General features: G+C 38.6%; 1 protein-coding gene and 1 pseudogene across 2 annotated transcripts; one reads left to right on the top strand and one right to left on the bottom strand.

Moving 5' to 3' along the window:
• Positions 1-30,483: 30,483 nt before the first annotated feature.
• Positions 30,484-53,341, top strand: CDK1 (cyclin dependent kinase 1). Of its 2 annotated transcripts, none has more exons than XM_023584022.3 (8): positions 30,484-30,608; positions 32,725-32,786; positions 39,321-39,477; positions 40,802-40,925; positions 44,779-44,949; positions 46,494-46,657; positions 46,756-46,897; positions 49,176-53,341. In XM_023584022.3, the coding sequence occupies exons 2-8, from the start codon at positions 32,750-32,752 to the stop codon at positions 49,272-49,274; spliced, it is 894 nt and encodes a 297-aa protein (XP_023439790.1). In that variant the 5' UTR covers positions 30,484-30,608; positions 32,725-32,749; the 3' UTR covers positions 49,275-53,341. The 2 variants fall into 2 exon arrangements, with proteins under 2 accessions (XP_023439790.1, XP_004476391.1); XM_004476334.4 differs by lacking the exon at positions 30,484-30,608 and adding an exon at positions 30,624-30,719.
• On the bottom strand, positions 43,965-44,661 carry LOC101413775 (gametocyte-specific factor 1 pseudogene; annotated as a pseudogene).
• Positions 53,342-72,089: the final 18,748 nt, after the last annotated feature.

Below are 72,089 nucleotides of genomic sequence, written 5' to 3' on the forward strand. Positions count from 1 at the left end.
TTATTACAACGTAGATAATGGATCTGCAAACTTGTTCTGTAAAGGGCCAGATAGTAAATATTTTAGGCTTTGCAGGCTATTTGCTCTCAGTTGCAACTACTCAACTCTGCCATTGTTGATCAGAAGCAGCTGTAGAAAGTATGTAGTGAATAGCCATGGCTGTGCTCCCATAATACGCAGCAGTGGGCCTAATGGGCCATGGATGGCCGACCACTGATCTGGCTTGCTAGCTTGTTATCCTTTGGCTTTGTAAAATGTCACTATAAATTATTATGTGCTGGGCATCCTGGGTTATCACATTTAATTCCCACAGTAAACCACTGTGTTGGATATTATTATATCCTTTTAATGGGTGAGAAACTAAGGCTTAGCAAACTGACTTTCCTGGCTTCTCCTAGCTTGAGTCAAGTAAACAGGTCTGTATGTGTGGCCCAGTAGCTGTCTCTCACCTGGAATACCGCCTTCTCCTCCTAAATGGCCACCTTGCTTCCTCCCCCTCCTCCCTACAATCCACACTCCTCCTGCAGCCCAGAAAAGACCTCTTTTAAATGTGAATCAGACCTAGGGAGACTTCCCTGCTTAAAACCCTCCAATGGCTTCTATTGTCTTAGGAATTAAAACCAAGCTCCTAACCCTGCCCAAAAAGCCTTAAACTTGCCTGGCTTGGCTCTCTGACCTCATTCACCTATTACTCCTTTCCTCCAGACCCGGGTCATATTCAATCTGAGACATTGCTCAATCCCTTCTATCTTTAGGGCTTTTGAACCTTTCCCAGCTCTTCCCCCAGGTCTTCCCAGTAGCCTCTTTCTTGTCATTCAGGTCTCAGCCTCAGAGTCATGTCCATCCAGAGGCCCTCTCTGAGTCTCCAGTCTGCACTTTATCATCAACCACTTTTTTCTCTCTGCATAGCATGCATTAATCACTGTGTGAATTCACGGCCTGTCTGCCCCTCTAGATGTAAGCTCTGCAGAAGAAAGAATCAATTTCTCTCTTATCCACTACTTTATCACTAGAGCATTCAGTAGTTCATGGCATACAGTAAAGCTCAAGAAATACTTATAAACATGTATGGAATGAATGTTTATTAACAAAAATCCCAAGTTCTTCATCTCATTCTCTTGCTTCCAAGAACTGGCTGAGGTCATTTCCCAAGGGACACACAATAGCATTTGATTGGGAAAGGGATAGTTTGGGTCATTCAATCTACATTCCTTACTTTATAACCCCAAGGACATAAACAGACACACTCAGAAAACTATACTGTTATTGGCCTGTTAGTTCAATAACCAAAGGCAATGACACATTCCATTTAAAGAACAACACCCTTGAAGGTGGCAGCCCCATCTCGATGTAGCTAAAATTGTATTGTTTAGATAAACAATCTTACTGTAATGATTAAATTCTTAGAGTGCCATTTACAAATGTCTTTTTGAAAATATTATAGTCTAGAAAAGGAACAATGTTTCTTTCAGATGAATAAGGATATTTTGAGTTTAGGAGGAGATCAACATGATTTTTCCCATAATTATACCCTGACTTGAATAAGGACATATGTGTCTTGCCTCTAGATGACAAGTTTCTTTGCATTCCCACGATGTTGAACACACAAGACATTTAGTGACTACTCTGATGTGTTAAATGAAAAATGGGAGAGGGGATCCTGGGGAGTACCTGTGAAGTGATTGATATTAAGGTGATGCTAAAAGCACGTGGTAAATACAACTCTTGTAACGCTAAAGAGGACAAGCACAATAATGGAAATTGGCTGGGATCAGGACCTCCCATGTGGGAGAGAGGCACCCAGTCACCTGAGCCACCTCAGCATCCTGCTTTGCTATGTCTCTTATTGTCTTTTCTCTTTGTGTGTCCTTGTTGCATCATCTTGTTGCATCAGCTCACCACACCTGCCCTGTTTATCTTCTCCAGGAGGCAATAGAAACCAAACCCGGGACCTCCCATGTGGTAGGCAGGAGTCCAATTGCTTGAGCCACAAATGCTTCCCTATGCTTGGTTTTAGTCAAGACTCTGTCTCCAACTTTCTGGGTAAGTAACTGCATGACATTTCTCAAGAACTAATTTTCTTGTCAGTGATGAAGGTGTTGGATTTTTCCTCTGAGGATCCTTGAAGAGCTGATTCTGGAGGTACTCCTGAAAAGAAGTCCTGACTCCTGCTTTGAGAATGAACATAGCTTCACTCACACTTCCCATAGTAGTCAAACAGAAAAAAGCTAAGCTTGATGCTCCAACAGATCTGTTCAGTCTCCTTTGCCAGGATGTCATAGGTCTGCTGTAACACTTTCAGATATTTAGATGTATCATTCCTAGAAATAAAACTTGATGACAAAAGGAATTGAGGACAAATTGGTCAATGAGTGCCATCAATTATAGGACTATTTCATCAGACCCTGCAGGGAAATCTTGCAATGCTCTGGAATCTTAGAGTTCATATATGAAAGAAAATTGATAGTGGTTTTCCCAAATAAGACAATATTCTAAAACTTTTTCAGCAAGGAGTATGAAGCTGAAATAAACTTTTCTAAATAATTTGGAGCAATCTAGAAGAAAAATGGACTTAGCTTTCTATTTTCTATATAGATATATTACTAAACTGTTATCAATATTTCTAGTCCCACAAAATCTATACTTTCCACTGGATATTTCTGTATCAAAGAAGAGGAATTTAGGGGAGACAGATACCAATCAAAATGGTCAGGGAAAGCTTCACAGGGTGGGTGGGATGGAACCAGGGCCTTAATGGATGGTTTTAGTTTACTAAAAGCTGCCAAAAGCAATATACCAGAAATGACTTGGCTTTTACAAGGAGGATTGATCAACTTATTATAAGCTTATAGTTCCAAGGCTGTGAAAGTGTCCAAATCAAAGTTTCACCAGTCAATGCTTTCCACCCTGAAGACTGGTGGCCAGCAATCCTGGACTTCTTTGTCACATGACAAGCCACAAGGGTGGCATTTGTTTGTTTCTCCACTCTCCTTCAGGTCTTATTGCTTTAGCTTCCTGCTTCAGTGACTTTCTCTCTGTGATCCTGTGGGTTTCTTTCTTTCTCTTTCCTTATTCATCCCATTTATAAAGTAAGAGAATTAAGACCCACCTTGGGTCATGCCCACTGAAGTGACTAATCAAATGGACAGTCCCACTTACAATAGGGTCACACCCACAAGAATGGATTAGCTCTAAGGACATGCTCTTTTCTGGGGTCAATAAAAGCTTCAGACCACCACAGATGGGTAGAATTCAGGATTTGCTAACTGGATTTATACTTTAGGAATAGTTCACAGAGCTGCCATCTTCATACCATGCCATATTTCAGGAAACTCAAATGAGTTTTTTCTAGTGTACCACCCCCAAATAATTGGTATAGGTTAAATGGAAAAGAGTGCCATGCTCAATCAGTGATGCCTGTCATAGTTCAGAGATGGGAGGTGGGACTACATGTGCCACACGCTTGCCTTACCTGCTCGGCTCTCTAGGGGATGTTTTCCAAAATGATGAGAACATTTTACCCCAATTCAAATTTTGTGTATCTCCATGTCAAAATACCTTCTCCTTATGTTGTGCCAATGCTGAGATGTTCTCATTCCCTAGATGAGAGAGAAAATAAGAAGAGATATTTGTTTACAGGAGAGGATTCACTTACTCCCCAAATCCAGTTGTCCTTCAGCGGCTCTGCCTCCCATTATACATGCAGTTGGCGGTGAGGTGGGTGGATGTTTCTGGGATGGTGTTGACACAGGCTGAGAGGTCTATAAGGAGGACTTTTGGAGAAAGAGAGGGGATTGGTTTGTCAAGATGCCAGCTGTGGAGGGCCTCAATCTAAGAGGGCCCCTCTGTTCACACATTTTCCCTACTCATTTACCTTTTGGCTGAAGTTCATTTCTAAAACAACCCAGTGGGTATGTGTGGAGGAGAGTTAGAAGCTCTTAGGGTATGCAGGACATTGAAAAGCCAAAGGAGTCCTTTTCATCTGCTAGGTCCTAGGTCACCTTGGCTGTGGGGATGCAGTGTGCTATGTACACTCAGGCAGCCATACTCATAGACATATAGGGATGATAATAATAAAAGCTAATATTAATCAAATTTTACCATATTCCAAACACTGTGCTAAGCAATTTGGGTGTATTTTCTTATGATTGTAAACACTGTAACAAAAGGACTTTGGTATCAGACCAATGTTGTTTTGAATTCCTGCCTCCATCTTTGATCACCTGCATGATTTGGGGTGATATAGCTCATTTGTCTCAATCCCAGTAATTAATATAAGAAGGTATTACCATAATACCTACTTTACATTGTTGGTCAGTGCCTAAAGATATTGTGTGTAAAGTACCTGCTGCTGAGTAGACTCTCAATAAACAGATATTATTGATCTCATGATTATTATCATCTCCATTGACCCCTAATTAGAGCCTGGAGGAAATGGTTGTAGTTGCCAGAGTCAATTAGGCCAAAGAAGGTCCAAGAGGGTTATGGACATAGGCTGTATTGGAGGCACTGGTAGCTCACTATGGCTAACAGGACTGATGCTGGTGGAGTCAGGAATGTATGATCACTGCGTTTTCCATCCATTAGTAACAAAAATGCCTCCATGGGGTCTGATGTATTGAGTCCTAGATGGACTTGGAAGGAGCACAGTGAACCAAGGATGTAGGCTTGGACAAGGGCTTTACATCCTCCTTGAGAGCAACATCCCACCTTTCCCCAACTCTAGGTTTGGGTTTGCGTGGTATTGTATATACAGCTGACAGTCAATTAATAATAACACAGAGTAAGCACCCACAATATGCTAAGCCTTGGGCTAAACCCATAACTACTAAGGCAGAGACATTGTGGTTGTGTAGATAATCTTGAAACTCTTCAAAATCTAAAGAAATGAAGTTCTAATGGTGAAGGATAGGCAATGTGATATTGTGGAACAAGGGGCCTCATTGTCATGCCTCAAATTAACAGTCATAGCCAACCCTGCCAAAAGCTTCCACTTTTGATCCCTGTAGAGCAGCATGTGAGTCTCAGCATTGTGTATTAGTTAGTTTTCTATCACTGCTATAACAAATTACCACAAACATGATGACATGAAACAAATTTACTCTTTTACAATTCTAGGAGTCAGAAGTCTGAAATGAGTCTTTTTAAAAATATTGTTTTTATTTTAAAGATCTATTTAATTAATTATTTATTTCTTCTACCCTCCTTCATTGTTTGCACTCACTGTCTGCTCATCTTTTTTAAGGAGGCACCGGGAACTGAACCCAGGGCCTCCCATGTAGGAATGAGGTGCCTAACGCTTGAGTCATCTCTGCTACTGAAACGAGTCTTACAGAACCAAAATTAAGGTGTTGACAGAGCTGGTTTCTTCTAGAGACACTAGGGAAGAATCCATTCTTGCCTTTTCTGGCTTCTTGAAGCTGTCCTCATTTCTTGGCTCATGGCCCAGCATCACAAAGCCTTTTCTTCCCCAGCTTCCATTTTCACAATGGAAATTGTTGTTGAAATTCCCCCTACCTCCCTCTTAGAAGGAGGCTGCTTATCACATTTAGGGCTCACTCAGATATCCAGGATAACCTCCCCATCTCTAAATCCTTAATCACATCTGCAAAGTCCCTGTTGCCATACACAGTAACTTTCAGTTTCTGGGACTTAGGACTTTGGGGGCCGTTATTCAGCCTAGCACAATTGGTATATCGAAAACAGCATGAATGCCTCATTTCTAGGAGGGATGCAGCAGAACATCCCAGTCTAGTCACGGAGACCAGGCAGATCCTTTGCATATCCTTAGGCATGCTCCAACGCAAGCACTCGGACCAGAATCCTGTTGGTGATCCTTCCCAAGGAAGTCTCTCTAGAATCATGGCCCTTCAAGGGACTTCCAAGACAAAATCTTGCCCCTTCTTCTTATAGGTGAGAAGACTGAGTATTTGCAAAGTGCCATGAGGTGACCTACTTAGGTCATTCAACCAGACCAGAACTCAGGTGTTCCCACGCCAACCCGGGTGCTTTCTCTCCTATATCTTTAGAGAACTCTGAATGTCATGGTTACTTAATAAATGTTCCTAAGTTTCCAAGTTAGCAAATGCTATCTCTTTAGTGACGGTGTTACCGGATTCTATCTAGGTTCTTTGACTATGCTAGAGAAATGAATTTCAAGAGCACATCGGGTGAGTTAGGCCAGTAATTTATTCAAGTAGGGAGGGAAGAAAAATGAGAGAAAATAACAGAAAATAACAGAGCAGGGGTTCCAGGTAGTGAGGAACGGGATGAAAAGGGATGCAGAGGGCTAAATTTATAAGCTACAATTCCCCATTATAGATTATAAATCCCCGGGGTTACTTGCGTGGCCACATAGCAAAGGACAAACGGCGACAGTGGCACGCAGAGGGCAGGACAGGTCCACAGGCAAACGAGCAGGGCGAGAGAGCACACTCTTAACTTGCCAATTATTCCACCCCTTTGCTGATGGAAAGCGAGTGGGTTTCAGCTGTTTGCTGTTTGGATTGATTACCACACCCGTCAATTCCTTAGTGAGGATCCAATGATAAAGTTCCTAGAGAACATCCAGGCTTTCCCTTATTCCCAGAAAGAAGTTTTGTTCTGGGTAGCAGAATTCCAGAGGTGGGGGTACTCCAGCAGCCACCTTGGGGGTTTCTGACATCCACTTGGACTCCCTGTCAGGTTCCAGATCCGTATACTAATTCCCTATCTTATTAGCTTGCTTCAGAGGGAGTGTGCAAAACACCCCACTGAAAGCCAGCCCAGCTGGAAATTCTCCTGGGGTTGGAGCAGCTGAAGTGTTTGTGAGTTGTAGTGCAGCACATTATTGTCTGAGTCTTCCTCCTTTGTTCCCTAAGGTCTTTCTCAGGGCCCTGTTCAAGCCTGGCCCACATTGCAGCAAGGTGGAACTTGTCAAGAAACATTGGTCATTGGAGAAAAGGGGAAGTTCTTTTTTAAATAAGCCGGTGGTTCTTCATTAGGTGAGGGTCCTCTTTTAATCAGATTCACCTAGAGTTCTTTTTCATCTCCACCCTATCTTATGACAGTGATTCCCAAGGTGTGATGTTGGTAACAAAAAGTTCCCATCTCTAATCTATCACCTGGGAACTTTGTTAGAAATGCAAATGACTGGACCCTATCCCAGACCAGATCAGAAGCCAGGGGATGAAGCCCAGCAGGCTGGGTTTTGCCCTCCAGGTGATACTGATGGAAGCTAAACTAGGAGACACACTTCCTGCTTTGGGTTAAAGGGTGGGTGAAGGGCAGGAGAAAAGAGCCAGAGCAGGACTTGCTCCTCAAATTGAGGATGATCATGGAAACGATTACGGTTAATGTGTATTCTCTTCTCAAGTGTTGTAGGGGTGGTCTTTAATGATTCTATGACTGACTGTCCAAAAAAAATTGACCAGCAGCTCACCAATAAATGAATAAAGGAATTTGGGTAACACTATGGAAACTATTCAGGAAAATTCATGGGTGTCATTTTAAGTGAAAGCAAGGAGAACAATTCCAATCAGTAAGCATGTAGACTTGGAATAAATTTAGAGAAGATCTTACTTCCCAGTATCCCAAATTCCTGGGGGTGGGAAATGGGGGGAATCAATAAAACAAATGTAAAAGCCCATAGTATTTGAACAAAAGAACACGGAAAGGAACATTGATTCCCAGTGGCAAAATCATTAAAAGAGAAGCTAGCAACTTATTGAGTAATGGTGGCAGCAGAAATTTATTAAACTGGTGAAAAAAACAATTTTGGTGCCTTCTGTTGGAGATTGCCTTGGGTTCAATTTAGTCACAGTAGGGTATAAAACCCAACGGGTGCAGGATTCCTTTCTCCTTCTAGATGCAAATGTGAAATATGAAGAGAGGTAAGATAGAACACTCTTCAAATTTACCAGGGTGCAGAAATGCCTTGTTATACCTGATTGGACATGGATCTAAAGGCTGTGGGTCTTAACCAGAAGTGATTTTTCCCCCCAGGGACATATGACAATGTCTGGGGATATTTTTGATTGTCACTACCTGCAGAGGTGCTACTGGCACCTAAAACAGAGGACAGGGATGCTGTGAAATATCTGACAATGTACAGGGCAGATCTGCACAGCACAGAATGATCTGGCACACAAGGTCCACAGTGCCAGGTTGAGGAACCCTGCTCTAGGGTAAGGTGCACCGACATCTCCCATCGCAATTACATATTAGATATCAGTCTTCCTTGTAAAAACCTCAGATTTGCAAGCAGTGAAGTCTGTACTTTTGAGTGTTCAGACTTGAGTCAGGCACTGAGGAGAACATTTTTAAGTGGTTGGGGTCCTGCTGGTGATAACAGAGACCAAGGTAAAGACTGATGATGGGGAAACAGATGTGGGTCAAGTGATTGGGCTCCCATCTACCATATGGGAGGCCCCGGGTTAGATTACTAGGGCCTACTGGAGAAGGTGAACTGGCCCATGCCACAGAGAGATGATGCCCGTGCCCCGGCGAGCTGGCACAGCAAGGTGACCCAACAAAGGGAGATGCAGAGAAGAGACAGTGAGAAATGCAGCAGACCAGGGAGCTGAGGTGGCTTAAGCAATTGAGTGCCTCTCTCCCATGTCAGAGGTCCCAGGATTGGTTCCCAGTGCCTCCTAAAGAGACGATGAGAAGAGAAGACAAGCAAGCACAGAAGAATGTGCAGCAAATGGACACAGAGAGCAGACAGCAGGCTCAGGCTGCAAGGGGTGTGGGGGATTAAATAAAATAAAAAATTAAATAAATCTTAAAAAATAAAAAAGGCTGATGACTAGACTGGGAGAAGAGAAAATCAAGGAATCAGGTCCAATATACAACACCCAGTCTTCTCCATCTGGAGGTCGCTGGTGTCCTAAACTCCTGTCACCTTCTCCCGGCTCTTTCATGACTGTCTTCACATCAGCAATTCCAGCCTTGCAAGAGGTGGTACCGAGGACACTTATAACCTTGGGATGGGAAATGTGCTATTTAACCAACCACTCTGAACATCAAACACAAATTACACCCATTATGAATCACCATTACCATTTCATCATTTAACTAGCAAGAGTAAAACCTATTTATTAGAAAAGAAACCCTGTAATGAACTTCTCCATGACCTTGGGTAATGAGAGATTCAAGAGCTAGTATTTCGCACTTAATGAGTGCAAATGATTCACTGTGTATTAAATTAAACAAAGATTTATCTACTTCCTGCCCAAGTTTGCCTAAGGCTACCAGCTGTTCAATTAAGAGAGCTTTGAATACAATTCAGTAAAGGCACAGAAGAAATAAATTTTTTTTGCCCACCACTGATATCTTTTCTCACAAAGAGTTTATACTTAAAACACATTTTTTTCCTCTCTTTTTTTTCTTGGTACCCTTAATTAGGTAAGTGGATAATGTAAAAATTCCTTTGAAGGTAAAATACGATTTTACTGGACTACTCTGTTCATTTTCACTACCTTCTAATTAATTTAAGTTGGGTAACATTTCTAAGTTTGTCTTAATTATTTTTTAACCCCTTAATTTAAAATTGCCAGGTATTTAACTACTAATTAATTCCTCCACTAGTCAAAAATATTTATTGTTTCTTACATGCAAATGGGGCAGATAAATTTGGGGGAAAGTGAATGAGGCTCAACCAGTTGGCTGCCTACCTACCACCTGGGAGGTCCTGGGTTAAGGTCCTAAAAGAAAACGAAAGATGCCGTACCTGATGCAACGAGCTAGACGCCACACCTGCTGCAACAAGCTAGATGCCGCCCCCATCACAATGAGCAGATAACTAAACAAGCGGATGCCACAGCCAGCAGGTGCTGCAGCCTGTGGGAAGTGGATGTGGCTCAGGCCATTGGACCCTGACCTCCCATATGGGAGGTCCTGCGTTCCATTCCTGGTGCCTCCTGGAGAAGGCCAGCAAACAATGAGCAGACAGATAGCAGAACCGTCGGGGGTGGGGGAATAAAAAATTTGGGGGTCATGGTTTTCAATCTATGAACTTAAAGCAGTTGTAATTTGTATAAAAACAGAGTGATTTGACCAATGATTTGATAAACTGGGTCCTCTGATAGGACATTTTTCCCTGGGTCTCCGCCTGGTCACCTCGCAGAGCACTTGGAGAACTTTTGCTTTGGCTCTGGGAGAATATTAGGGATGATCTGAGTCACTTCCTGTGTTTTTAAAGAGGTTCTTAGAATTAGAAAGAAGAAACATGCCATGAATAAATTTAGTCTTATATTTATTTCATTTGATGTAATCACAGGGCTAAGATTCTCTCTGGATAAAAAAAATAGATATATTTTGAGGCTTGGTAATTTTTCCCGGTCACTGAGTAATGAGTAATAATTAGGAAATTACTGTAGCTCTGCACAAGACTACTGGAGTCAGTGAAGAGAATTCACGTGCTTCAACCAACACCCAGGGAGATGGCCTAGTCACAATTACTGCAATTACTGTTGAGACTGTCAGAAAACAAAGATGCAATCTGGATCAAGATTTAGTTTTTACTCTAAATGTCTCTCTGCTCCTTTTGTCTCTCATCTTGCATACTCACACAGATTTGCATCTGTGTATGCACACACATACACTGTGCTTTTTCACACAATTTCTAAATCCTCATTCTCCTGGCTACTTTAATTGACCCATCCACATATAAATTATAATTAATAGCATTCTTATTAGAGGTGTTTTTTCTCAAAATTTAATTGATAAAGATAATTCCTTTGAGGGCAAGCTCTTGTTATTAAAAGTATTGCTTGGTGTATCCTCCCTCCCTCCACCCCTTACTGTTAGCTTCATTCTTACTCATCCTTTAAAACTCAGCTCAGGCACTTCCTCCTCTGGGAAGCCTTCCAGGATACTCTCCACTCCCAGTTGACAGAGCTGTTGATCCTGTGGGTTCCTAGGCGAACCTGTGCATTTCTCCATCTCTATTCAGAAGTGGGAGAACTGGGTACTCCTCCTACCCTGCCTCCTGCCCCAGTCTGTGAGTTCTTTATAACCATGAACTGAGTTTCTATTATCTTTGTACAACCAGTGCCTAGGACAGATCCTGCTATATGCTGGGCCCTCAGAATGTGTTTGAAAAATTTTCTTTAGTAATAAAATGCAAAATTACTCCTCAACTATGCAGCACAGGAATTTGTGACGGTCAAAGCATGGAATTCACAATAACGTGTCTGGACAGATCATCCTGACAGGCCACATAGAAGGGACTTGAGTAATATGATTAGAAACTGTCACATTAGATAATGTCCAGAGAGCTGCCAAGGTTGAAAACTTCTCCAGCTTAATCCAAAGTCATTCAATCATCCAACAAGCATTCAGTTGTGCATTAAAAGCCAGGCACTGAGCGAAGTTCCAGGGGCCCAAAGATTATAATGGTGCCTGTGGTGTGGGATTGTGTAGTCATAATACAGTGTGTAAAGAGTCACTAGAGGTGGTATGAGATGTGAATGCACGGTGGCCAAGTTCATTAGATCTAGAGCTTCTATGTGAAGGTTCATGACCCACAGCCCTGATTTCTAGCAGTCTGGCTTTGGCTAGATCCTTATTCTCATTATGCCTCAGGATCCTTAACTGTAAAAGGGAAGCGAAGGTTAAACAAAAATCACCTGTATTCTCAAACGATTTGGTGCATGTTGTTTCACAATTTTTTATTTGCATATATGGAGATCATGCTATGCACAGAATTTTGTATCTCATTTTCTATTATTGTCAATAAGTATGCATTTACAGTATAATTCTTAACAGCTGCATTTATTTGTTGTATGGTTGTATACTACTGTATTTAGTCAGTTCCTAAGGTTATTTCCCTTTGTTCTATTAGAAGCAACACTGTAATGAACATTTCTCTCTGTCTCTGTCTTTGTCTCTGCCTCTGCCTCTGTTTCTCTTTCTCTCTTTGCCGACTGTCTAATAATCAAAGATAATATCTCTAGGATATATTCCTGGATGGTGAAGCTGACCAAAACACAGCAATAGTTTAAAATTAGCTTTATTTTACTTTTTGAGTAGATAAGAAATTTACATATTTCAATTTTTAGAACAATAAAAAGAATCATTTAGTTATTTTGCAGATGTCCCTATTCACCTTGTTTCTCACTTCCTCTCATCATGGGAAGCCACTTTAATTGAGTTCTTGTGTAACTTAATCACTGTTATGCAAATATAAGCAAAAGTTCCATATATATTCTTATTTTTCCTATTTCTTACTCAAAAGCTAGCATAGTATACTTACTATACTGCATCTAGCTTTTTTACCATTTAGTAATATATAGTAAATGAAGCCATTTTGGTACATGGTAAAGCTTTCTCTCCTCTTCCATCCCACCCACCTGCTCTTCTTCATAGGATTATTATTTAGGGATATAGCTTAGTTTATTTAATGAGTTGCTTACAGATGTTGAATTCCCTGCCCTACTTCCCAGGAGTGGTTTGGATAGACTTGACCCTGCCCTCCCCACCACTATCCCCTCCTCACCTGGCAATGGCAAGGACAGGAAGAGCAAGCCCAGGAGCAAACTGCCTAGATTGTTCCAAACCCAATGTAGAGAGTCTGTGTTCTTGATGCTTGTGATTTCCTTCCAAACAGCAACGTGTGAATAGACTTTCTTGGAAGAGAGGAGGTAGATTTAAAACCACAAGCTTTATTCATTTACACCAATTCTGACCAAAAACAATGGGGAAAACACAGGTGTCCCAAACACAGGCTCAAGTTAATCCTGTATACACATAAGCCATTTTCTTCCCCTCGATGACTTCATTCTTTGTTTGCAGCACAAACTTTTCCCAGATGCATCCCCTGACTTTCTTCCAAGGAGATGCTAACTAGCCCAAGATCCCTAATTACTGTTTATTTCATTTTTATGTAGGTTTGCTTGCTTTGATATTGACATAAGATGGTCATCCTCTTGCCAAGTAAATAGGAACTGGATAATAGGCCATGAAAACTTCAGCTAACAGTTCTATTTCTTCTCCTGATTTTGTCTCTCACTGCACAGGGCCGGTTTCTGTTTGGCTGGTCTTCAACTTCTCTTGAAATTACTGAATTTACTTCTTCCATTTCTACCAGCTAAACTTGAGGCCTTTCACCTCCCAGCCAGATCACTGCTAGTCCATACTCCTCACTCAGAAACAAGTAGACAAAGTAGGTAGACATTCCAAACAGAGTATGCAATATGTTGTGTTTGAAGAATCAGAAGTTGTTTGAATCTGGAGCACAGAGTAGAGTGAAGGGGAGATCAAGGGGTGTGATGGGTCAGATAGATTGGGACTATAGTGGGACGAATGTGGAATACTATGCTAACAGGCATTATTCTCTCTGTGATGGAGAGCTACTGAATAATTTTAAGGAAATGAATGGCATGTCCATAGAGAGGTTGATTGAGAAAGACTAGGGGAGGAGGACATCCAGTTAGGCAGTTGTTGAAATGATAGAAGTTATGAGCAGATAAGCTAAGGGAGTAGCAGTGAGAATGGAAAGAATAGAAAATACAGAATGCATCTGTCAAATTGGATAAAGTTGGAAAGGAAAAATGGTCATTCAATGTCAACACTGAAGTTTCTGGAGTTGGTGAAAATGGTAAGAGTTAGAGAGACAGAGAGATTATATTTGGTGAGGGAGGATAATTGAGGTTAAGATGCCAGTGGGGACTCCAAGTGTTCTCACTATCCAGTGGTGGTAAGTCTGGAGCTCAGAATAGGGGTGAGGGCTGGATGTGCATGCCAACTTCATATGTATTATACAGGTGGTAGTTGTAACCTTGGGCTTCCATGAGACTATGCAGGGACATGGAATAGAGCAAGAAAGAGTGTGCCCAGCACGGCACCCTGGCAAAGAGAAATCAGTCAGGGAAGGAGATGGGGAAGAAGCAACGAGAACACAAGGGAGGCTGGTGTTGCAAAGGTCACATCTTTTAAACGAAAGTTTCAAGAGAAAAAGATTAGTCAACAATATCAAATGCTTCAAGGGGTCACATAAAATCTGGTCTGATTTTTCTCTGTGTATATATATAATCAGCTGAATAATATTTTTATTTCTGTAGGAGAATCTTAAAAAAATTAAATTCCCTTCATGGCCTTACCTTCTACTTTCAGTCTTTGTTCAATAGTCAGTGTGTTTTGTAATCGATGTGGAAATATACCACTATTGTGCAACCCAATTTATCACTATTTCATGTTCTTTCATTACAAAATGATTTGTTGGACCCTTATCATGTGGCAGAAACTGTTCTATTCTCTGAGGATACAGAAATAAACAGTCTCTGTCTCCAGACCCACAAACTTTGCATTCTTGTCATCATAAATCAAAACTGCTAAAAGTTTTGAGCAGACTAGGGAGAAATGCTGGGGAGAAATGGTGCAGCATAGTGATACTGTGCAGGTAAAGAGCAGAAAAAGCAGGTGGGTACTGACCAGACTTGAGCAGTTGCCTTCCCACCCTCCCTTTGATACTCCAATGGCTCAATTGCACAATCTATCTAAGGAGTACTTCCTCTGAAACAAGATTTATCCTGCCACTTGTGAAGGGAGGAGTAGTTAATTGTGGTTTTCTGGTGCTTATTACCTTATTATTTGTACATTAGTAATTATCTAGGGAAGCAGATATGGGTTGTGATAAGGCCTCTAACTACCATATGGGAGGACCTGGGTTTGATCCCTGGGGTCCCCTGGTGAAGAAAAAAAAAAGAAGAGAAAACATGCCTATGCAGCAAGCCAGTGCTCGTGTGGCGAGCCGAGTGCCCGCATGGTGAGCCACTGCTCGTGCAAGTGAGTCACACAGCAAGATGATGATGCCAACAAGAGAGACAAAGGGGAGAGTCAAGGTGAAGTGCAGCAGAAACCAGGAATTGAGGTGGCGCAGTTGACAGGGAAACTCTCTCCACATCAGAGTTCCCCAGGATCGAATCCTAGAGGAGAAAAAATGAGATGAGAAGACAAAAAGAGAAATAGATATGGAAGATCACACAGCAAATGGACACAGATAGCAAAAACAATGGTGGGGGGGGGGGAGGGGGAAAGGGAGGGAAATAAATAAATCTTTTAAAAAATAATAAATAAAGATGGTCATAAATGCATGCTCTCAATGATGACAGTATGTCACAAATCAAGAATTACATTAATCTGTTTTTGTGCTCTAAAGCAACCCTAGCCTACTCCCACAAAAATGCTAATAATAAACAACCATTTATCTTGAGTGGAAAATTCTCATGAAGGGATAAAAGCTAAGACCTATAGTTATTTAAATAAGCTCTGAATTTTTTATCTGTTTCATATGAAACTGTAATTGCAGCATTCCAAGTGTAATGTACAATTATTTTAAACACTTAAAACCTATTAACTGGGAAGCAGATGTGGCTCAAGTAGTTAGGTGCCCTCCTACCACAGGGGAGGTCCTGGGTTCGGTTCCTGGTACCTCCTAAAAAGAAGATGAACAAGATAATGAGCTGGCATGGCAAGCTGACACAACAAGATGTCTCAATGAGATGACACAATGAAGAGACACAACTAGGAAACACAATGAGTAACAAATGGGAGTGGAGGTGGCTTAAGTCATTGGGTACCTCCCTTTCACATGGGAGGTACCGGGTTTGATTCTCAGTGTCTCCTGAAAGAAGACAAGCACACAACAAACAGACACAGAGAGCAGACAGTTAGTGCAAACAATGAGGGAAGAGGCGGAGAAATAAATAAAAATAAATCTTAAATTAAAAATTTTTTTTAAAAGAAAACTATTAATCAATTTGATTTAACTCTCTTTAACCACATTCTTATTTAAAGAAAATGATATGGGAAGCAGCTGTGGCTCAAGCATTTTAGTTTCTGTTTACCATGTGGAGGATCCACATTCAATCCCTGGGACCTCCTGGTAAAAAAAAAAAGTAAAGAAAAAGAAAAAAGACCTCCCAGACATGTGCAGTGAGGTACAGGACCCCAAACGGCAAAGTGACACACCATAAAAGAAAATGATGCACTTCTCCTGTTCTCTAGGGAGACAATAGTGAAAATAAAATCATCACTGAAACACAGTATAAAAGAACTAAAGTTGTATTTTGTATTTCTCAAACTAGTGTTGAAAGTATTAATGAGGGAAGCAAATCTGGCTCAAGTGATAGAACTTCTGCCTACCATATGGGAGGACCTGGGTTCGATCCCTGAGGCCTCCTGGTGAAAAAGAAGAGGAGAAAGCATGCCAGTGTGGCAAGCCAGTGGCCACATGAGTGCCTGCGTAGTGAGCCAGTACCTGCACGAGTGCCCGCACCATTACCCATGTGGTGAGCCGGTGTCCTACACAAGTGAGTCACTCAGTAAGATGATAACACATCAAAAGAGAGACAAGGAAAGAGACAAGGTGAAGCACAGTAGAAAGCAGGAACTAAGATGTTACAATTGGCAGGGAAACTCTCCCCATCAGAGGTCTCTAGGATTGAATCCTGGTAAATCCTAGAGGAGAGAAAATGAGAAGAGAAGACAACACGGAGAGCAAAAACACTAGCAGGGTGGGAGGAGGGGAAGGGGGGGAATCTTTTTAAAAAAGTGTTAATGATATTTCATATCATTCATCATCATAGTAGAGTTATACATTTATTTTATTGCACATAGGTGGAATATTGCATGGCAATAGAGGAGCTGGGCTTTGGAGTCACACAAGCCTGGGCTCAAGTCTCCAATCTGCCACCTATTAGTTATTTGACACAAATTATTTAGCCTCTCTAGACCTGAGTATCCTCATCTGCAGCAGGATTTACAACAAGGGGATTGGTTTATCTGTAAAGATAGTCTATTTAAATTGCGTAGTACAGTGCTTGGCATATGCCTAAGTGTTATAAATGATAGCTATTATGGCCACATTGAAACATTCAAACTGATTTACTTTATATGTGTATATTATCTATCTATATACACACATATTCATATTTTAATAAATATGTATATTTCCTAAAGAATGACAAAATTACACTGTTTATTACCAGGAACTTAAATAACAAAACAATTAAGTGTGTGTAGCTCTGAAAATGGGGAAAATGTAAACAATTAATCTCCTTAACACTCTCTTGACATCTCATTAGATAATCTCTGGGGCTCCTTTTTGGTTCTAACGTTTTATTATTCTGTAAGTCTATAATTATTGCCTTTACAAGAGTTACCATTAAGAGGGAGACGTGCTTTGGGGTTTCAGCTTTTGGATTTTGTTACCTTTTTATAGGTGGAAAGGGTATTCCTGTCAAACAGACGTTTTCATGACTGAACAGGTTTGCAAAACGTCTACTTCCTATACTGGGGCATGCCCATTTGGTATTTAAAAACACACAGTACTTTTGGAATACAGACAAATTCTGTTTCAGATTTGCGTTTGTCATGTGGGCCTCTTTTTATTTCTTTTTTCTAAGCTATTGAGAAGGTATTTGCAAATCATTTAAAATACTGTAGTTGACTCCAGAGATGTTTTGGCTGTAGATATGATAGCAGATGCACTCTAAGTGTTTCAGTTTAGTGCCCCCTTCTTTCCTTCATTGTTTCCTCCCTCCCTCTCTTCCTCTCTCTTTTATACCTCCCTTCTTTCTTCCTTTTTTACAAGATAAGGTAATTGTAGAGAATTATTCTAATTAGAGGTTTAATATATTAATCTTTGTACTGTGAAGGCTTCAAAAATGCTAAAATGGCAATGTTTTGAAATCGTAAGTAAAATGTTATTGGAAGAATATTTTTTGTGTGGTTATTGTAAAAACAAGATAAAAGTAGTTGGAAGAAAAATTTGTAAGTGACCACACATCCCATCTCACTAAGAGAGCAATTCTGTGTCTATTTCATTCCAGTATAAGTCTGTGCTTTTGTAAACTTGCAATCACAGAGCATGTGTCTAGGTGTGTGTATCTGGGTAAGGGAGGTATTGTAATTGACCTATTTAATCATTCCCTTTTAGACTGCTAGATTGGCTCTAAATTGCTATTATTATAGAAAATGTAGTGAACTTTTTCAAGTATGTGACTTATTCTGACTGAATTATTTTCTTATGCTAATTAACAGTAGAGGGAATTTAAAAAACAAGAAATAAAAAGACTAAAGAAAATAAACAAAAAAAAAAAAGGGAAAAAGAAGAAGAGAAACAAACAAACAAACAAAAAACCAGTAGAGGGAATATGAAGTTTAAAATGAAATACAAAACAGTATGGTCCTTAGAGGCTTTTATTGCTATGTTATTTTCCAAAAGAGAAAGAGAGTGTGTGTGTGTTTAGGATATTTTCTGTAAATGAGTATATCAAAGAAATGCCTTTCAGCTTATCTAACCAAGAGCATACACCAGGATAACTTTTTTTTTCTATAATAAATAAGAGATTTGGAGTAATGTCCGGAATTCTATGAAAAAGAAGAGTTTCAATTCAAGGCCATAGTGAGATATTGGTTGTTGTTAAAAGGCTAAATACCATCTAGTTTTTTTGGTTCTTGTCAACTGAGCTTGGTTAGCTATCTTTTAAAAATGTGTGCCTTGAATTTCCAAAATTGTGTAGAGCTACAATCCACTAAATATACTTGTCATATTTTTTTAGCAGTGGGATAACTGAATTAAGTTTGCAACCATTGCAAAATGCAAACAAGAAAACACTTGATAAGGAAGATAGTGTTAGCTTTGTATTTAACCAATTTGTCTCTACTACCCTCTAGTGGCATCAAATTCTAATAACTTTATAGCATTGATTCCAGGTTAAATTAAAAGTTAAAAAAAATCTCTGTCTCTTTCTCTCTGTTACATTTATATTTTTTAGCTTTAAAGAACTGGTCCCAGGTATTATGGTCCTTAGATATTATGAACTCCTGGAGGGTACTGCCGTTTACTTACATTCTTTCTCCTCTCTCTTCCCAAACTAATCCATTCCCAAAAGTGCTGCCAGATTAATCTGTTCAAAGGGAAACTCTGACCCTATCACTTCAGTCATATCCCATTGTACTGCTTCTAGTGCTGCTAGTAAACTACCCCCCAGTATCTGCTCCAAAGCTCTTCATAAAAGGTATCCAACTCTCCTTTCCACTCTTCTATCCTTTCACTGCCTATACCCACCCTTCCCTCCAGCCACATCCCACTCATTGCTGGATTCTCCAAACCTGCCCATGTTTCTCCTTTTTCTGCCTGGAATGCTGCCCCCCTAGTCCACCCCCCCACTCCCCACCAACTTCCTTCTCCCATTTCTACTTGTCAAAGTTGTGTTCATAATTCAATAATTAAGCAAATGTACCCTTTTTTCAGCTTTTCCCAAGTTCCTTTCATCCTAAGCAAACCAGGTAGTTCCCTGACAATGCACTGGTACTTGCTGTTCCCTCTTCTGGGCTGTCCCGGCAGTCTTACTCAGTCCCCTCTCCTTCAATTCCCATTTAAACTGACACCCCATTTTCCTTCCAAAGACAGCACAACAATCACATCAGTCATGAACCCTTACCTGCCTTTCCAGTGTTAGTTTCCAAATTCCTGTGACTCCACAGCAATTTAGTCAAGTCTTAGTTCAGTACCCACCACCAGAGCTATTATTTTTTGTGAGCCATAGAAAATAATGAATGCTGTTAAGAAGGAAAAGAAATCACATTTATGAAATACTTACATAGATTACTTCATTTTATGCTTAAAACTGTTCAAAATCAAGTGAGTACTATAATGAGTAAACTGAGGCACAGAGAAATTAAGGGACTTGTGCAAAGTCACAAAGTGCAAAATTTTGTTTAATAAAGAGCTGCTTTCCCCTTTGAAAATATTTTTCTTTTTTCATGTCTCTCCCTCTAGACTCAAGCTTTGGGTGGCAGACATGCATCTTACTCTTGTTTTTATTCCCATCATTTAAGCTGGAGGTTAGGACATCGTAAGGGCTTGATAATGTCATTAGATGTTGAAACAGCAGATGAAATCTTTCCCTTTTGTCCCACGTGTCCCACATGTATGTCACATGGAAGATAATTAGCATAAACGTATACTCATTTTCTTTTCTCTCTCTCCTTTCAATTACAATGAGTACAGATAGTCTAATTCATCTTATCTTTTCCGCTCCCAAATACTTTCAGGAAAATAGAAAACCCTCAAACATTTGACGAGTAGAACTGATGGAGTTAAATATTCTGTCTTTTTAAGCTTTCATGGTAATCTGGGCAGTACTTTGGTATCACACCACTGACTTAAGACGATGCACAGCTAGATAGTTGATGTTCACAAGAGGGCCACAGGTACCACTAGACTCTCAAGTGCCTTTCTTGTTGTTGAGGAAAGAGTAAATTATGTTCCCTACACTTTTAGCCGTGAGAGAATGATATTGTAATTTTGCGCTCTGAAATATGTCAATTAAAGTAAACATTTAAAATGTACCAGAATATTTTACAACGTGAAACCCCAGGCCTGTATCATTCCAAATGACAGTTTATTGGATTAAATTAGAACTACATTTGTTCAACATCATTAGAAAATTCGCTTTTATATTAATTCCTAACTTGCTGATTAGAGAGCTAGTCATAATCTATTGCTCTGGTTCATTGGCTGACTAGACTAAGATAAAGATTTAAAGAATTACTTCTCACAATAAATTTTTAGTTCTAGCAAGAAAAGCCTATTTTAGGTATAAACAAAATTGTGAACTAATGTAAGGGACATCAGGAATCCATAAAAAATATCTCAGCCATTTGACTATAAACTGCCCAGTGCTGATCATTTCTAGTGGCTCCAAATATATATTAATTTGTCTGCCAATATCAGAGCTAGATTCCCTGTGAAGCCAATGAAGCTCAAGTGTCAGGGCCCCAGGGCCCTGTCTCTGCACAGGCCCATCCCACAACTCTGAGAGAGGCCCCAGCTATATTTTCTCATTGTCATGTGTTTTTGTAAAATGTATAAAATAAGATATTTTAATTACAACCAGTTAAGGCCACTGTCTCTTTTCACTTCACCTTCCCTTCACTTCACCTACCAGTCCAGTGGCATTGGAAATCTCATGACCATTTTGGGGATTCAGTTCAGAGGAAGTTGAGTTGAAGGTATGTTTAGTTTGGGATTGTAGTAACTATTTATCCACAGCAATTCCATGTTGTTTCTAGCAGTCCTAATTTAGGAATGGCTCCCAGGAATACATTTTCTACCCATGCTACTGACTTTCCGGCATCCTAAAGTGAAGGTGAAGTCAGAATGCAAGGTTTGGGAGTCCCCAAGGGCACCTTCACTTCTGACAACAACTGCAAATTCAGGGTCTCCAAGACCACCCTTGGACTTGAAAATTCACTGGAAGGACTCATGGAAGTCACCCAAAGTTGTTATACTCATGATTATGGTTTACTATAACAAAAGAAAACATTAAAATTGGCCAAAGAGATGCTTGGGGCAGAGCACAGGAGAAAGTTTCATCAGCAGAGATTCCAGTTATCCTCTCCTGGTTACACAAGTGTTATCATCAACACTAACTTTTCCCAACAACTACGTGTGACAATACTTACAGAGAACTGTCAACCAGGGAAGCTCACCTGAGCCTTGATGTCCAAAGTTTGAATTGAGGCTCAGTGACATTGACTTGTGTGGCAGTTTGGTATTGTTTGTGAACTCCAAAAATAGATATTGGATTGTGTTTATAAACTGGTCTGTTCCTCTGGGTATACTAGATTGTATTAGATTCAGAGGTTTCACTTTTACTTGATTAAATTATGATTAAAGTTTTGATTCGGTCACGTCAGTAGGATGTTGAGTTCCTGTTCCCTTGGGGACTCACAGAGAAAATGACATGGCAGAGAAGAGAGATTTAGTTTTGATGCTGGAGCACCCAGGACAGAGCCAAGCTGTTCGCATGATAGTTTGCAGCTGAAGAGACCAGAGCCCTGAACAGCTGAGAAAGCCTGGAAAGAAACAAGCCCTGAGGAGAAAGCCGAGCTTTATGCTAGCAATACAGCTGAGATTAGAAGAAGATGGGACAACAGAGCCTTAGGAAGAGGAAGGCTGAACCCTCGCAGAGACCGGTAGCCATATTACACTTTATGGCACTGTGACTGTAAGCTTCTAACCCAAATAATTACCCTTTACAAAAGCAACAGAGTTCAGGTATTTTGCATCAGCACCTCTTTGGCTGACTAATGTCACTCCCTATACAAGAATCAACTTCAATATATCAAAGACCTAAATATAAAAGCCAGGACTATAAACCTACTAGAAGAAAATGGAGGGAAACATCTTAGAAAATTTTGTTATAGGTTGTGGTTTCTTGGACCTTACAACCAGAACATGTGCAACAAAAGAAAAAATAGATATATAGGACCTCCTCAAAATTTAACACTTTACTACCTCAGAGGACTTTGTCAAAAGAGTGGAAAGGCAGCCAACTCAATTAGAGAAAATATTTGGAAATCACATGTCCAATAAGGGTTTAATATCCATGATATATAAAGAGATGCTACAACTTAACCATAAAAAATAAAATGATCTGATTGAAAAATAGGAAAAAACTGAATAGACATTTGTCCAGAGAAGAAATACAAATGACAAAAAAAAAACCGTGAAAAAATGTTCAACATCACTAGTGATTAGGGAAATGCGAATACAAATCAAAACTACAATGAGATATCATTTCACTATGAAAAAGACAGAGAACTACAAAAATAGGAATGCTTAATCACTGTTGGTCAGAATATAGAATGGTACAGCCTCTGTGGAGGACTCTTTGGCAGATCCTAAAGAAGTTGAATACAGATTTGCCACGTGACCTAGCCATATCACTACTGGGTATATACCCAGAAGAGCTGAGAGCAGTGACACATATAGACATCTGCACACCGATATTCATAGAAGCATTATTCACCATTGCCTAAAGTTGGAGAAAACCTGGGTTCCATCAACCAGTGAATGGATGAACAAACTAGTGTGTTCACACAGTGAAATTATGTGCAGTTGTAAGAAGAAGTGAAGCTGTAAAGCATATGAGAAAATGGATACACCTGAAGGACATTATGCTGAATGAAGCAAGTCAGACACAAAAGGACAAATACTGCATGATTGCACTGCTATGAACTTAACATATTGTGTAATCTCATGGAGTTACCAACTTGAATATGGTCACCAGAAAGTAGAATGAGTTTAGAGAATGGAAAGTTGCAGGGTAACTTGTGCAGAATTGGTAAAAGGATGTATGTTAATCTTTGAAAATGATTAGAAAAGGTGAAAGCAGTACATCATGTTTGTAACTAGCAGTACTAATATGTGGGTATGAAAGTGGCTTAAAGGGAGAGTCTAAGGTCACGTATATTTGTATTAGTCAGCCAAAGGGGTGCTGATGCAATGTACCAGAAATCTGTAGGCTTTTAAAAAGGGTACTTATTTGGGGTACAAGCTTACAGTTACCAGACCCTAAAGATTCCAACTCAAAGTTGGTTTCTCACCAAAGTCTGTTGTGTTGAAGCAAGATGGTGGGTGTTCTCTGCCTGGTCTCTTGGGCCTTAGCTGCTCAGCTGCTCTGTTCTCTTTAGCTACAGATATCAGGTGAATGGCTCATCTCTTTCCTGAGCCAAAGGATCAAAGTTCTTTCCTCTTCCGTGTCAATGGAGCTCTCTCTATTCCTGTGTATCTTCTTCCATTTCTATCTTCTTGAATGAGTGTCCATTTATATAGCCCACAAAGGGGGCAGGGACTTAAACTGAGTTACACCTTACTGCGTGATTGATTCAAAGCCCTAATCTTAACATAATTTAATCAAAGATGTCTCAGCTGAATCTAATACAATCAAAGGGGAATTCATAAATAATACCAAATCCATACGCTGAATTCCAAAAAGACATTACAATGTTCAAAAACCCTGAAGTACTTTCAGTTAGCAATGTTAAGTACAAAATCACATAACAGTTATTTATAGAAATACAGTTTGTCTTAGGACAAAGTCCCCTCTGACTGTAGACCTGTGAAACTTACAAAACAGTTTATCTGCTTCCAATATTCAAAGGGACAGACAACATTTGCATTATCATAAGGAGAGTTTGGGAGGAAAAAATGAGTCACTGGTACCCGACAGTTCTGAAAATCTGCGGGGCTTACTCCATTAGATTTCAAAGTCTGAGAGTCATTCTTAAGATGATGGTTTCTTCTGCTTGGGGCCTCATGGGGAGTCACTCTTTCCACAGGCTTGCCCAACAGTCATTTTCTTGGTTCGACCCTCTTTAAGCATCTGGGTGCCTACCAAGCTCCAGACCTCACCCTCCAAGAAAATTAGGGTTATTACTATACTTTACCCAATCTCTGGGGTAGAATCTCAACTCTCTTTTTACAGTGAGGTGGAAGCAACATATTCCTAAGTTCTGGCATACAGGCCCAATCTCCTCAGAACAGTGGGTAGTGACCTTGCCTTTCTAATTAATGGGGAGTAGGAGCACCACTCTCAGAGCAATGGAGTATTGACCTCACTCTCCCAAACCTATGGGGAACAGGCCCACCCCTCTCAGAGCACTGGGGGTGGTGACCTCATTCTTCCCAACCCTTGGGGAATGTGCTTCAACCTCTCTGTAGTTTGGGGCAGCAACACTCCCCCTGAACAATGTGCTGGAACATCCACCCTTTTCAAATGCCCAGCCAAACTTGTCCTCTCTGTAATCATGAGTGGGGTACCTCTCTTGGTCCAAGGAGATGTCTTAATTCTAGATCTCAGCTTCTATGATTTTCCACTTAACGCTGTTTTCCCTTCCATCTCCCCTCTCCAAGTTTTTTTTAGTTCAGGCTGACAGTGGTTTTGTTCATACAGAGCTTGAAAAAAGCTTGTTGGTTTACTGTGCAGGAAGCAGGGGTCCAAGCCATCAGAAAGTAACACTTCCCACAAGTCTTTCCTGTATAACTGCATTTTCAATCCTGACTTACAAGTTACAGATTTAGTTAATTCCTCAAATGGGGCACTTATTGTCTAAGGGCTTGATTTCCAAAGGCTTAGAATTTCCAGAATCAGTTTCTGGTTTCTTTATACCCAGTAATTAAGTTAGCTTATCTCTTTCTTCTAACATTTTGCTATAAGCCACAAAGAGAAGCCAGCCTGCATTTTCTACATTTAGTTTGGAAATCCTCTTGGTTAAATGTCCAAGTTTGTAATTTTCAAATTCTGTCTTCCATATAACATCAGGAGTCAATCTTACTAAGTTCTCTGCAACTTTAAAACATGTCTCATCTTTCTTCCAGTTTGCAATATGGTTTAATCATTTCCTTCTATTGCCTTATTGGAAGTAACTTTAGGCTCCATATACCTATCAACAGTCTCTTCAAATCGATTTTGGCTTTTCTGTCAAGCATCTCACTATACCTCCAAAAAATATCCCTTATCCATTTATAAAACTGTTCCAGCATTTTTGGTAATTGCAAAAGCACCACCTCACTCCTGGTACCAACCTTTAGGGCTCTCTAGGGAAACAGAATCAACAGGTGATATCTGTAAATAGTATGAGATTTTTATAAAATTCTCTCACGTGACCATGGGGCTGTATAAGTCCAAATTCCATAGCAGGCTGCAAACCAGGGGCTCCAATGAAGGTCCTTGGTGAGATTCCCAGGATATGTTGGCTGTCTGAAATTCAGCTGGAAAAATCTCTCTGAATGCTGAAATCACTTCCCCTTTTAAGGCATTCAACTGATTAGATAAAACATCACACATTGTTGACGGCAATCTCCTTGGTTGATTGTAGATGTAATCAGCCATCTATGCAATCAGCTCACTGATGACTGAAGTCAAGAAATGTCCTTGTATTATAATTAGTCCAGTGCTTGCTTAACCAAACAACTGGGTACAATTATCTGTCTGAATTGACACATTAGCCTGCTGTGGCAGTTTGATATTATTTATGAATTCCAAAAATAGATATTGGATTATGTTTGCAAACTGGTCTGTTCCTCTGAGCATATTAGATTGTATTAGATTTAGAGGTTTCACTTTTACTTGATTAAATTATAATTGAGGCTTTGATTCAGCCATGGTAGGACATGGAGTCCCCACCCCCTTGGTGGGCAGGGAGTCACTGAGAAAATGACCCCACAGAGAAAGTTGGAGTTTTTGATGCTGGATCCCTGGCAAGTAAATACACAGGAGAAGAACACAGAGGAATAGAGATGCTTCCATAGACATGGCAGAAGCCCTGGGGAGAGAAATGAACCTAGATGAGCCTGTTAGTCTACAGCTGACCTTGTGGAGGGACCAGAGCAGTTGATTCCAGAGAGAAACAAGCCCTGGAAGAGAGACAAGACTTATCCTGGCCTACAGCTGCGACTGGAAGAAGCTGGGACCATGGAGCCTTAATAGGAAGAGGAAGGCTGAACCCTCACAGACATCACCTGCCATCTTGCTCAACATGTGGCAAATGACTTTGGGTGAGAAAGTACCTCTTATAGTACCTTGAGTTGGACTCTTTAGGGCCTGAAACTATAAACTTCCACCCCAAATAAATACCTTTTATAAAACCTAATAGATTTCTGGTATTTTGCTTCAGCACCCTTTTGGCTAACTGATCCACCTATCCATCATAATACTCCTAAAAGGTAAGCTAAAAAATGTAACATGGAACTGTACAGCATAGAAAAGCCACATGTGAAATATGAATATGGGTAAAATTGCATATATGATCATTTTTCTTTGAAGCTGAACAAATGTATGTTAATACTATAAAATGTTAATATCAGCCAAAAAAAAAAAAACCACAACCCATTAAGCTAAGTGAAAGAAGCCAGACACAAAGTACTACATATTGTATGATTCCATTTATATAAAATGTAAATATAAATCAATTTATAAAGATGCAATTAGATTAGTGGTTATGTAGTGCTGGCAAAGGAATGTTAAGGGGTGTAGAGTCTTTCTTTTTGTTTTAACTGTTCTAAATTTTTTGTGGTGATGAATATATAATATTGAGATTATACTAAAAATCATTGATTATACACTTTGGATAGATCGTATGGTATGTGAATATATCACAATAAAACTATTTAATAAATAAATAAATAATTGTGCAAGAATGGCCAGAAACAGCAGCTATGTACAGCAAGGGAAGCATAGACAACTGAGAGGTGAAGAATTTTCTTGTTTGTTTGTTTATCTGTTTATTATTATTGAAATAATGAAAATGTTCTAATAATGAAGTGATGAACATACAGCTTTGTGATTATATCAAATATCATCAATTGTACACTTTGGATGAATTGTATGCTTTATTAATATGTATCAATAAAATTGATTTTAAAAATACAAAATTTTCTTTCCCACTTCTGTGCCCCAGTCTCTCTTCTTTTCCACAGAAGCACAGTGTTATCAATTTGTTAGGTATCCTTCCAGGGCCGTACATATATTTACAAGCAAATGTTTCTCAAACTTACTTTTTTTTTTTAAAAGATTTATTTATTTATTTAATTACCCCCCCTTCCCCGGTTGTCTGTTCTTGGTGTCTATTTGCTGCGTCTTGTTTCTTTGTCCGCTTCTGTTGTTGTCAGCTGCACGGGAAGTGTGGGCGGCACCATTCCTGGGCAGGCTGCTCTTTCTTTCGCACTGGGCGGCTCTCCTTATGGGGCACACTCCTTGGGCGTGGGGCTCCCCTACTCGGGGACACCCCTGCGTGGCACAGCACTCCTTGCGCGCATCAGCACTGCGCATGAGCCAGCTCCACACAGGTCAAGGAGGCCCGGGGTTTACCGCGGACCTCCCATGTGGTAGACGGACGCCCTAACCACTGGGCCAAGTCCGTTTCCCTCTCAAACTTACTTTTATCTAAGGAAAAATACTTATATGTAAAAAACTAAACTTACGTGCAATGCCCACTGGTCTTTTCTTTTTCTTATAAAACAGAATTTACTGAAATATAAATATGAAACTTTTTGGAGCACATGCCTTTCTATACTTCCCCTTGTTAGTTCTGCTTACATACCTCAACTGTAGTTGCTCTTCTAAAATATGGTTCCAGACTTGTCCTTCTCCTGCCCAGACCGTTTGGAACAGTACTGAGGGCTCAAGTTTCTGACTCCAAACTCCTTTCCCTACCTTAACTCCAGTGACAAACCTGATACCCTGAATTACTTGGGAAGACTTTTTTTAAAAAATTGTGGTAACATGCGTAACGCATAAAACTTCCCATTTTAATTGTACAATTCAGTGGCATTAATTACATTCACTACCATCCGCTACTAAAACTTTTTCATTACTCGAAACAAAAACTCTGTTTTAAGCAATAACTCCCCATTCCCTCTTCCCCAGCCCCTGGTAACCTTTAATCTGCTTTCTGTCCCTATGAATTTGCTTATTCTAGATATTTCATGTACCCTTTTGTGCCTGGTTTATTTTACTTCTCGTGATGTTTTCAAGGTCCATCCATGGTGTTGCATGTCAGGCAGACTTAGAGTCCTCTGTGCATTGTTGATGCAATTTCTTCTGTTTGTAATGCCCACTCCACAATTCTTTTTCAAGTATTTGTTCAAATGTCACTTCCCCCATCAGCATTAGTAATTTCCTCCTCTGTGTTCTCTTGTCACTTTATAGCATAAGTTACAACTTAAGTCCCAGAAGAGAGCCCTAAATAATCTTTGTGCCAGTTCTCCCCTCTACTGAGAGCAAGAATGGTACCTTAATCATTTTTTGTGTGTCTATGAAACACAGTACTGCTCTTTAGAGACACTGAATACAAGGTGGCTGAAAGTGTAATAAACTGTATTGGGTAAAAAGATATCTTGAATTTACACCATAGCCTCTGAAACTCTAAAAAGGAAAGAGAATTGAGTAAATTTGAAAATCCTTCCATCACGGCTATGGAAACGTGTGGTCTTCTTTATGCTGAACATGATGTGAATATAATAAATTACTTGCTTTTTTTAGAACATATAAATTGAATTCCTTGCTTAAGCCTTCCAGAGAGAAAGACACATATTCATTCATTAAAATCAGTAACCCAAATCTGATTTATTGGACTTACCACACTCAGCTAAGATGGAGTTGAAGAAGGACAACCACCACACCATGGAGCCTAGAGTGATTACAACTGAAAGTGGGAGGATTGCATCCAGCATCCATGTGGAATCTGAGCCTCCTCTTGACATAGAGGTGCAATGGACACAACCAATCCAATGTCCACATAGAAGAGGTGGCATTGGATTGGGAAAAGTGGACATGGTGGCTGATGGGTATGGGGAAAGGCAGGAAGAGATGAGAGGTGGAGGCGTCTTTGGGACATGGAGCTGCCCTGGATGGTGCTTCAGAGGCAATCACCGGACATTGTAAATCCTCACAGGGCCCACTGGATGGAATGGAGGAGAGTATGGGCCATGATGTGGACCACTGACTATGAGGTGCAGAGGTGCCCAAAGATGTACTTACCAAATCCAATGGATGTGTCATGATGATGGGAATGAGTGTTGCTGGGGGGGGGAGAGGTGGGGTGGGGGGGTGGGGTTGAATGGGACCTCACATATATATTTTTAATGTAATATTATTACAAAGTCAATAAAATAAATAAATTAATTAATTAAAATAAAATAAAATAAAATCAGTAACCCAAACTAAACAGGCTGCCTCCCTAGAGCACTACTCCGGGCAAAGAAGCCAGTCTTCATTTAAAAAGTAAGCTTTTGATTTAAAAAATGAGTTTTAAAAGTTGTTAGGCTCAGTTAGGGAGTTTACAAACCCCTACTCATGAAGCGCAAATGCTCTGCCTCTGCAGCCTGGGAGCACAAAATTGTCAAGGCAGAGCATTAGTGGCACATATAGGGCCAGGTGACAAACCCCTCTCCTGTTCATTGTGTAAAAACCTGAACGCATGCGATATACGAGTTCCATTCCTTCCTAATCTGTGTCTTCTAATTCAAATTTGTACAGGTCATGATAATCATTCTTTGTTCTATGTTCTATTAGGATCAGTGCAAAGAGAAATCCTTCCTAGAGGATTCTTATTACTTACTCCCAGTTCTACACACCATTTTGTTTCCTTAAGGACCTCAGACTGTGTTCAAGTGCAGAAATTCCTCTTAAGGATATGGTGGAGGGCAATGGAAGAGAGAGTTTTTGACACCGTATTATTTAAAGAAAAATACAGATTCCTTTTTCACTCCTCACAGAATTAAAAATTTGGGGGATTGAATGTAAAATTTTGGTGTGAAAATATTTTAATTTTATATAAATTTCCTTTAGATCTTTAGATCGTTCCATCTTCCATTATCTCCTAAAGATAACTGAAAATGCGCTCCTTTGGAGAAATAGGCCCATCGAGGAAACCTTTCAATTTAGAAAAACATAAATATCCATTATTCTAAAGTATTAGAAGTGAAAGTAATGGTATCTCGATGTAAGTGTAACATCACTTTTGTGATAAGCTATTTGAGCGCTATAATTTTTAATTGTATCCTTTCTGGGAGAAATAAATAAACCCCACCACGAATAGTAAATTATCATGACGAGAAACAGTAGGACTGCGCTGCCGGCGGATGAAAGAAAGCGCCGGTGTTCATACTCAGTTGGCGCCCGCCCACCTGCTTTTTCTCCAGCCGCCCTTTCCTGCTCCTTTCGCGCTCTAGCTACCCGGGAAACTAGCCCAAGCGTAACTGAGCTCTGATTGGCTGCTTTGAAAGTCTACGGGCTACGTGATTGGTGGATCCGAGAACCTTTGGCGCGGTGAGTTTGAAACTGTCCTCACTTTGCTTCAAACTTGGCTCTTGAGAGTTGTGGAGAGAGCGACTTAGACGTGGTGGCTGCCGCCGCTGTTGCCATCACCACCGACGGAGAGTAAGCCCGTTAGAGTTGCTGGGGCCAGGGTATCTACTCGGCAGGCGCCGGCTGGGCGGCGTTGGGAGGGAAAGTATTGAAAAACGGGGAGAAATTTGAGAGGCCGGGCTGGAGAGCAGGGGTCTGCGTGGCAAGGCCGGGCCTCGGGGTGGCTGGGCCTGGAGCGCACGGAACGGGGCCTGGACTTCGGGGGGGGGAGGTTTCTGGGAGCCCAGGCCTGACGGGCTTCCTCGGGAGAGGGCTGCGGCTGCCCTGGCCTCGCAGTTCAGGTCTGAAAGGGGTCGGAGTCGGCTGTTTGCAGGCAGAGGCCGCCGACCTGGCGGAGGCGGCTTTCGGGTCTTGGTGCAAACGCGGTTGAAACCTAATCCGTGGGGAGGATCGAGGACGCTGGGCGCTGTTGAATGCCTTGCTCCTGGGCCGTGCGGCTCCGGCCGCTGCCCCCTGTGGCAGCCTTCGCTGCGGCCTCGGGGGGTGGAAAGTGAGACCGCGCCTGGGCCAGGTACCCACGCCAGTCCCTCATCCCAGGCGGTCCCGGGAACTGGGCTTTCTCGGGCTTCCTTCTGTGCTCCTTTCTCTTACCTAACCCGAGATTTTAAAAACACTTAGCCAAGGTACAGAGCCTGAGAGAACTTGGATTTCTTGTTTTTGTTATGTACTCGTAGTTGTTAGCATGTTATTGGCAAAAAGTGGAAAGCTGGGAAATGCCGAGAAACATGTGTTCTTAATACCTGGGTAAAGGCCTTTAATCAGTGTTTACCCAATACTAAAGTTACTAGTGTGCACGTCTTCTCTGAGGATCTGGACGTCTCTGGGTAGGGAAACAAAGCCAAAAATATTTTACACCCTACAGCTATTAGAACAGAGCCCAGGAAGTATTCAAAAGGCATTCTGAAACAGCATGTTTTTATTGAGAATTGTTGAAGTTGGAAAATGGAAGGGTAATTGAGCCCGGCTTTCACTGGAGTTAGTTTTTAGCTATCTATTTAAAGTGAACTCAACAACTTTATTGTGTACTAAGCATATTACCGGTTACTGAGGAAAAGATGTGTTGTGTATAGGCATATTACTGGTTACTAAGGAAAAGATGGTTGTGCTAAATTGTCCATTGCCATTTCATAAAATTATGATTTTATCATCAGCGACAAGCATGTTAGAAAATCAGTGTAATTATGCTTTGGACTCTGAAGTCCAAACTTGGCAAACTTATCCAGCCGAGAAAGTCTTGAGTGTCTGGCAGTCAGCAATTCTGCTCTGTCTTACCGTTCTTTGTGATTCAATATTTACGTTTTTTACTTGGTTCTTGGCGTTGGTAGGGAATCATTAGAAATTTATTTAATTGCCCTTTTTCTCCTTATAGGGGAGTTCAGCGATGTTTCCTACTTTTGCAAAAAGTATCTTGCAAGTCTTGTGATAGATAAGCATGTTTGTTCATGTGACTTAAAAGCAGAAGAAAGATTACAACTCACTTGAGCTTCTGTAAACACTTAAATGTTTTCGGTGCTTTATACAAAATCTTTCTAGTGGGTGAGCAAGCAGTCTGACCATATTTTAGATCACTACTCGTTTCTCTTGAACATTTTTTCCTGAACTGTCTTCATACAAATATGATAAAGCTGTACAAATTCAGTCAGATGAAATTATTTGCTGACTTTTTGGATGTAACCCTAGTGCACACTAGGTTCCTTAAAAGTGTTACATACTTCCAGTTTTGGTTTGGAAAGGATGGATAAATTGATGTCTGAATTTGAGGGTTAATCTGAATGGAAGAAGATAAATGATACATTGGTGTAGAATATATAAATATTTCCAATATTTTAGAAGCTAAGGAAAGTGGGAAAATTATTGCTGGTATCATTCTTGTAAATATTGTCTTAATATTTGTGTAATACTTACTATATATTGCACTAGACGTTGCTAAATACTTGACATATATATCTCATTCATACTTAAAGCTATCCTTTGAGTTAGTGGCATGTAATCAAATCAGTTTTCCTCCTCATTTTAGGATCTACAGTACCTGTTGAGTAACTATGGAAGACTATACCAAAATAGAGAAAATTGGGGAAGGTGAGTGATTTTAATAATATAAAGATTTTTAAAATGATCAGTTAATAGTGCTACAATGTCCATGACTTAAAGAAGTGTGTAAATATTTATTAAAATTCTTCTACCAAGTATATACTCCAAAGAATTGAAAGCAGGGACTCAGAAATGTGTGCACCAATCTTTGCAGCAGCATCATTCACAATAGCCATATGTGGAATCAACCTAAGTTTCCATCAACAGGTCAACAGTGAATGGGTAAATAAAATGTGGTATATCCATCCGTACAAAGGTAAACTATTCATCCATAAAAAGGAATGAAATTCTGATAATGCTACATCATGGATGAATTGACAAAAACATTATGCTGAGTGGCCTAGCCAGACACAAAAGAGTAAATATTGAATTATTCCACTAATATGAAATATCCAGAATAATCAAATTCGCAAAGAAAGGAAGAAGATTAGAGACTACCAGGGGCTGGGGGATGGAGCATGGGAGTTATTGCTTAAAACACTGTAAAAGTAATTAATGCCACTGAATCGTATACTTCAAAAAGGGTTAGAATGGCAATTAAAATTTCTTAGAATGGCAATTTTTGTTTTACCTATGTTATCACCAAAAAAGCAAAGCAGGCAGATAGGAAAAATGATAGAGCACGCACACATGAAAAAATCCAACCAGCAATTTATCTTACTTTTATACATGAGTATATATCTTCTTTACATAATAACCTAATATCACAGAAATATTAATAATTGCAGAGAATTGAAATTATTCTAATATATATGACCCTCTGACCACTTCCTCCCAAAGAAATTCTCCTAATTTTTTACTTCTAATACTAAACTTTTAAGCAATATATGTGTTTTGAAAATACTCTTGATTATTTATGTGTGGTTGTTAAGGTTAAGACAGTGGAATTATATGTTAAATTCATAATATGTTTCTAGTCTCCTATAATTATTTTTAGGATGATAAATCTTTTTACCTAAACTTCCTAAAGTAATTGCAGTAATTCAATATTAAATATTTTAAATTAAATTTCTATTTAGTTACCCTGGGTTTAAATGACCTGTTATGTGCATGCTTTAAGTTGTTCTAAAACAAATAACCTTTGTATATAATCATCCATTCTTTTTTTTTTTTAATCTTTTAATTTTTAAAATTCATTTTGTAAAAATATTACATTAAAAAAATATGGGGTCCCATTCAACCCCACCACCCCCACCCCACCACTCCTCCGCCAGCAACACTCCCATCATCATGACATATCCATTGCATTTGGTAAGTATATCTCTGGGCATTGCTGCACCTCATGGTCAGTGGTCCACATCATAGCCCATACTCTCCCACGTTCCATCCAGTGGGCCCTGGGAGGATCTACAATATCCGATAATTGTCCCTGAAGCACCACCCAGGACAACTCCAAGTCCCGAAAACACCTCCACATCTCATCTCTTCCTCCCATTCCCCGCACTCATCAGCCACCATGGCCACTTTTCCCACACCAATGCCACATTTTCTCTGTAGACCTTGGATTGGTTGTGTCCATTCCACATCTATGTCAAGAGGAGGCTTAGATTCCACATGGGTACTGGATGCAATCCTCCTGCTTTCAGTTGTAGGCACTCTAGGCTCCATGGTGTGGTGGTTGACATTCTTCAACTCCATGTTAGCTGAGTGGGGTAAGTCCAATAAATCGGAGTGTAGGAGTTGAAGTCAGTTGAGGCTCAGGGCCTGGCTATCATATTGTCAGTCCAGAGATTCAAATCCCCTAGATATATCTTAAACCCCAGCACCAACTACAATTCCAGTAAAGTAGCATGAAAGCCTTGTGAAAAGAGATCCCATCTGTGTCCAGCTCCATCACTCAGAAACACCAGCTCCAAAGAAGGGCCAACTGACATGGCAGTGAACCCCATCTGCCATGACCATAGAACCTGTGGGTCTCTTTAGCCCTCAAAAGAACTAATACCTGGAGTTGTATCTACTTTATCTGTCTCTAAGACTCTGCTCAGGTGTGCATAAGGGCAATCCTTCTGACATCCTCCAGACTTTTTTAGAGACTCATAGCCATATAAACTCATTTGTCCTTTTCATTTCCCCCTTAATTTAGGTCAAACAGCATTTTAAACTCCTGTTATTATATGTAGACAGGGATATTCTGCTGGTCCGTGTTGAACCTTTAATTCAAGGTCATTTTCTAGTTGCATCATCAGTTGGTACTTGGCAGTGATTCCCTCGGTGCCAGGGAGGCTCATCCCTGGGTGTCATGTCCCACGCTGGGGGGAAGGCATTGCATTTACATACTGAGTTTGGCTTTGAGACTGGCCACATTTGAGTAACATGAAGGCTGTCAGGAGGAAACTCCTAGGCACAGTGCTGCTCTAGGCCTTGTTCTTATTTCAGGCATATAGGCTCACAAGCATAGTCATTAGTATCAGGGGCTCACTGTTGGACTTCATTCCTTCCTGGTCCTTACCGTTGCACCTGGGGGACTGTCGCTGCTCCCCTAGGGACCACGACAAAGCACCCCCGGCCAGGAACCCAGTACCCCCCCAGCTGTTGTTTTTAATTGTTTCCACTATGAGTATATCCAAACATTACCATGCACCCTGGACATATGCCCTGTATAACTCCCTGTCAACCATATATCACCTGTCAATAACATCCTATACCAATATTCCTCCACTGCCATTGTTGAACCACTCTGTGATCCAAAACTTCCTGAAAAGTGAAGCCCAATATAATGTCAGGATCCCTTACTAGTAAAATGGAATATAGCAATGGGTTTAAAGGTTAGATATAGAATACGTATTGATTTGGAAAAATTCTACATCCTATCTTTTTCTTTTTTCCTAATTATTGAGCTTCTCTTCACAAGAGCCTTAGATCACAGTAATTATACAATATACAGTACTCCCACACATCCACCATAAAACCTTTTCCCTTCCACAGCGATATTCTTATAACTTATTCATATCATATTTACTTAAACTGATGTACAGACTCTGAGACAATAGCTTTCAAACAAGGTGACATCTGTGCTTACATTGTGGTCCGTACTTTAGGATATACAGTTTTCTAAATTTTTAGTTATCCTATGTTTTACATTATGGTTTACCTTATTAGTCTGTCGTCCCCTATATGTTTATGGTGTAATATTACATGTTTTATATCCATCCTTGTGTACTCTTGCGAAACTCCTCTCTTACCCCCACATTTACCTTGGTTCCATCCATTCAACATCCATTTTCCCCTCCCCTTGGGGCCCACAGTGACAGTCAACCTCCATTTCCCGAGGAGCCACGTCAGAGATACTTGCAACAGTGTTAATCATCCCTTCTTTATTAAAGTTTTTTAAAATGAGAGGTAAAATATCCCTTTGCCTATTTTCTTCAACAGAATATCTAAGTTTCTGTATAGGAGTTTTGATATTAACATTCTAAACTCCAGCAACTAGAGTCCAATTTATGTAGGTTCTGTTTGAGGCACATGTCCATCTATGTTTTTAATGTGTTCAAAAACTCCAATTATATAAGAAATTATAAATATTTCTTTTCTGGGAAAAAAATAATTTACATTGTTTACTACAGCCATTCTTTTAAAGGAAATTTACTTGAATACTTCAATTTGGGAAACCGTCAAATGTTAACCGTTTGTATTACTATAACTTCTATCTCCACATTGAAGTCCCTTTGCCAGCCTCCTTTACTGACGCTTGCTTTTCCAATTTAGATTTCTTTGAGGTCCTATTCTTTAACCTGTGGGCCTTTGGCAATGACTTCTTTTTTTTCTGGAAGCCACTCTCTACTGGCTTCATTTTTTTATCTCCTTGCACCAGTATAAGAGCATTTGTAGTTCCCTTTTTGTTGCCTTTAGGATCACTTTCCTTTGCTACACTATAAGCTCCATGAGCTTCGGGATTTTGTCTTGCTCACTACATTTACCTAGTAATTGGCAGTAGTGTCCAGCCAGCATGGGAGATCCTTAAATATTTGATGATAACATTGTGTAATTTTCTTAATGTTATTTCTGATAAGTTTTTCTGGCTTATTATTATCTAGTGCCTGATTATTTTTAATTGTGTGCTAGGCATTGCTTTTGGAAAATTGACTTGTAGAAATATATTGAGTTTGGATGATGTTTTCCACACAGAATTATCTTTTGCCTCTGCCAGGTACCTGGCCAAAGTCTAGCATTTAAATTAATTCTGATTTTAAAAGTTATATTTCTTTCCTTCCATTTGTTATTCTGAATATTTCAAACCTATAGACCAATTGAAGGATACAGTGAACCTGCATCCCTTTACCAAGATGTTAGTGGTTTTTTCATGTTTGCTTTATTATCTATGTGTGTTTGTGCATGTATTAGCATTTTGTTTTTAATTGTTGACTTATTTGAAAGTAAGTTTTAGAAACATACTTTTTCTTTAAATACTTAATGCATATGGGTCATGCATTTCATTTGGTTATTAATGTCTCCTCAATCTCTTCTAATCTAGAACAAGCAACCTGACTTTTTTCCCCCTTAACACTGAGTTTTTTGAAGTCCCAATCCATTTCTTAAATATACCCAGACTTTTTGATAATGTAGCTATTCCCATTGTGTATTCCCTTGCCTGGCATTTAATCAGTGCTCTGTTGATATTTGTTGAATGAACGTTTTCTGCATACCATTCAAGGCCTCCATAATCTACCATCTCCAACATTATTTTTCCTTTGTTTTCTGGAGTAACTCTTGGGTTAGTCTTAGTCAGGTCTCCTTCCAGGTTTTTCTGTGTTAAGATTGCTTTTATGTGTATGACACTGTTAAAAAGTCTCTATGGAGCTAGTATTTTGCCTCCTTAGTTATTTAGTAAACTGTTAAAAAATATTTTTGTACATATAATGCTTAGTTCATTTCATAGAACATATTGGCTATTTCATGGATAATATTTGGTTATTAATTGGTAGAATGATTTCTTTTGTTTAATCCTCTTTCTGGTAGTCATTGAGAAATGATAATGGTTCAAAACAGAAGAGAGTTATAGAACACTAATGATCTCTAAAATTCAACTCAAAATATATTGAGTGCTGGCCACTACTTAAATCAATTGTGAGTAAATTGTGAAAATGACTTAGGATCACAGGAGGGAGTGGAAAGAATACTAGAAAAAAAATTAGTCCTGAGTATACTATTAGCTGTTTATTTGACTATATTTATAAATGACTAATCTTTCCAAGTCTGCTTTGTAACATTGTGTTAAATGAGTATGATATGGCTTACCTGCTTTATTTATGCCTTTGACACAAGTATAATTTACATCCAAAAGTATACAGATTATAAGTTTGCAGAGGATTTGCCTGCTTTTAAGGATTGTTATTAGGATCAAATATAGTCAATTCTCCTTTAATTTGCAATGATTTTGGCCCATTTAAAAGTCACAATTTATCCAAAATTTATTATAATAGTATGAAATGGATTTTATGTCCAGTTATGTCTAACATAATGAAATCAGTACTTAAGGATAGTTTTGTACAGGATTTCTCTCTCTCTTTTTTTTTTTTTTTAAGAAGCATTAGAACAAGGCTTATGAAATATGTTTGCTATAGGCAAACTGTCTTTAATATTCTAAATACACCAATTGATAAATTGTCAGGCATTCTTATTAGCCTTTTTTGAGATATTACCGCTTTTAGGGATTTGATAAAAAACTAGAGTAAACTCTCTCCCTAGAAAAATGTTCTATAACTACTTCAGAAGTTAAACTGATAATTCAGAAAGCAAGGGCTATTGGACAACATTTTACATATAGTTAGGGGGTTTAGGACCTCCCCAAACTGCAAATTAAATGCCTTTATCCTTTACTGATGCTCTTTCCATTCCCTGCGCCACCACAAGCCCTTGCGCTCTTCCCTTATGATCCTTTTGTTGACATTGTCGTTCCCTGTCTGAAGCCCATATATCAGAGTCAAGCCATTTAGCAGCATTTCTAATGGGTGAGAGAGGCTTCCCTCCTGTAGTAGATACAGTGAGTTTTATTACATTTAGTTTCTTCATGAACACACAGTCTATTTCATTCCCATTGTCTAGATAAGGAGAGTCGACTATATTTTGAGATATGTATAAAAATGTTTTGCAAAGTGTAAAACGTTCTATACACATTTTTCTGAAAGCATCATGGTGTTTCCTGTTAGAAGTATTTCCTGAGTCCATATCTTTATGTTTTGTATTTTATACCTGCTTTATTGTTTTTAGAATATCTGGTGGGAGATAAATTTCAATTTGCAAAGGATCCATTTTCTCTAAAATATGCTTGAAGATTACTGGTAATTGAAATGTGGCCATGTCTGACTACCTGAACTTTATTTCTAAACTTACAACTGTGATAGGTTGTAGTTTCTCTTGACTGTTTTTGGAAGCAGTGAGGGTATAATGATTAGTAAAATAATTCTCATTTGGCCACAGTGGGCATTTCTATCATGTGACACCATACAGGATTCAATAATTTTTAAAAATCTTTTTTAGTTGTGGGAGGTGTCACATAGCAGATATGTACTTTGTCTATTTCAGGTACCTATGGCGTTGTGTATAAGGGTAGACACAAAACTACAGGTCAAGTGGTAGCCATGAAGAAAATCAGACTAGAAAGTGAGGAGGAAGGGGTTCCTAGTACTGCAATTCGGGAAATTTCCCTATTAAAAGAACTTCGTCATCCAAATATAGTCAGGTAGGTATAATTGTGAATTTAAAATATTTTCCATTGAAAATGCTTTAAAAGTGAACTTAAATGTGGGCATTTTTACATTTGCTTAATTTATGGTATAACCTTAAATGGAATAGAACCCTAATGATTTAATTGAGACTGATGGGCATAGGTAAAAGAATAGGCTTTTAAAATAGGATCAGCATTAGAGAAAGATGGTGGATGGATATAATTAGTATTTGGGGCTAGAAAATCAAGGAAAAGGGACCATGGAAGGAAGTCACACAAAAATTCTCTTTGTGTGACTTCTAATCCCGCAAGACCCCTTAATCAGAGTCCTAAGACAGGTAGGTAAGTGAATTATAAAAGAAACATTTACTTTCTTTTCTTCCAAGTACATGGATTAGAATTTTGGGATAGTTGTCTTTCTAACAGTCAAAGTTCGAATTTAATTGCATTTTGTAGAGGGTGAAGAAAGGGAGCCCCTGTTAAGGTCAGATACTACTACAAAGTTCATTTCTATAATGTTTTTCAGTAGAAAGATAGCTCTAAGCAACAAACAGCCAACCTAGAAAGGTTCTTTTGGAATACAGGTTGTGTAAAAGTTAACACCTCCTATATAATGAGACTTTTATTTCTCAATTTTTAAGTTTTTAAAAATTTTTTAGATTTATTTATCTCTCTCTACCCTCTCTTTGTTTGCACTTGTTTTGTCTGTTTGTCGTCTTTGTTTTCTTTAGGAGGCACCGCGAACTAAACCCCAGACCTCTGATGTGGGTGGGAAGAGCCTAATTTCACTTCTTACATCTTGTTATGTTTTTCCTTTTATGTATCGTGTGCCAGCTTGCTGCACCTGCCCATCGTGCCTGCCTTTCGTGCCAGCTCACCATCCTGCTCATCTTTTTAGGAGGCACTGGGTACCTCTGCTCCCTGTGCTTTGTTGCATCTCATTATGTTTTTCTTATTGTGTCTGTTGTTACGTCACCTTGTTGTGTCAGCTCGCTGTGCCTTCCTGTTGTGTCAGCTCTGTTTTAGGAGGCACCGGGACCCGAACTACAGACCGAGAGCCCAATCGATTGAGCCACATCTGCTTCCTTATAAGGAGACTTTATTTTAAATTGCTCTGGGATTTCTTTCTTAAAGTCTAGTTGTAATAAGTTTTTCTTTACTGGGGAAGCTGTTCATCTCTTCTGTCCCACATAATATGTATCTGCTGTCATTGTTAATTTCTTATTGCCCAACTTTTTATGATAACCATTGTGAAATTTAAGGAAGTTTTATTTTGTGGAAGAAAGAGGCTAAAAATATTTGCTGCATTTATATATTATATAATTGTCTTATTCTTTAGTCTTCAAGATGTGCTTATGCAGGATTCCAGGTTATATCTCATCTTTGAATTTCTTTCCATGGATCTCAAGAAATACTTGGATTCTATCCCACCTGGTCAGTTCATGGATTCCTCACTTGTTAAGGTAAAGAAGCACATCTAATTTTACTAATATTTATGCCTTGTGAATGTGAAGAATCTACTGCATGTCGTCCCTGTGTTTTATCAAATATGGTTGGTAAAGTGTTAGGATGTAGAATTAGGAACAAATGAAGAGTTTCCTCTCACCCAGTCTATGGATAAGTTTGCTATTACCATTTTGCTAGAGCTTCTAGTTAAGTAAAGTGAAAGTAGTGCCTGAGATAATGTAAAATTGGTAAATACATATTATATTGTTAGAAACAAGGATATTTTGCTTTTTCTTTGGCTGTCAGATTGGTGTAAAACAATATTAACAGGGTTGTGAAGACATGTTTTATGTTACTATGATTCTGAATGTCTTTTGGCTAATTTATTATAGATACTTAATATCAGTTAAATTTATAAATGTATCATGATTATTTAAAAATTAAGCACTGAAGTGCATAGTTAAAATATCTTATTCTCACACTATCAATACCATTTCTCAAGGACAGCCATTGATGGTTTTATTTGTAATCTTACAGACATTTGTACATATTCTTTGTACATGTATAAAAATATATTTTTACACAAATACAATTATATATATATATTATCCCTTAATCCTCCCTTTGTTGCATAAAATGTCAGACATATAAGTAGGTCTACTATCTGTTTTTTTGAGGTACTGGGGCCAGAAATTGAACCCAGGACCTTGTATGTGGGAAGCCAGGGCTCAACCACTGAGCCACATTGGCTCCCCTGAGTCTTTGTTTGCTTGTTGTTTATTTATTTTTCTTCAGAATGCACTGGGGACTGAACCCAGGACCTCCCATGTGGGAAGCAGGTGCTCAACTACTTGAGCTACATCCACTCCCTACCTGCTTTTCTTTTTTAAAGTTTATTTACTCCCGCCCCCCCCCCCCCCCCCGCATTGTTGCAGTTGCTGTCCTCTATGCATTTGCTGTGCTGTTTGTGTCTGCTCATCTTCTCTTTAGGAGGCACTGGAAATAGAACCAGGGACCTCCCATGTGGAAGAGAAGCACTCAGTTGCTTGAGCCACCTCAGCTCCCTGGTTTGTTGTGTCTCTCATTGTCTTTCCTCATTGCCTTTCTTAGTTACGTCATCTTGTTGCACCAGCTCGCCACACCTGCCCATTGCGCCAGCTTGCTTTCTCCAGGAGGCACTGGGAACAAAACCCAGGACCTCCCATATGATAGGCGGAGCTCAATAGCTTGAGCCACATCTACTTCCCCTGTCTGTTTTTTAACGTAATGTTTTAAACCAGTTCTGTATTGATGGACATTTGTTTTCTACCTTGATTGATGATTGTTGCTATTGTGAGCTACAGTGAATATTCTTGTATGTATTTTTCTCTTTGTTTGATGTTTGTAGCTATTTTGATAGGATAAAGTCTTAGAATTGGAACGATGGGTTGAAAGATGTTTACATTTAAGGTCTTGGTAGATATTGCCAATGTCCTCTTTAATGTGGGGGAAAAAGCATATTTTAGTTTACTTGGCTGCTCAAGCAAATACCATACAATGGGTTGGCTTAAACAGTGGGAATTAATTGGCTTATGGTTTTGAGGCTAGGAAAAAGTCCAAATCAAACCTCATCAAAGTGATGCTTTCTTCCTGAAGATTGGAGTTCTGGGGCTGGCTGCCAGTGTTCCCCTGGTCATTGACTCCTCTGTCACATGGCAATGCACATGGCAGTCTCTCCTGGCCTCTCCCTTCTCTTCTGGGTTCTGTTGCTCTTCAGCTGTAGCTTCCCATGGCTCCCTCCCTATCTGTCTGAATTTCATTCTGCTTATAAAGAACTCTAGTAATAGGCCAGTGACCCATTCTGATTGAGGTGGGCCACACCTTAAAGTGAAGTAACCTCCTCAGAAAGTCCTACTTATTACCCACAAGGAATCAATTGATACCCACAGGAATCAATTAAGTTTAGGAACATGTTTTTCTGGGGTACAGATAGCTCCAAACCACAACACTTTAATTTTGTATTTCCTTTGACATTTAACTTTTAAAATTTCATACATAGCCATTTATTAACAGCCTATTTATCCACTGATTTTTTAAAAAAGTTAGGATATTATCTTTTTTCACTGGTTTCTAAGCTTCTAACTGATAGCATGTTGATAGTATACCTTTTACTCTTTTGTGTGTCTGACTTATTAATGGTGTATGCCATTAATAACAGAAAAATGAATAATGTTAGAAAAATCCATGGAAATATTTTTCTTTTCAGTAGGTTATTTCTCTCCTTTTTTGTCTTAAATTCTGGACATATCAGATTTATTTTGGTATAAGAACTAGGTATAAATCCAACTTTATTTTTTGTCTGAATTGCTATCCAGTTCTAACTGGCTAGATTTTGAGTATATTCTAATTTGAACTTTATAAGTCGTACTTTTACTATACTTTATATTTCTGTGATATTTGTGTTACTTCAGATGTCACATACATTGCCTTTCAACAAGTGTATTGTAAATTATTTCTGAGCTATGACAGAATTTTATAATTGTATTATAACTATATGTATAATATATAATATATATATTCCATTATAACTATATATAATATATAATCATAATGTACTCTTTGTCATTTATTTTTAAATCTGTGACTGATGTTTCCAGAGAGGAAATGAATGCATAAAGATGAAAGATGAAAATGAAAAAGACCAACCTTATTCAAGATAGAATGGAATTGGTAAAGTTTCAAGGAACTTTCCATGCAAAAAACAAACTTGTGTCTTAAGGGTCAGGAACCAAAAATAAATAAAAGAAGACTAATTGGATTTATATGGATATAAAAATGTATTTCCATACGGCGATTACCTATGTCTTAGGTAGATAAACATGGTATTGCACATAATGGACTTCCCACCCTTAAATGCTTGTTAGTCTCAAATGGTCCGAAACACTTTTATTTATTTATTTATTTATTTATTTATTTTTTTAGCTAAGTCAATTGTTTATTTGGAACAGTTCTTCAGAGTATGAGGGTTCTGATATAAAGTGAGTGAGGACTCAAATGGGGGAGGAAAAAAAAAGGTATTTGTCAGTTTGAAAGTCACAGACAGTTTATCTTTCTATAATTAGATTAGGAGAAAATGAAGAACCCACTGGTAGCAGGAAGAAGCAAGAGTCTCTTCTTGGGTCTGGAATTTGATGAGATAGATAGTTACTGTGCATTTCCATTATTTTTCCATGGCAGGACATATGGCAGAGACCTGGGAACTCGCATGCCTGAAGCCAGGTTACTCTTATGTTCCATAACTATGCTGCTTGCAGGACTGTTGTTGCCACAGTAGTTGGCTGTGCCCCAGACAAATGTGGTGCTTGTCTGTTCCCACAAATCTTTGTCCCAGTCTTCATCACAAGGAGGGCACTGCCAAGTGTTCTCAGCCAGAGTCTCTTGTCCAAGGTTCCTGGTTTGGTTGACAACATCCTGCTCAATACAGCTTTTGTCATCTCAGCTTGAGATATGATGGCTGATTTCAGCACGAGGAACCTGGTGGCGAGCATTGAAGGGACAAGTAGCCAATTTGTTTGCGACATCAGGATGATTCTTTCTGCACTTGATAAGATGATAAGGAAACCTGCAGGCTCTGATTTGATGGTTTTTATCATAGGGGCATTGTAATAGCTTTTCAGGGTCCAGGGAATCGATGTATGTTTCTTCCATGTTGGAAATGAAGGAGCCGAATCCGAGTGCTTAGCCGAGACACGCTCTCCCCACAGCCGCCTTCGTCCCCCCGAAACACTTTTATATCTTTAAAATGAACCCACACCAAAATTTTCTAGAAAATCTAGTGATGTTGTTAAATTTGTAATTTATATTTCCTTTTTTTTTTTTTTATTTATGCAGAGTTATTTATACCAAATCCTACAAGGGATTGTATTTTGTCACTCTAGAAGAGTTCTTCACAGAGACTTAAAACCTCAGAATTTACTGATTGATGACAAAGGAACAATTAAACTGGCTGATTTTGGGCTTGCCAGAGCTTTTGGAATACCTATCAGAGTATATACACATGAGGTAAGTAAAATAGGTGCTTTATTTTTGTTTTCTGTAGGGTTTTTGTATGTGCTTTTTAGTGTATGTATGGATTAACTGGATTGGTTTTTGTGGGTTTTTTTTTTTTAGATTTTTTTTTAGATTTATCCCCCTTCCTCTTATTTGCGGTTGCTGTCTGCTTGTCTTCTCTTTAGGAGGCACTGGGAACTGAACCTGGGATTTCCCAGGTGGAAGAGCCTCCTCAGCTCCCTGGTTTGCTGTTTCTTTCATTGTCTTTCCTCTTTGTGTCTCTTTTGTTGCACCATCTTTTGGCTGCCTGCTGTGCCAGCTCGCCTTCTCCAGGAGGCGCTGGGAACCCAACCTGGGACCCCCCCATGTGGTAGGCAGAAGCCCAGTCACTTGAACCACATCCATTTTCCTGGATTGTTTCTTTACGTCAAGAAATAAATACTCATTAGAAATGATTTCTACTCAATGCCAGTATCACTTTCTACCCTCTTAGCCCTAAATTCACCCTTCATTGCATGCTATTTGAAACTGGAACTGGAAACTTTAAAATATTTTTCCTTTACCAGGTGGTGTGATAATCAGAGGAGGGTGCTGAAGAGGCATCACAGGAGGAAGGGGTTTTCCTTTCTTTTTTTTTTGTTGGTGTTCTCAGTTTTGCTAGCCAATTCTGTTACTCCATTTCCCTGAGATGGTTACTAATAATATTAAAATTTCCTTATTCCAATTAACTTGTAGTTTCTGTCAACTGATTTTACCTTCATTGATAGACCGTCAAACTGGTTGAAGGACATGTTTTGTTGTTTTAAGGGATACAATTTCAGATACATTTAAAGGCTACCAAACATATGTTTTGTCAGTGTTAATAACTGATGCCTTGGCATTTCTGGAGAGAAAAAATATTGAATGGAATAATAAAGAATTATTGGAAAACTGTTTTCCATGGAGTTTTCTACCCTTGAATACAAAGACTGTCCCCAGATCAAAACTTATAACAGTGCCCATTTGGTTAGCTGTTTCGGCTTTTTGCTTTCATCCATTTTTATCATATTTCCTTATGAATAAATTAAGATTATTTGTTTCCCATTGGTTTAAACAAATGATATTGACCTCATTAACTTTGTTCTCTGTCGGAGGTATATTTTCAATCATGATGAGATTATATACGCTAAAATGATTAAATTCTAGACCATTAATAAAGTCTTCATATTTCAACATTTTAGCATTTGAGAAGGACCTGTACTTAATAGAGTCAGACCTAATCAATATTTTCTTTTTGAACAGGTAAGTCTCTGTCTCACTGTTCTGATCCTCTCATTTTAATGACTTGAAAAGCAAGAGAAGACTTAGTATGATTTTATCCTTTTTCTCTAATGCATAGAAGTTAGTAAAAGAGATAACTTGTTTTCAATTTAATATTTTGTATATAGTTAACTGTGACAATATCAGTGACAATCAAACAGCCTACTAAAAGGACAGTACAAGTGAAATTTAAATGTTTGAATTTAGATAATTTAATGCACCATATTGATTAAATGTAAAAATTTGTTTAATGATAGGTGGTAACACTCTGGTATCGGTCTCCAGAAGTATTGCTTGGGTCAGCTCGCTACTCGACTCCAGTTGACATTTGGAGTATAGGCACTATATTTGCGGAATTAGCAACTAAGAAACCGCTTTTCCATGGGGATTCAGAGATTGATCAGCTCTTCAGGATTTTCAGGTATTTTTAAGCTGGAGTAATAATAAAGACAACATGTATATAACAGTGCGTTTATCTTTATGTTTTAACTAATAATTCTATTTTGCTATGGTTTTTAGAGCTTTGGGTACCCCCAATAATGAGGTGTGGCCAGAAGTGGAATCTTTACAAGATTATAAGAATACATTTCCCAAGTGGAAACCAGGAAGCCTAGCATCTCATGTCAAAAACTTGGATGAAAATGGCTTGGATTTGCTCTCGGTAAGAACACTTTATACTGCCGTTAACATTATTAATGATTTTGAATGAACCCAGTCATCTTTCTTTTACCTGAGAAATGGGGAGAAAACCAACATTAACTGAGCTAGGCACCTGACTAATGTCTTTATGACTTGCATATTACTAGTTCCATTTTAGAATCAAGAAACACTAGTGGTTTTTAGAAGGTGATTTAGCATTAGTTTTGCTTTTATTATTGGATAAATAGTTACAGAAACTTCTTTGAAAAAGGCCAAGGTTAATGCACTTTTTAAATTGCCACGTTGTGGCTTTCCTTTCTAGTGTTTTTGGTCTTTGTATATACTGCTGGGCCCCTTATTTTGTTTTCTCTATTACTTGGTATTTTATGTTCTTAAAGCCTCTTTGTGAACTCTGTTACAGCTTTTGAGGAAACATCTCCTTTGGAAAAATGAGTAATGAGTTAATATATGTTCTTCAAAGTTCTCTGTATAAAATCCAGCATAGTTTCCTCATCAGAAAGATTAGGAGGACTAACGTAGTTTTTTATTTTTTGCTTTAATTAATTTTTTAATTTTTATTTTTAAAGAAGCTTTTAGATTACATAAATGTTACATAAAAAGTATAACGGATTCACATATGCCCCACTCCCTCCCCTCTCACACTTTCCCACATTAATAACATCTTTCATTAGTGTGGTATATTTGTCAAAGTTGATGAAGCCATATTGAAGCATTGCTTCCTAACCATGGACTACAGTTTACATTATAGTTTATACTTTGTCCCGCACACTTTTGTAGTTTTTTAAAAAAATCTCTCCCGTCTGGTTACATTGTCCTTCACAACTAACAATAGTTTTCTTTAAAAGTAAAACAAAAATAAAAACTGTTAGAATAAAAATGATTGTCCTCAGTGTGCTTCTGAGAATTTGTTTTAGATCAGTATTTAAATCTTGAGCATTTAAAAGAGAATAATTTTCATAAATCTCAGATAATGTGATGCCAGAAAAAACTAAATAAGGTTTAGAAAAATAAGATTTGGACAAGTTACTAAACAAACGAAAAAAAAATCTCTTGGTGCCATCAAATCTTCTAACTGGTCCCTGGGCTCTTTTCGCAAGCTAAATCGTTTAGCCACCAAATTAAACTTAGATTTCCCTGTTGCTTGGAGTAAAGACCAAAGTCCTTTATCTGCCATTCAAATATTTTTTATATCAATATTGTTGATTTGATTGAAAGATCCTTCCATATACTGGATCCAGTCTACCTTTTTAACCTCTGTAATTCTATAGCAAAAAAAGAAGGGCTGTAAATCAATCAGGATTCCTCAGCCTAGCTGCATTTAGAACTGGATAATTCTTTGGTGCTGGGGGCTGTCCTATGCATTGTAGGATGTTTAGTAGCATCCCAGATTACCTTCCCCACTCTCATCAGTTTCGATATCTAAAAGTATCTTTCAGACATTGCCTAGTGTCCTCTTGAGGGCCAAAATTGCCCCAATTGAGAACTACTGTAAATTATAAATTTAGACTTGTTTTCAGATTTCAGTTTTGTCACTTCCTAGCTCTATGAAATTGGAAGTTACTTAACATTCTTGAGTTTGAGTGTCCTCTTGTTGTGAGGATTAAATAAGTTGATATATGTAAATCACTAAATATTGTGCCTAATACATAATAAGCTCATACGGTAACTAGTAATTAAAAGTATGTCTGCTTTGTCAATCTGACTTTTTAAAGATCAGTATTTTTTTTAAGATCAATATTAAGTTTTATTTAGCTCTTCCTTTGTAATATGTAAATTAATGTTAGGTTTTCTGGCCATAATTTGTTTAATGACTCATTTGTGGCTATGTTTATAATACATTTGTATTCTGGTTATTTTTATTTGAAACATGCTGGAAGCTACATCAGAAATCAATACACTTAATTGCCATCATTTCAAGAATGTTATAAATTACTCAAATGGCCATTTAATTCAGAGTAATATAATTAAAATATCTTCCTTGCCTAGATTTATGTCTTGGTTTTAAAGTTATCCCTGAATGCTTGTGTCTGACCGTAATTTATATAACAAAGAGTTTCATTGAAGTATCTTTGATTTGAGGAATTTTATTCTAGAGTTAGAAGGTAAAATATGAAAGATGAAACATTTATGTGGTTTGGTGTTAGACAAATGAAAATGTTGATTTAATACATTTACAACTAAAGTTATTAGCTTATTTGTAGAAAAATTAAGGGTTTATGGCAATTTTTTTAAAGTTGGTTCATATCCTAAAAAATACTTTTTTCTATTTCCCCTCCCAGAAAATGTTGGTCTATGATCCTGCCAAACGAATTTCTGGCAAAATGGCACTGAATCATCCATATTTTAATGATTTGGACAATCAGATTAAGAAGATGTAGTTTTCCAACAAAGTTTCCACGTGTTCTATCAAGAACAGACAGTCATATTTTAACTGTTAACCCTGTCTGTTTTTTTGTCTTGTATTTTTCTTTCCTTTGTTGTAAAACTTAAGCTGTACTTCATCTTCTAATTTCAAAAGTGTAACTTAAAATTGTAAATATTGTTCTATATGAATTTAAATATAATTCTGTATATGTGTGTAGATCTCACTGTGAACAACTGTTTATTACTGTAATAAAATTATAAATCAAGTATTCATGCCAGGAATCAGGAAAATTTTGAGTTGTCTTAAATCATCTCAGTCCTTCGGCAGTTATGGTTTCCTGGAGTGAGTTGTAGCTACTTAAATTTAGGAAAAATGTGTTAAGGTTTCATAATGCTTTAAAGTATTTTTATGCTCTGAATGTTTAAATTTTTTTGTCAGTTTCTTGGCATGTGATAACTATATATTTTTTCTACTGGTATTTCAAATTGTGACCTAAATGTTTAAGCATTCAGAATGAGATAACTATCCAGATTTGAGAAATGATGCTAAATTTATAGGGATTTTCAGTGACTTATAAAACTAACCTTAGGGAATGCCAAAGTTTTGCTAAATTTTACAATAAAGATCAAAGGCTGTCCACAGCAATGAAGAACAGTTTTGAAATTTATGAACAATCCTATTTTTAGTTAGGTTATGAGAACTATTTGTCTAACTGAATTCTTGCCTTGGTCAGAGTTAATATATGAAGGAATTGCTTATTTTGGCTTTTATGTCTGACATAAAATCTAATCTATTTTGGCATAGTGTTGTTTGTTAGCTTCTTAAAAAGGGTCAAAGTATAAGTATTTTGCTAAAACCACTAGCGTTGGGAATTGAGTTGTTTAATAATGCTGTACATTGTGATTTTTATCTGTAAACAGCCTCTTTTAAATTATTTACTATAGTCAAAAGAAATACCTATAAAAATAGTTTATTGGTGTGTTTTTCTAGTGTATATCTATTCTTTTGTCTACCTACATTCCCCTTTTATTCTTCCTGGTAATATGTAGCTAGAATGGGTATTCTAGAGTTGTGTGGCCCCTTATACCTAATTTATTGGTGATCTACCTGATCCATGTTAAGCACATTAGATCGCATCTTGGACTTTATTCATTTTGTAGATGAAAGTATGGCTCAATCTCTGGTAGTGGAACCTATAATATGTGAGGTTTTGATGGAAGCCAGTCTGCAGTAACAATGCAGTGGCTGTTGAATTAGTTTGGGGTTAGATTGCAGAGGGCTGTTAACATTTTATGGTGGAAATTTGGAAAGTAAAAAGCCACTCAGAATTTATTTGAGACACTGGTGGCAGTGTAATGGCTATCACTGTTTCTGATTTTGTGTCTTTGGGAAAGACAATATCTACAGGCTTGAGTTTCCTCACCTATGAAGTGTGTTAAACTGGATTTCTTGATCAAATTGTGAATTGGAAATTCTAGTGGTTTCAGGACTAGAATTAACGAAAAGCATAGCACTGCGCTAATTTCTCTAAAGAAGAAATATTGTCTCTAAAGAGTGGGTTTTGTTTTTTTTTTAAATTTGAATACATAGGCAAAAACGACATAGAGAAATTAACACATATATACAGTAAAACCTTACAAATGTATATATGAGTACAACTTTTTAATTAGTAAAGTAATATTAAAGTGCTTAAGGAAATGAAAGAGCTCTACTGGATAGAACAAACTTTTTTTACAGTACTTTTATTTAACAAATTGTACTTGTCATAGGTTACCTTTAGTACCATCCCTGTTTAAATAATTACCTTATTCAAGCTGGAGTTGATAAAGTAGAATCATTTTGTATTGTGGACAGAGCAAAGAGATTTAGTGATTTTTGTGGGATGTGGAGTGAAGAGAGTAATGGGCACTGTGTAAACAGGTTTGGGACATGGTGGTAGAGTAATGAATAACTGAAGGGGATGAGGGATGGAGAGGTAAAAGCATGAAAGAACTTGAAGACTTAAAAATACGACCAAGGAGAAGGCAAAGGGTGGTTGGATGAAAGATTTGAAAGCAAGAGTGTAGACATTTTTCAGTCCTATGCCATATTATAAATGCTAAGACCTTAGAAGTTTCAGAAGAAATGTATTGGGAGTCAGGCTGCCATGTTGAAGAATAAAGTATCATAAATAGCTGCATTCCTCTGGAATGCTGATGGTAAGTCTTTCAAAGTTGCATTAGAATTAACTGGAGAGCTGGTTAGAGCAGTTTGCTGGGCACTATCCAGAGTGTCTGATTCAGCAAGTCTGTATGGGTCTAAGAATATGCTTTCCTAAGAAGTCCCCAGGTGATAATGCTGGCCTGGCACCACATTTTGAGAATAAGTGATGTTCAGAATTTTGGAGCTAAAGAGATCATCAGCTATTTGGTCAACTGGTCCAGTTTGTAGAGGAACAAATATAGATGGAGAAAATGACCTAAGGAAAGACAAATTTAGTAGAGGAACTGGAATTCAAATCTAAATCTGCCATTGCCACTGTTGAGAAGAGTATAGTATAATATAAGGCTTTAGAGCCAGGCGTTGGGGTTTGGTTACTAGTTCTGTCATTTCATGTCTAACCTTGAGCAAGTCACTCAGTTGTGTAACAGAGATAATAAGTACTACATTTTAGGGTTGCATGAGAGATGCAGATAGGGTTGCAAGTCACCCTGCATATATAGGACATGTCCTGTATTTTGTGGTTTTTGTCTTGCATCCTATACTTGTCAGGGTGCCCTAAATGTTCTGTATTCAGCTACTTTGCAATTCATTCCAAAAATTGGGTGGTTAGAGCTCTTTCCTCCCAGTAATTGATGCCTCAATCTCATTAGGGACAATATTAGTTGGAAAGTAAATTTCCTGGCACATAGTAGAAAGTCATTTTACTATCTTAGAGCGTCACCTCTCAACTCTGCACAGTGATGCCTAATTATTTCCAACTTCCCATGTCTTCAATCTCCCTCTGTTGGGACGACTAAATCTCAATGCTTTACTAGCACCTAGGAGAGGTTACCTCAAGGTTAAAATCATTTCTTCATCCTTTGAACTCATTGTACTTTTCCCTCTCCTCTTTTTCACAACCACCTTGTAAGGGAGGTGATAGCTTTGTTTTTCAGATGATAGAACCAAGATTCAGAGAGCTTAATTTCTTGAGGGTCACAAAACTAGTAAACGATAATCTGGGGCTTTCTGACTTCACAACATTCTCTTCCCTATAGCATGTTGGTTTCCAAGATAAATCTCTAAAGACAACATGCTTCTAGTATCAAAAGTTTAAGAGAAAAGAACTGAAGAAGGCCCAGGTAAATACTAAAGCCAATGCAGCTGAGACAGGCCAATGAACCCTAAGCTCAGTGTTGCCACAACAAAGGCCACAGACTTGAAAGACCCTCTGTTAGCATGGACGTTCCTGACGTCAGAAACCTCTACCTCAAGGTTGGAAGACCCAGGTCACTTGAGTAAGAATAATTCTCAGTCCATCCCACTTTCTTATTGCTGTAGGTAACAATATCCTCTTGTTTGGGGAACTCCAGTACTGTATGTGGTATTAATGGGGTTCATGATTCTGGTTCTTTTCCAATAAGGGTGATCCAGACTGTCAGGCACAATAGACCACCTTCTAGCAGCAGTAATTGGTCCAAGGGTGGGCATATGATGTCCTTTTTGCCACAGAATCCTTAAGAGAATGAATTCCTCTCTGCTGAAATGATTAAACTGGGATGATCTGACTGAAGAGCCTGAGAGGCACCCTCCCTCTGTGGCAAACAGACAAAAGTCAATGGAAAAATTCTCAGAAACTTGATGTTCCAGGATCCAGTCCTGAGGCCCTGGTACCGATAGTACAGCCTTAAAATTTGTAAGCTAACAGTATCCTTTCAAGGTGTATGAGTTATGTTTTTGTTTTTGCATAAACTAGTTTGAATAGGGTTTCTTTTATTTAAACCTCAAGGAGTTCTGAGTAAAAGCTGTCAATACTAAGACATAACTTGTTAGATATACAATTTAAACACCTTTGTAGTTATAAGTCTTTTCATAATTAAATACCTTTTCTTTAAAAGCTCTTCTTTTTATGACTCATAATCACTGTATTAACTAATGGTTGAGTATAACAGTACTGATATAACTAGCAATGCCTATCAATCTTCCAAAGAATTTAGCAACTTTTGGGGAATGTTTATATACTCTACCTTCTCTTTACCAGTGAGAAGTGGAAATTTGTAAAATATACTCTACTACTGGCAGCCATTCCTTCCCGTGAGATACAATTTCAAAACCATAGTTAAACTTTTCTGTTAAGGAAATAATGCAGTAACAAGAGCAGCATGTGTTTGGAGAATTTATGTGCTAATGAGTATTAGTAGTTCTTTATATTTACAAAGAGCTTTATAGTAATTAAGTAGCATATGCTACTTCAATAGACAAGCTTCCTATACTATTAAAATGCTTTGAACTACAAAAAATTCCTAGAATAATTACACTGTACCACATTCTTTATAACACTGAAAGAAAAGATACATTTCCCAAATGAATGTAGCCATTTGTCTCAATGGTTCTGGTATGACAAACACATTTATGTGCAAGAAAATATAAATGTAATCTTCATGAAGTGTGTTCACTGCTCCTAGGATCCAAACGGGAAGTGGAGCATTTGCTCCATCTTAAATCTTCTTGCTAGAATCTGAACAGTTTTAGAACTGTTTTGGCTTCTTGTTTGAAATACTTCTTATGTACAGCACTAATGGAAAATGTCTCAACATGAAAGGATTGAAACTTCTCAGATGAGCCCAAAATGCTACATTTCTGATCAGTCAATCAATTTGAAGTCCTGTGAACTGGAAGATAAATGCAACATTATATGTTTGGCATTCTTAATTAACCGTGCAAACTGAATGTCATAGCACCTTGGATAGACCCAAGAGAAATCCCCTCACCCTCCTCGGCCCAAATTTTGGCATTTACTATGTGATCCACCTAATGAATCAAAAAATTTCATTTTCTGATTAGTGAAATGGGATCTTGGACATCATTCAATTCAATCCTTTTTATTTTCCCAATAAGGAGCTGCAGATTTCCACAACAAAGAGAAATAAAATCTGGGTTTTCTGACTTACAGTTTAAAGAGATTTCTACTCTGCTTTAGATTAGCTCTGATAGTGAAATTGGAATCAATAATGGAGTCAAGAAAGAAATTACATATTTTGATGATGAAATATTATTCAAGGAGAGAACCTAAGTGATTGTGCGGAGCTGCACAGAATTGGTTTTCAGCTCCTAGAAATTAAAAATTAAATAGCCAACTGCAAGTAGCTGTCTATATACCAAACAGATTGTAAACAAAAGACTGGATATATTGTCTGGGAGAGGTATAGTCTCTTTACTTCCCTTCAAAGGGTAATCTGTGATTTAACTCAAAACGCTACAGGTCTCTTTAATAGCCATATACAACAAAAACAAAATAAGATACTTGACAACTTTATCCAACTGCAATTTAGTTAAAAACATACATCATGGGGGAAAAAACCATTTTGATAACATCTAACATATATATAAAGGAATTATTCACAAACAGAAAACTGGACTTTTGAGCAGATATTTACTTAAATACAAACAGCAACTCCTACTTTTCCTGTTATCTCCAATTAGGTGATGCAACATTTTTACCAGAAGAAGCACTTTTTAAAAACAGCCTTCCAGGGAGTGAATAAACAATGCTATATTTGGCTAACAGCTGCTTTTGGAAAATGAGATGTCAGCAAAGCTGAATGTTGTTTAAAGAAAACTAACTATCCAGCTACCTTTGACTTCGATCCGAGTAAACAAAGCACTTCTCTATTTCCCCTGAAATGTTTTGTCTAGGATTTCAATATTAGGTATTAGTCAGATATTTCACTTCCTCCATAATTTGCCATCGGAGTAAATGGCTTTAAGGAGCATTCCTTGTGTTTGATGGTGTTGCCAAAACCACTTTAAGGTAATGGAGCTACACAAAGCTATTGCTTTTTGCCTACTCACACATCCATTATTCTGTTCAGTGGAAAGCAATGTGTTTACGGATACACTAAAAGCCAGATTACCTGGTGACATACAGTATCATAGCATTTGTGTACATTTAATTTTGCAAATGTCAAATAATATAAAGTTTATGAGTAATGTCTCCTTTTATGTGTAGAATTTGAAATAATGCAAATAACTCCAATTTTGGGAAATCTATTTCTAGGTTGGCATGCCCAGTGAAACTTTAAACTTGTTAATGCTATTGCCACAGGACACTTTGGTAAACAGAAATATCTACAGCTCTTTGTTAGTGTTGTGGGAATCAGGCTGTGGTTTAGCTAAAGTAGAACCCCTGCAGATGCTATGGCAAATCTGCTGTTTTATAATAACATTTACTGTTATTATAATTTGAAATTTTTTACATTTTGAAACAATCCCAAATGAGCATTCATTAAGTGGAGATGACAGTGCTGAAAAATAGGCCTGAAAAGTAGGAATTCTGGAATGAACTTTAGATGTGCTTCAATATTCACAAAGGCCAAACAACTCCCATGAAATGATGTGCTGTTCGTTTTAGAGCTTGTACTCCATAAAATGTTAATGATAATCTTGAGGAAATAAAAAGCATTAGCAAAAATATGATATAATCGTTACAGCTTTTGAAGAAACATCTCCCTGTGGACAAATGAGCATTGAGTTAATGCATGTTCTTCAAAGTTCTCTGTATAAAATCCAGCATATAATCTTCGTGTAAATAGTGTTATTAGAAAACAATTCTGAGACATGCACAGAATTAATGGTTCTATAATACCCAACAAGTATTTATTGAACACTTATTATGAGCCAGATACTGTACTAGGATGTGAGGACAGAGTATTGAACTGAATCAACACAGTTCTGGCCTTGGTAACTTTCCATCCCCTAGTAGGAAAGACAGTATAATCAAGTAAATAAATATAATAGGATGTTATAATGGGATTCTTCCTGCCTCAGTTTTGTCTAAGGCCAAAAGAATTACTAGACTTCCATATCTTCTGTACAGATTTATAAGGAAATAGCTCTTAGAACCTGTTCCACAACTCTTAGACGAAGGACAGGCCACAAGTTTTGCTGGGCCCAGTGCAAAATAAAAATGCAGAGTTCCTTGTTCAAAAGTTTTAAAGAAATTCCAGACAGCAACAGCGCAGCCGTAAACTAAGTGCAGCACCCTGTATGCTGTGCAGGTTGCTCACCTGTGAAGCAGGCCCTGCTGAGATCCTTCAGCCAAAGAAAGCAAGAATATTAGAAGAACTCAAGAGTGGAGAAGAGAGGTTTTGGGGATGGAGAACTTTGGAGAGCTGTTGCCATGCTAACCCAAGTCTAATGGAGTGATTCAAAGAGATCCCTTAAAGAGCTTTGACACATGTTGCCATTGAGAGACACAGGGTGCCAGTGTGTGATCGCAGCCCCAGAAAGCCAAAGCTGACAGAGGCTGGGGCTGTAAGCCTGTGAGTTACAGATGCCACTGCAATGGGCCTACCTCCATGCCTAGAGGTGAGGCAAGGGTTAAGTGTTTGCCTAAACATGCCAGGCAGAGAAAGAAAGAGCTGGGAAAGGTTGTCTTGGGCCAGTCTACCCTTGCCAAATGGCATCAAACCCTGTCTCCAATACAAAGATAATGGAGTCTTTTCCTACCATTTAGAATAGGCAGGCCCATATCACTCATACTCCGCCAAGCTATTTAGTAAAACAAAAATTTAATTTATTTTGAAATATTTTAGATGTAAAACTAAAAATAACATATATTGTCCCCTTGAATTCATCCCCAGCTTCATTATTACACTTGAAACCCTCAAAATATCCTTCCCTGATGATGTCCTTCTTCTCCCAAAATTTTTGTATTTTTTCATTTCTTTAGATGTTTACATTACAATATCTATCCATCTATCTATTGTTTTGCATGTTTTTATACTTTATATAAATGGTATCACACTATACATTTTGAAATTTTGTTTATTTTGTTTGGCTTTGCTTTATGAGATTCATCCATGTTGTTATATGTAACTATAGTCCATTTGGTTTCATTGCTATGGAGTGTTCCAGTCATTCAATTTATTCATCTCTTCCTCTACTGAAAGACACTAGTTTCTTGTGTTTTGCTTTTACGAACAGTGCTACAGTTTTATTATATATGTCTCCTTTCCCTCGTGTGAAGGGTTTTTTTGGCAGCTCCATTTCTTGCCCCTTCCTCTGTATCACAAGGACCTGACCCTCTTAGGCCAATTTCCCAGGCTCTTGTATCACCTGACTTGCTTCTGAATTTAGCCAATGGGAGGCACTGATAGGCCAGTGGGGGTTGGGGGCAGGAGGAAGAGAGAAGCCAGAGCGCTTCTTTCTGTCTCATTCTCAGATGGTGTCACTTCTGTGCTCCAGTTTCCATTGGACAGACCTTCCCTGATTCTAATCTTCACCATCCAGTGTTACCAGGCTTTGAAATTTCTGCTTATCTGATTGGCCTGAAACAATATTTCACTGACGTTGTAGTTTCCTTTCCTTAAGACTGAGGGTCTTTCTGTATGTTATTGACCATACATGTTTTCCCTTTGGTGAATTGCTTCTTTGTTCATTATTCGATTGTTTGATTCTTACTGATTTATAGGAGTTGTTTTTATTCTTCATGCTAATCCTTTGTTAGGTTTATGTGTGGCAAGTATCCTCACCCATTCTGTTTCTTGCTTGTCATTTTTCAATGGTGTTTTTTCATGGGTAGAAATTTCTAATTTTAATGTAGTTCTCAAAAACCTTAATTTACTGTTTTCCTGAGATGCATAGAACATCGCTGATCAGACAGAATCCACCGATGTTGAACTATGCTGTCTGGCCAGACTACCTGTTTCAACACAACTTCTGCAACCCAAATCCCCTAGACAGGGCATAGGCAGAGAAACGGTGGCAGCTGGCTAGCCAAGGCACCATCCGTCAGCATTTCCTGATGGTGTAGATGGCTGGACTCAAGAGAAGTATCAGGCTCCAGCTGCTTCAGATCCTAGCTGGGAATGTGGGCGGAGCATGGCTTCCCTGGGGGTACCTCCCAGGCTTTTCTAGCCTAACCGTCCTTCAGACTTAGATGAGCTGAAGTTTATAGTGGGAACAGATTTCTTTCAGGTCATATTGAGCTTGGCTTTGAAAGTTTATTGGACAGGTGGGTCCCTGAAATGTAACCAGTTCTGTTCAATGTGGCCAAGTGGCAGACAAGAGCCATGCTGGGTTAGAGCAGAGACAGCACAGATCTCCATGGCCAGATCCTAGAGCTGCCACAGGAGGCAGTTAAGTACAAGCACGACTACTCAGCAGGCTGAGGAAAATGAGCACAGGACCTTCCCAAAGCTTCCCTGGCCACAGCCTGCATGTCCATCTTCTGTCCATGGCAAAAGCAGCCTCCAACACAAAACCCACTGTGAGGTCTAACACCTAGAAAGAAGGATGGACCTTTTTTTTTTTCTCATTGTATTTTAGTATAATTATTACTTGCGCATGATATTTCAACAATTCAAACAACATAGCATTTTAACATGGTTGAAAAATCTTGCTGCTTTCTTGTCCTTATGAAGGTTCCCACATATCACTACCCCAGCCCCCTTAACACTTTTAATAGTTTCTTTATATAATTCAATCAACTATGAATATATGTTGTTATCCTTCCTTGTTTTTACACAAAAAATGGCAGACAGATCTTTATTTTTAAATTATTTTAATTGAACTACAGATGTTTAATCAAGAATTTTTAATTTTAGGGGCGGCGGACTTGGCCCAGTGGTTAGGGTGTCCGTCTACCACATGGGAGGTCCGCGGTTCAAACCCCGGGGCCTCCTTGACCCGTGTGGAGCTGGCCCATGTGCAGTGCTAATGCGTGCAAGGAGTGCCCTGCCATGCAGGGGTGTCCCCCGCATAGGGGAGCCCCACGCGCAAGGAGTGCACCCCATAAGGAGAGCCGCCCAGCGCGAAAGAAAGTGCAGCCTGCCCAGGAATGGCACCGCCCACATGGAGAGCTGACATAACAAGATGACGCAACAAAAAGAAACACAGATTCCCGTGCCACTGACAACAACAGAAGCGGACAAAGAAGATGCAACAAATAGACACAGAGAACAGACAACCGGGGTGGGGGGAAAGGGAGAGAAATAAATAAATAAATAAATAAATAAATCTTTAAAAAAAAAATTTTAATTTTAGGTATTAATTTTATTAGATATTGTCTATGAATTGACTGTGTCCTCTGCATAATTTTTTTCTAAAATCACTAATGTTCAAAATTCCCAATCTCACTGGTGACAACAATGTAATGTGTTTATTTATGTGTTAACTAGCTAAAAGTTTATACATTTATTTGGACTCTAAATATACATTATTTTTAAAAGCAGTTTTATTAATAAATAGAAGCACAGATTGATTCTGTGCCTTGTGTAAAGAATTACCTCAGCTGTTATGGTGGCTTGGAGTTATATACCCTAGAAAAACTTGTTTTTAATCTTAACCCATTTCTGTGGGTGTGAATCCATTATAAATAAAACCTTTTGATGAGATATTTCAGTTAAGGTGTGGCCCAAATGAATTAGGATGACCCAGAGGCCTTCTAGAGAAGGCGTAAGAAAGAAAGGGGAGCAGCCAGAAGTCAACAGAAACCTGAAGAGAAAGGAGAAAACGCCACTGTGCATTGCCATGTGTGGAAAGCCAAGGAACCCCAAAGATTGCCTGCCAACTGGAAGATACTCATCCCAGGAGGAAGCAAGCCTTCTAGCCTCTGAAAATGTGAGCCAATAAATTCCTACTGTTAAGCTAACCCAATGTATGGTATTTGTTTTAGCAGCCAGGAAACTAAAATTCTATTCAGTTCAATGCACTTCAACAAGTATTTGTTCAGTATTCTAATTATAATAGCAATCCCTTACATTTGTATACAGCCCCATAGTTTGCAAATATTGTGTTGTTCTTCTCAACTTTTAAAAAATTTTTATTTTGAAATAATTTCAAGTTTACAGGAAAGTTGTTAAAACAACACAAAACCAATACAGAGCACTCCATTATATTCCCTACCCAGATACCCAGATTCACCAACTTTTAACATTTTGCCACAGTTGTTATACCATTCTATCTGGCTGTCTGCCAGTCTTTGTTGGCCAGGCTGCTATGACAATATCACACAATGGGTTGGTTGGCTTAACCAACAAAAACGTATTTGTTTGCAATTTTGAGGCTAGAAGAAGTTGAAAATCAAGATATTAGCAAGTCTTGCTTCCAGAATCTGTAGCATTCTGGTGCTAGCTTGCCACAATCCTTGGAGTTCCATGGCTTGTATCTCTTTCTCCAGCCAGTCACATGACAATGCCCTCTCCTTTCCTTTGCAGTGTCCACTGACTTCCAGCTTCTTGCTCCTTCTCTGACTTCTGGCTCCCAATTTCTTCTCTTTATTAAGCCTCTGTTAATATAGATTAAGACCCACCTGGGAAACGGACTTTGGCCCAGTGGTTAGGGCGTCCGTCTACCACATGGGAGGCCCGCGGTTCAAGCCCCAGGCCTCCTTGACCCGTGTGAAGCTGGCCCACGCGCAGTGCTGATGCGCGCAAGGAGTGCCATGCCATGCAGGGGTGTCCCCCGCGTAGGGGAGCCCCACGCGCAAGGAGTGCACCCATAAGGAGAGCCACCAGCGCGAAGGAGGGAGCAGCCTGCCGAGGAATGGCGCCGCCCACACTTCCCGTGCCGCTGACGACAACAGAAGCGGACAAAGAAACAAGACGCAGCAAAAAGACACAGAAAACAGACAACCGGGGGAGGGGAGGGGAATTAAATAAATAAAAAATAAAAATAAAAAACAATGGGGAGTATAAAAAAAAAAAAAAAGACCCACCTGATTCAGTTGGCCACACCTTATCTAATAACATCTTCAAAAGGTTCTTTTTACAATGGGTTTATACCCACAAGAATGTGGATTTAGATTAAGAACATGTCTTTTGAGGGGGTACATAAGCAATTTACCAATCTACCGCTGTACGTATGTGTGTACATATGTATGTATCTATCTACTACCTACCTACTTACTACCTCCCTTTCTATCATCTATCATCTATTTTCTAAACATTTAAGAGGAGATCACATGCATCATGCTCCTTGAAGACTTAATACTTCCATGTATATTTCCTAAGAACAAGGATATTCACTTATGTAACCACATTAAGTACACTTATCAAGTTCAAGCACTTTAACATTGATATGAAGTATATAGTCTATTCAGTTCTTTTCGATTGCCCCATTAATATCCTTTCGGGCATTTTCTCCTCCATTATTAGACACAGGCGAGGATCATGTATTCCATTTTATTGTCATTTGTACCTTTAGTCTTTTTCTTTTTTAATTGTGGAAAGATATATATTTTATATATATATATATATATATATAAAACATAGCATTTCCCATCTCAACCACTCCCAGTTTTGTGATTCAGCGAGATTAATAAAATTCACAATGTTGTGTTACCATCACACAGTCTATTACCAAAACTTTTCATTACCCCAACGGAAACTCTGCACCCAATGTGCGTTGACCCCTCATTCCCTTTTCCCCCAACTTCTGGTAAACTGCCCTCCACTTTCTGTCTCTATGAATTTGCATATTCTATTTATTTCATATAAGTGGAATGATACAGTATCTGTCCTTTTGTGTCCGACTTATTTCACTCAACATGATGTCTTCAAGGTTCATCAATGTTGTAGCATGTATCAGAATGTCATTCCTTTTTACAGGTGAATAACATTCCATTATGAGTTGTAGCAGTTTGATATTATTGATGAATTCCAAAAAGAAATATTGGATTATGTTTGTAAAGTGGTCTTTTCCTCTGGGCATATGAAATTATATCGGATTCAGAGGTTTACTTAATTAAGTAAACCTCTTGTGTCAGCAGGGCATTGAGTACCTGCTCCTTGGTGGGTGGGGATGCGCAGATAAAAGTCATGGCAAGGGACGGAGTTGGGGCTTTTAATGTTGGAGTTTTGATGTTGGAGTTTGATGCTGAAGCTGGAGCCCCAGGGAGAGAGACAGAGCCATTCGCCTGATAGTCTACAGCTGACCTTATGGAGAGAGGCAAAGCCTAGAGAGCCACATAGTCTACAGCTGACCTTGTGGAGAAAAAAAGGAACTGAGCCCAGAGGAATCCAGGAAGCCTGAACCCTCACAGCCATTGGCAGACATCGGCAGCCATCTTGCTCCAACACATGAAAATAGACTTTGGTGAGGGAAGTAACTTATCTTATGGCCTGGTATCTGTAAGCTACTACCCCAAATAAATACCCTTTATTCAATTTCCACTATTTTGCAGCAGCACCCCTTTGGCTGACTAATACATGAGTGTATACCACATTTTGTTTATCCATTTATTTGTTAATGGACACTTGACTTGCTTCACCTTTTGGCTGTTGTGGATAATGCTGCTATGAACATTGGTGTATAAATATCTGTTTGAGGCCCGTTTCAATTCTAGAAGTGGGGTTGCCAGGTCATATGTTTAACTTTTTGAAGAACCACCAAACTTTTCCACAGTGATGGTACCATTTTACATTCCCACCAAACAATATACTAGGGTTCCTATTTCTCTGCATTCTTGTCAACATTTATTTTACACTTTTTTTTTTTAATACTAGGCATTCTGGTAGGTGTAAGGTTTTATCTCATTGTGATTAGTTTTCATCTCCCTAATGTCTAATGATGTTGAGTATCTTTCCAGCTGCTTATTGGCACTTTGTAGATCTTCTTTGGAAATACCTATTTAAGTCCTTTGCCCATTTTTTAACTGATAGTCTTTTTGTTATTGAATTGTAGGGTATGGTCCACAGTAGCTGAGAAAACAGAAAACATCCCTCCAGGCTGCAGTAAACAAAGGCAGGCAGGCAGGGCATTGATTGGTAAGCAAGAAACACCCATGCAGGGTTTAGATGAGCAGGAAAAATGCTTCTAGTATACAGGTAGGATGAGGCTTGTGAGCAAGACTAGAGGGAGACATGATGTTCAGCTTGCTTACTATTCATACGGGAAGGCCATGGTAAGGTGGCCTCAGGGTCAGAACTGTGAGCTTTGCAGGGGACTGCATCCGGGGTCCACAGCTGGGGTGAAGAATCACTTGAAGTCACCTTACTGAACCATTGTAAAGAAGCCTCACGACTACAGGTTTGGAGACAATCTTTGTTGATGGTCCCACACTTTTGTACCAAGCTGTTAGAATTCCAGAGAGGAATCCTGAAACTAATGCCACATGGTAAGAAAGAGAGGGTCTGGAAGACGCTTTTTGCTGTTCTTTGAAGTCAGTATGGGCTTGGGATGCAGGAGACAACTGGTTTCAGAGGCTAGAAGGCTTCCTCCCTCCTGGGGTTGGTGAGCATTCTGGTGCTGGCTTGCTGTACTCCTTGCGGTTCCTTGGCTTGAGTCTCTTAACACTGTCACATGGCCATGTCTTCTTCTGAATAGTATTTTTTTTAAACATCAAATTTACATATTAATAAAGCATACAATTCATCCAAAGTGTACAGTCAATAGTATTTGGTATAATCACTAGTTGGGCATTCATCACTTCAATCATGATTAGAGTATTTTAATTATTTTAATAATAATAAAAAATAGACTAACAAAAAAAAACAAGACCATTCTTCACTTCTCAATCTCTCTGTGCTTCCCTTGCTATACATAGGTGCTATTTCTGGCTATTCTTACAATTTATTTATTTATTTTTAAGCAGTTTAACGGAGATATATTCACAAACCATATGATCTATTCAAAGTGTATGATCAATGGCTTTTAGTATACCATAATGTTATGCATTGATCACCACAAAAGATTTTAGAATAATTTCATTTCTCCGAAAAGAAAAACTCCACATCCGTTAGCAGTCACCTCTCAATCCCTCTATCTTACCCCAGCCCTATATAACCACTAATATAATTTCATCTTTATAAATTGATTTATATTTACATTTCATGTAAATGGAATCATTCGGTATGTAGTACTTTGTGTTTGGTTTCTTTCACTTAGCATAATTTTTTGTCTGATAGTAACATCTTGTAGTATTAACATATATTAGTTTAGTTCAAAGAAAAATGGTCTTATATATGCAATTTTACCCATATGCATATTTCACATGTGGTTTTACTGTGCTATACATTCCCATGTTATATTTTATAGCTTTTCTTTTAGTAATATACATGACCTTAGACTGCTTTCAAATCACTTTCATACGCATGTTATAGTACTGGTAGTTACAGACATTATGTTGTGCTGTCACCTTTTCTATTGATTTCCAAAGATTAACACACATCCTTTTTTTACCAATTCTGCACAGATTAATGCTCAGCTTTCCATTCTCTAACCTCATTCTATTTTCTGGTGACCCATATTCAAGTTAGTAACTCCAAGAGATTACGTAATATATTTAGTTCATAGTAGCACAGTAATACAGTACTTTCCTTTTGTATCTGGCTTGCTTCACTCACCATAATGTTCTCCAGGTTCATCCATGGTGTCATATACTTTATGATTTCATTTCTTCTTACAGCTGCATAATATTCCATCATGTGTATATACCATGGTTTGTTTATCCACTCATCATTGATGGCCACCTGGATTGTTTTCCAACTTTTGGCAATCATGAATAATGCTGCTGTGAATACCAGTGTGCAGATGTCTGTTTTTGTCACCACTCTCTGTTCTGGGTATATACCTTGTAGTGCTTAGCCAGGTGATGAGGCAAATCTATACCAACAGTGAATAAGTGATCCTATCTCTCCACATCCTCTCCAATCCTTGTAGTTCTCTGTTTTTTTAATAGTGGCCATTCTAATAGGTATGAAATATTTCATTGTAGCATTCTTTGGTTAGCATTTCCCTAATTGCTAGTGATGTTGAACATTTCCTCTGTGGATTTTTTTTTTTTTTTTTTGCCATTTGTATTTCTTCTTTGGACAAATGTCTATTCAAGTATTTTGCCCATTTTTTAAAAGGTCATTTGTCTTTTTATTGTTGAGTTGTAGCATCTCTCTTTTCTTCTTTTTTAAAGATTTATTTATTTATTTTCCTCCTTTCCCCTCCTCCTGCCTTGCTGTATTTGCTGTCTGTGTTGTCTTCTCTTCTCATTTTCTCTCCTCTAGGAGTCACCAGGCTTCGATCCTGGAGACCTCTGATGGGAAGAGAGGTTCCCTGTCAATTGTGCCACCTCAGTTCCTGGTTTCTGCTGAGCTTCACCTTGACTCTCCCCTTGTCTCTCTTTTGATGCATCATCATCTTGCTGTGTGACTCACACAGGCACCGGTTCATCATGGGGGCACTCACACGGGCACTGGCTCACCATGCAGGCACTCATGCGGGCACTGGCTTGCCGCGTGGGCATGCTTTTTCTTCTTCATTTTTCACCAGGATGCCCCAGGGATTGAACCCAGGTCCTCCCACATGGTAGGCAGAAACTCTATCACTTGAGTCACATCTGCTTCCCTGTAGCATCTCTTTATATATGATGGATATGGTTTGGGGGCATTTTCAGGATTTGGATTTGTCCTGGGTGGTGCTGCAGGGACGGATGCCGGACTTTATGTGTCCTGCCATGGCCCACTGGGTGGACTGGAGGAGAGTGTGGACTACAATGGACCACTGTCTATGTGGTGCAGCAGCGCTCCAGAATGTATTTGCCAGGTGCAGTGGATGTGCCACAATGATGGAAGAGGTTGTTGATGTGGGAGGGGTGGGGTAGGTGGGGTGGGGAGTATATGGGGACCTCATATTTTCTTAATGTAACATTTAAAAGAAAATAAAGAAGAAACAAATTTTTTAATATTAAAAATGAAAAAATTTAAAAATTAAAAATTGCAAAACCCCCACAAAACCCTTATTGGATATGTCAGTTCCAATTATTTTCTCCAATTGAGTTTGGCTGCCTTTTACTCTTTTGACAAAGTCCTTTGAGGGGAAAAAGTGTTTAATTTTGAGGAGGTCCCATTTATCTATTTGTTTCATTTGCTGCACATGATTTGGGTGTAAGGTCCAAGAAACCTCCACCTACCACATGGTCTTTAAAATGTTTCCCTTTATTTTCTTCTGGTAGTTTTACAGTCCTGGGCTTTCTATTTAGGCCTTTGATCCATTTTACACTGATTCTTGTATAGGGAGTGAGATAAGGGTCCTCTTTTATTTTTTTAGTTATGGTTATCCAGTTCTCTCAGCACCATTTGTTGAAGAGATTGTTTTGTCCTGTTAACATGGCTTTGGTAGGTTTGTCAAAAACGAGTTGTCTGTAGAGATGAGGGTTTATTTATGAGCTCTTTATTCCACTGATCGATGTTTCTGTCTTTGTGCCTAAACCATGCTGTTTTGACCATTATAGCTTTGTAATATGTTTTAAGGTCATCACAGTGAAATTCCTCCCACATTGCTCATCTTTTTTAGAATGCTTTAGGCTATTTGGGTGTACCTTCCCTTCCAAATGAACTTGGTAATTGCCTTTTCTATTTCTGTAAAGTAGGTGGTTAGATTTTGAATGATATGGCATTGAATCTATAAATCAGTTTGGGTAGGATTGACATCTTCATGATATTTAGTCTTCCAATCCATGAACACAGTATGTTTTTCCATTTGTTTAGGTCTTCTTTGATTTCTTTTAGCATTATTTTTTCATTTTCTGCCTATAGGTCCTATACTTTTTAGTGAAATTGATTTCTAGATATTTGAGTCATTTTGTTGCTATTGAAAATGGAATCCCCCCCATTTCCTCCTCAGATTGTTCAATACTAGCGTATAGAAACATTACTGATTTTTGTGTGTCGATCTTGCTCTTGTCACTTTGCTGAAATTGTTTATTAGTTCAAGAAGCTTTGTCATAGACATTACAGAATTTTCTATAATAAATAGAGGGTCATGTTATCCATGAATAAAGTTTTACTTCCTCTTTTCCTATTTGGATGCCTTTTATTTATTTATTTATTTATTTTTTCTTGTCTAATTGCTCTAGGTAGAACTTCTAGTTCAATGGTGAATAACAGTGATGATAATGCAGATGCTTGTCTTATTCCTGATCAGTTTTTTTTCCCCTTGAGTACGATTTTGGCTCTGAATTTTCATATATGCCCTTTATCATGTTGATCAATTTTCCTTCGATTCCCATCTTTTGAAGAGTTTTTACAAAGAAAGGATGCTGGATTTTGTTAAATGCCTTTTCTGTATCAATTTAGATGGTCATGTGGTTTTTTTTCTTCAATTTGTTAATGTGGTATGTTAATTGATTTTCTTAAGTTGAACCATCCTTGCAGGAATAAATCCAACTTGATTGCAGTGTATAAATCTTTTGATATGCTGTTGGATTCTATTTGCAAGTATTTTGTTAAGAATTTTTGCACCTATGTTCATTAGAAAAATTGGTCTGTAATTTTCTTTTCTTGTAGTGTCTTTATCAGGTTTTGGTATTAAAGTGATGTTGTCTTCATAAAATGTGTTGGGTAATTTTCCCTCTCCTTCAATTTTTTTGGAAGAGTTTAAACAGGATTAGTGTTAATTCTTCTTAAAATTCTTGGTAGAATTCACCTATGAAGCTATCTGGCCCTGGACTTTTTTCTTTGCTGGGAGATTTTTTATTCTGATTCAATCTCTTTAAATGTGATTGGTTTGTTGAATTCTTGTATTTCTTATGGCATCAGTGTAGGTTATATGTGCATTTCCAGGAATTTGTCCATTTCATCTAGGTTGTCTAGTTTGTTGGCATACAGTTTCTCACAATATCCTTTTTTAGAAAAGATTTATTTTATTTATTCACCCTCTTTCTGCCTGCACTCGTTGTCTATTCTCTGTGTCCATTCACTGTGCATTCTTCTGTGTCTGCTTGTCTTCTCGCTCACCTTCTCTTTAGGAGGCACTGGGAACTGATCCTGTGACCTCCGACGTGGGAGAAAGGCATCCAATTGCTTGAGCCACCTCAGCTCCTGGGTTATTTTTTTTTGTTGTTAGGTCTTTCATTGTCTTTCCTCTGTGTCTCCTTTTTGTTGTGTCATTTTGTTGCATCATCTTGTGGCACAGGCCAACTCACCGCAGTGCAGGCAGCTCACCTTCACCAGGAGGCCCCGGGAACTGAACCTGCGAGCCACATATAGTAGATGGGAGCCCAATTGCTTGAGCCACATCTGCTTCCCACAATATCCTCTTATGATCCTTTTTATTACTTTGGGGTCAGTCGTACCTTTGTCCCTTTCATTTCTATTTTTATTTATTTGTGTCTTCTTTCTTTTTTTCTTTGTTATTCTAGCTAAGAGTTTGTCAGCTTTATTGATCTTTTAAAAAAACAGCTTTTGGTTTTGTTGATTTTCTCTATTTTTTTGGTTCTCAATTTTATTTATTTCTGCTCTAATCTTTATTATTATCTTTCTTTAAGCTTGCTTTGGGATTGTTTTGCTGTTTGTTTTCTAGTTTTTCCAGCTATTCAGTTAGATCTTTGATTTTAGCTCTTTCTTCTTTTTTAATATAGCCATTTAGGACTATAAATTTGCCTCTCAGTCCTATCTTCCTGTACCCCATAAGTCTTTTTTTTTTTTTAAAGATTTGTTTATTTATTTAATTCCCCTCCTCCCCCGGTTGTCTGTTCTCTGTGTCTATTTGCCGAGTCTTGTTTCTTTGTCCACCTCTGTTGTCGTCAGCGGCACAGGAAGTGTGGGCGGCACCATTCCTGGGCAGGCTGCACTTTCTTTGGCGCTGGGCGGCTCTCCTTATGGGGCGCACGCCTTGCGCGTGGGGCTCCCCTACGCGGGGGACACCCCTGCGTGGCAGGGCACTCCTTGCGCGCATCAGCACTGTGCATGGGCCAGCTCCACATGGGTCAAGGAGGCCCGGGGTTTGAACCGCGGACCTCCCATGTGGTAGACGGACGCCCTAACCACTGGGCCAAGTCCGTTTCCCATCCCCATAAGTTTTGATAAGTTGTGTTCTCATTTTCATTTGTCTCAATATTTACTAATATTTACTAATTTTTTTTACAATATTTACTAATTTCACTTACAATTCCTTCTTTGACCCACTGCTTATTTAGGAATGTGTTGTTCAGCCTCCACACATTAGCGAATTTACCTCTTTCTTGTCTGTTATTGATGTCCTGTTTCATTCCATTATGATCTGAAAAGCTACTTTGCATATTTTCAGTCTTTCTGTATTTATTTAGACCTGCATTGTGACCTAACATGTGCTCTATCCTGTAGAAAGATTCACGAGCACTTGAGAAGAATGTATAACCCACTGAGTTTGGGTGCAACGTTCCTTATATTTCTGTTAATTATTGCTTGTTTTAGCATATTGTTCAAGTTCTCTGTTTCTTTGTTGTTTTGTCCAGTAGTTCTATCCAAAGATGTGAGTGTTGTGTTGAAGTCTCCAACTATTATAGTAGCGATATCTAATTTTCCCTTCAGTTTTGCCAGTTTTCCTTATGTATTTTGGGGCACCCTGGTTAGGTACATAGATATTTATAACTGTTATTTCTTTCTGGTGGATTGTCCCTTTTATTAGTTTATAATGCCCTTCTGTATCTCTTACAGCTTTTCTGCATTTAAAGTCTGTTTTGTCTGATATTTGTATAGCTACCCCAGCTCTTTTTTTGGTTACTATTTGCATGGAGTATCTTTTTCCACCTTTAACTTTCAGCCAGTTTATATCTTTGTGTCTGTGGTGAGTCTATTGTAGGCAGCATATGATGGCTCATGTTTTTTATCCATTTTATCAGCCTATATCTTTTGATTGATAAGTTTAATACAGTCATATACATATTACTGTAAATGCATAATTACTTCCACCATTTTATTCTTTGGTTTTCATGTCATATCTTATTTTCATTGTCTTTTTACTCTTTTTGGTTATCCTTTCTGCTATTCTTTCTTCTATACTCTTCTCCAATCCTTTCCTGTCTTTTTCTTTCAGGTTGTAAGGCCTCCTTTAATATTTTCTGCAAAGGTGGATTCTTTTTTTTTTTTTTTTTATCATCATATTTGAAGAACAATTTTGTTGGATAAAGAATTCCCAGTAACCACCACACCATGGAGCCTAGAGTGCCTACAACTGAAAGCGGGAGGATTGCATCCAGTATCCATGTGGAATCTGAGCCTCCTCTTGACATAGAGGTGCAATGGACACAACCAATCCAATGTCCACAGAGAAAAGGTGGCATTGAAGTGGGAAAAGTGGAAATGGTGGCTAATGGGTATGGGGAATGGCAGGAAGAGACGAGATGTGGAGGCGTCTTTGGGATTTGGAGCTGCCCTGGATGGTGCTTCAGGGGCAATCACTGGACATTGTAAATCCTCACAGGGCCCACTGGATGGAATGGGGGAGAGTATGGGCCATGATGTGGACCATTGACCATGAGGTGCAGAGGTGCCCAGAGATGTACTTACCAAATGCAATGGATGTGTCATGATGATGGGAATGAGTGTTGCTGGGGGGGAGTGGTGGGGTGGGGGTGGTGGGGTTGAATGGGTCCTCATATATATTTTTTTAATGTAATATTTTTACAGAATCAATAATAAAAAAATAAATTAAAAAAAAAGTATAAATTATTTCACTCACCAAAAAAAAAAAAAAAAGAATTCCCAGTTGACAGTTTTTCTCTTTCAGTATCCTAATTGTACCATACCACTGTCTAATGATCTCCATGTTTTTTTATTTTTTTAAGATTTATTTATATTGTATTTATTTCTCTCCCCCCGCCCCCAGCCCAGTTGTCTGCTCTCTGTGTCCATTTGCTATGTGTTCTTTTATTTGTCCGCTTCTATTCTTGTCAGATGCCTGGGAATCTGTCTCCTTTTGTTGTGTCATCTTGCTGCATCAGCTCTCCGTTTGTGTAGCATCACTCCTGGGCAGGCTGGACTTTCTTTTGTGCTAGGCGGCTCTCCTTACTGGATGTACTCCTTGAGCGAGGGGCTCCCCTATAAAGGGGACACCTTGCATGGCATGGCACTCCTTGTGCGCATCAGCACTGCATGTGGGCCAACTCCACACAGGTTAGGAGGCCCTGGGTTTGAACCTTGGACATCCCATGTGGTAGGCAGATATTCTATCCATTGAGCCAAATCCACTTCTCCTCCATGGTTTTTGATGAGAAATTCCCACTAAGTCTTGGCATCCCTTATATATTATTGTTTGCTTCTCCCTTGCTGTTCTCAGAATTTTCTCTTTATCTTTGATGATTGACATTCTGAGAAGTAGTGTCTTGGAATAGGTATATTTGGATTTATTCTGGTTGGGGCGTGTTGTGCTTCCTGGACATGTAGATTCATTACTTTCATGAGAGTTGGGGAGTTTTCAGCCATTATATCCTCAAATACTCTTTATATCCCCTTTCCTTTCTCTTCACATTCTGGAACTCCCATGACAATTGTGTTTTGTTTCATGTTATTGTTCAACTCCTTGAGCCCCTGCTTAATTTTTTCTATTCTTTTCTCCCTCTGTTCTTTTCTTTTTTCAATTTCAGCTCTTCTGTCTTCTGTGTCATGTATTCTTTCTTCTTTTATTTCGAGTCTGCTGTTGTATGCTTTTAATGTGTTTTTTTAAACAAATCAATTTTATTAATACATATCAATAAATCATACAGTTTATCCAAAGCATATAAACAATGGTATTTTGTATCAGCACATATGTGTGTTCATCACTTCAATCATTAATAAAACATTTTCATTATTTCAATAATAATAATAAACAAAAAACAGACAAACTAACAAGGAAATTCCTCACCTCTCAATCTCTCTGTTTCCCCTGCTGGCTATTCTTACACAATTATTTA

This window comes from Dasypus novemcinctus, chromosome 6 (genome assembly GCF_030445035.2).
Source record: "Dasypus novemcinctus isolate mDasNov1 chromosome 6, mDasNov1.1.hap2, whole genome shotgun sequence".
In the NCBI taxonomy this organism is placed as follows: Eukaryota; Metazoa; Chordata; class Mammalia; order Cingulata; family Dasypodidae; genus Dasypus; species Dasypus novemcinctus.

Bases quoted from the DNA above. Each gene is read 5' to 3' on its own strand.
- CDK1 (XM_023584022.3), top strand. From the start codon at position 32,750: ATGGAAGACTATACCAAAATAGAGAAAATTGGGGAAG. The intron at 44,950-46,493 runs GTAAGTAAAATA...GTTTAATGATAG, and splicing joins TCAGAGTATATACACATGAG to GTGGTAACACTCTGGTATCG. The intron at 46,898-49,175 runs GTAAGAACACTT...TTCCCCTCCCAG, and splicing joins ATGGCTTGGATTTGCTCTCG to AAAATGTTGGTCTATGATCC.